The following is a 72,089-nucleotide window of genomic DNA, read 5'->3' as shown; positions in this document are numbered from 1 at the left end:
ATACTTGATTTAATGGATAAAAATGTATCTTTGTAAATCTTGGCTTTTTCTACTTAGAATGTCATTATTGGACATTACAATCCTAATTTTTGTTAAAGAATGAAAATAACCAGTTTGTTTTGTAAGATTAAGCTGTCAAGGTGTGTATCAGCTAGCTATTGTCACACTAATGCTGCATAACAAACCACCTCAAAACCCACTGTTGTACAATAACAAATATTTATTTCTTACTCATGCGTCCTGGGGTCAGCTACAGTTTGGTTGATCTTGGATGGGTATGGCTCCAGGCTATGGGTTCAGTTCATCTCTGCTTCACACATCTCCCATCCTCTTTAGCCCATGCCTCTTTACCCGAGGCATGCTCTTCTTATGGCTATGGCAAAAGTGCAAGAGCGTAGAACAGAAATATATGATATCTCTCAAAGCCTAGACTATGGCTGTCACTTCTGCCCATATCCCATTGGCCAAAGCAAGTAGCATGGCCAAGCGTAACACTAGCGGGGAAGGGAAATACACTCCTCCCATGAAGTTTTGTGGAAATGGGGTATAAAGAATGAATATATGTTAAACAGTAGTCTAATCTACAGGTTGTTTTTGGTTTCTTTTTGTCTGTTTCTATACATTTATCCTCCTTATACCAATGTAGACAAATACAAACTTATGTTTCACAATTTGCAGGCATGACTTATGCTTCATAATTTACAAAGTTGATTACATGTATTACAAGGCTTCACTTTCTATCACTTTGCTGACAAGTACAATATTTTTTCCCTTTGGTCCATCAGGCTATCATATTAAAACATTATTGGGGGTGGTGAGGCTTATCCCATGGAGGGGGTGTCACTTGGGATTGCATTCAACAGTAAACAACATGAAATTCAACTTACAGTTGCTGAAGCAAATAGGGGTTTATTTTTCTTATGACAAGCTGTTCAAAGGCAGATAACCTTGGCTGAATGATATCATCAAATACCCATTCTTCATCTCTTTCTGCTCCATGAACAAAATAAGTTACAATGGCCTTTGCCTTCATGGTTTTAGCTCTACATGTCAGATCTACATTCCAGGCAGAAAGAAAGGATAGAGGACCATGGAAGCTGACAGTCTTCTCTTGCATTCAGAAAGAAAAAAACTTTCCCAGAACCACCCTCAGTAGATGCCCACTTATATCTCATTAGAAAATAAGGTTTCAAGCTTTATAGTCTTTATAACAAGAGACGGCAAGGGTGAAAGCTGTTAGAAAGGGGTGTTGAGACAATCTATACCATCTATCACAAGAGGACACACATGATTCCCCATACCCAACCACTGCTACCTCTAAGCAATCCTTACCTTCACATATCCACGTGCAACAAGTACAAAATATACATCCCATGGGTACCCTCTGACCAAACAATAATCTTGCCTCTGGGGCCTCTGTTCCACTTAAGAACTTGCCCATGTGAGCCTTTCATCAGGTCACATAAACTGATCCTGAGTTTTCTGGATTGATTTAGAAGCTGTGATATTCTCAGGCAATGCTATAACTTTTACTGATTTGAAAAATTCTAGAAAAAGCTATTATTTTAAGATTGTGTCCTTAGGCAAGTTACTTAAGTACTCTGGGCTTATTTATTTATTTATTATTTGTTATTTTTTTATTAAGAATTTTTTAATGTTTATTTATTTTTGAGAGACAGAGAAAAAGAGACAGAGTATGAGCAGGGGGAGAGCACAGAGAGAAGGAGATACAGAATCCGAAGCAGGCTCTAGCCTCTGAGCTGTCAGCACAGAGCCCGACGCAGGGCTCAAACTCGTGAACCATGAGATCATAACCTGAGCTGAAGTTGGACACTTAACTGACTGAGCCACCCAAGCGCCCCTGGGCTCATTAAAATAATAATAATAATAATAATAATAATAATAATAATAACTATCTTGCAGTGTTGCTGTAAAGATAATAAATTCTTTATGTTTGAAAAGAACTTAATACACTGGCATTTAGAAGTTGAGTTTTGTTACTTACAGCCAAACACATTCCCAATTGGTATATTCAGTGCTTTCAGCATCATCATCTATCACAATGTTTTGATGTAATACTATGGTGAACCAAAGGGGTAGAATGTACTTGTCAAAAAAAAGAATACACCAGGAAGTCTTATAATTAGCAGTTGATTACCATTATTTGTTCTAGCCTACTTCAATTCATTCTGATTGGACAATTCATCCTCATGGAAATACTTGGTAGCTTTGCAAACAGTTTCAAATCATGAAAAGGCTACCAATCATATGTCTGGAAATGGTACCCAGTATTGCTTTCTTCCAGCTGCTAAATCTGTACCATCATTATGTACCAGGCTTCTAAAATGGCAAGATGGTGGGTGCCTGGGTGGCTCAGTCAGTTAAGCATCTGCCTTTGGCTCAGGTCATGATCTACGGTTCGTGGGTTTGAGCCCCACGTCGGGCTCTGTGCTGACAGCTCAGAGCCTGGAGCCTGCTTTGGATTCTGTGTGTGTGTCTCTCTCTGCCCCTATCCTGCTCACACTCTATCTCTCTCTCTCTCAAAAATAAATAAACAGTAAAAAAAAATTTTCTTAAGTAAAAAAATAAAATGGTCAGATGGTAAGAGGATGAGTGGGACTCTTCAAAGTATGAAGGGAAAACACAGAGTAATAAAAAATATCTTACCTGAGATATAGCTTCTAGGCCACATAGAAATTGTCTTCCTCCTTCCCTTCCTGTCCCCTCATCACTAAGGCTCATCTCCTCTCCTCCTTAGTATGGAGACAGGGCATAGGGAAAAAGCAAGACAGTTTCTGCCTGCACCACCTTTTTCCTTTTTATTCCTCAGATTTACTGGTTATAACACTTACACATATGTTCCTTTCTACTCACTGTTCTAATTGGGACTCAGGTCCAACCACTCAGCTAAAAAGTTAACTAGATCAATTATCAATTAGAGTATTCAGTCATTAATTGCACATGACATTAACCCAGATGAATAGACACATGACCTGTTACAAACTCATTGGTAGGTTGAGTGTTCATGCTGAATTTCCCTCAACTTCACACACTAGATGTAATCATACGTTCTCTCCCTTTATTCATCAAAGATTAACCCCAGTAATGTGGGGTGAAGAGAAAGCAACCACCAAAATTGTTAAAAGGATGTATTTTTTCCTATTGTTTAATACCTAGTGATTACTTTGAGTGTGAGAGGGTTTAACTTTAATAACAGCCCTCAAGTTAAAGGTGTAATTTCAAATTTTTCATTCTTCACATACTTCCATGTTTAGATTAATTTTCATAATCCCAGTAAGTAGGAGGGTGGCTACCTGTTTTGTTCTTTTGCCAACTGAGAAGAAAACGGTGGCAGTGGTGTCTTCTAAGTGTCATTAGTACCTAAACAAGAGAAAGGACAATTCTGACACTTCCACAAGGTTTACCTAGACCCTGGATTTGCTTAGATCATCATGAAAGATCGGGGTTTAAAGGTGCCTTAGTAATCATCCTTTCATTATATAGATGGTTGTTTGTTCGTTTGATGTTTGTGTATATGTACACTGTATGGCAGAGACAATATGTGTGCAACACCTACACCAATAGGTCTGGTACAGTAAGAATGTCTATACAGAGGAGACTTGCCTAAATCAGTCCTAAAAGTTGACATAGACATTGTGTCACATTCCACAAACAGGGATATGTCCAAATGCCAATTACCCTGGAAAATGTAAGACATCACTTTAATGCCATGCTGATGTTTGATATCAAATTCTTCCTTAAGACCAATGTCTGATAAAGGAGGGTCAAGGGAGCATAAGGATGTTGAGTATGTGAAATGAAAAGGGGAATGAGAAGAGGAAGAAAAAGGGTAAAGACAGGGGCAACTGGAGGAAGAAGAAGTCAAAGAAGCCATGTTACCACTGTGGCTGAATGGTCCTAAAACCTAATGCATAAATATCCATCAGATAAAACCGATGGTTCTCAAAGTGTTGTTTCAGAACCAGCAGTATCAGCATCACTGAAGAACTTGTCTGGGCCCTACTCCAGACCTACCGAATCAGAAACAACCCCTGTAGGCGATGCTGGTGTATGCTCAAGTCTGAGAACCACTGTGCACTAAATGTTATCAGTGATGTCCACTTGGGTGTGAATGAGTTCCCATCAGACCATGGGCATCTCAAGGGCAGAGACCAGGGATCACCAATGCATCTCCAGCACTGGAGCAGGTAGGTAGGCATGGAGCCACTTAGTATGTATCACTTGAATCAATAAATTATTCTTATTTGGGAACAGGTAAGTCTTTTTAATGCCAGCAAAATTTAATATAGTAATGCTAAGTTGGAAAGAATAAAGAAGTGTTAAAAGTGGGGTGTGTGAGAAGAATACCAATTTCACAGTTTGGGACAGCATTGTCTCTTCCTGTTTTGTTTTTTTAGACCATACTCAGAAATATCACTTAATTTATTTTTAAAATTTTTTTTTTAATTTTTTTTTTCAACGTTTATTTATTTTTGGGACAGAGAGAGACAGAGCATGAACGGGCAAGGGGCAGAGAGAGAGGGAGACACAGAATCGGAAGCAGGCTCCAGGCTCTGAGCCATCAGCCCAGAGCCCGACGCGGGGCTCGAACTCACGGACGGCAAGATCGTGACCTGGCTGAAGTCGGACGCTTAACCGACTGCGCCACCCAGGCGCCCCTTAAAATGTTTTTAATGTCTATTTATTTTTGAGAGAGAGAGACAGAGTGCGAGCAGGGGAGGGGCAAAGAGAGAGGAAGATACAGAATCCGAAGCAGGTTCTAGGCTCTGAGCTGTCAGCACAGAGCCCAACGTGGGGCTGGAATTCACAAACTGTGAGATCATGACCTGAGCAGAAGTTGGAAGTCAGATGCTTAACCAACTGAGCCACCCAGGTGCCCCAGAAATAATCACTTTAAAATCAGGTTCCAAAGTTTATCAGAGGGGAGGTGAGTAGGGGAATGTATGAAGTAGGTGATGGGGATTAAGGAGTGCACTTGTGATGAGCACTGGGTGATGTATGGAAGTGTTGAATCACTATATTGTACACCTGAAACTAATATTACACTGTATGGTAACTAACTGGAATTTAAATACAGACTTAAAAAAAATAAAAGTGGGTTCCAAGTATTACAGAAATAATTTAATATCCTCTCTCCTTTTTGTTTTCCACTTGGGCAACAGGTTAAAATAGCAATCCATACAATTTGTAACCTGTCATAAAGTTGTGAACCAACATTTCAGATTTTTTTTTTATTTTTTTTTTTTTAGAGTTCATAAGAGGAATTTTTTTTGTTTTTTTTATATGAAATTTATTGACAAATTGGTTTCCATACAACACCCAGTGCTCATCCCAAAAGGTGCCCTCCTCAATACCCATCACCCATCCTCTCCTCCCTCCCACCCCCCATCAACCCTCAGTTTGTTCTCAGTTTTTAACAGTCTCTTATGCTTTGGCTCTCTCGCACTCTAACCTCTTTTTTTTTTTTTCCTTCCCGTCCCCCATGGGTTCCTGTGAAGTTTCTCAGGATCCACATAAGAGTGAAACCATATGGTATCTGTCTTTCTCTGTATGGCTTATTTCACTTAGCATCACACTCTCCAGTTCCATCCACGTTGCTACAAAAGGCCATATTTCATTTTTTCTCATTGCCACGTAGAATTCCATTGTGTATATAAACCACAATTTCTTTATCCATTCATCAGTTGATGGACATTTAGGCTCTTTCCATCATTTGGCTATTGTTGAGAGTGCTGCTATGAACATTGGGGTACAAGTGGCCCTATGCATCAGTACTCCTGTATCCCTTGGATAAATTCCTAGCAGTGCTATTCCTGGGTCATAGGGTAGGTCTATTTTTAATTTTCTGAGGAACCTCCACACTGCTTTCCAGAGCGGCTGCACCAATTTGCATTCCCACCAACAGTGCAAGAGGGTTCCCGTTTCTCCACATCCTCGCCAGCATCTATAGTCTCCTGATTTGTTCATTTTGGCCACTCTGACTGGCGTGAGGTGATACCTGAGTGTGGTTTTGATTTGTATTTCCCTGATAAGGAGCGACGCTGAACATCTTTTCATGTGCCTGTTGGCCATCCGGATGTCTTCTTTAGAGAAGTGTCTATTCATGTTTTCTGCCCATTTCTTCACTGGGTTATTTGTTTTTCGGGTGTGGAGTTTGGTGAGCTCTTCATAGATTTTGGATACTAGCCCTTTGTCCGATATGTCATTTGCGAATATCTTTTCCCATTCCGTTGGTTGCCTTTTAGTTTTGTTGGTTGTTTCCTTTGCTGTGCAGAAGCTTTTTATCTTCATAAGGTCCCAGTAATTCACTTTTGCTTTTAATTCCCTTGCCTTTGGGGATGTGTCGAGTAAGAGATTGCTACGGCTGAGGTCAGAGAGGTCTTTTCCTGCTTTCTCCTCTAAGGTTTTGATGGTTTCCTGTCTCACATTTAGGTCCTTTATCCATTTTGAGTTTATTTTTGTGAATGGTGTGAGAAAGTGGTCTAGTTTCAACCTTCTGCATGTTGCTGTCCAGTTCTCCCAGCACCATTTGTTAAAGAGGCTGTCTTTTTTCCATTGGATGTTCTTTCCTGCTTTGTCAAAGATGAGTTGGCCATACGTTTGTGGGTCTAGTTCTGGAGTTTCTATTCTATTCCATTGGTCTATGTGTCTGTTTTTGTGCCACAACATTTCAGATTTAATACCCTTTCTGTGGGGGGTATTTTGTTCACAGAAAATGTTGTTAATTTACATGGAAAACAACAATCTTGCCTGACAGCCTTTTGAAATAAATATTTTCCCATTGAAGTATTTGCCCTAAATAGTCTTCTTGAGATTGTCATATTAAGAGTTCAAAAAAGATAAAAAGGAAGCAAATAAAAGTATTCTTGGTTAGTTATATTTTGGAGTTATGTGGCGGCCTGGCAAAGTCTGGCCGGCCATTGTCAAGGTCACTGTCTAGCGCAGAGGTTCTCAACCAGGGTGATTATGCCTCTCAAGGGACATTTTGCAATGTCTAGAGACAGTCTGGCTGTCACAACTGGGAGCGGGGCTGCTTCTTGCCTCTAGTGGGATGGTGCTAAACATCCTTCAAGGCATAGGACTCAGCTCCTTCCCCACGCAATGAAGAGCTACCCAGCACCAGATGTCAGGAGTGCTGCAGTAGAGAAATATTGGTCTGAGTTGGGAGGCCCTGCTCCCTATAGTAGGGGAACTTGAGATCAAGAGGGTATGCTATTAGTCATGCCGGGAAAACACACATCAACAGGGACAGTCCCAGGGAAAGTCCCTAGTCTCAGCACCTAAAGGTTATGTGAACCTGGGCAAAGAACATCCTCATCTATAAAATGAGGTGATAAAATTATCCCCAGGTCCCTCCATGCTCTGGCATTTTAGTTTCAAAGACGTGAGCCTTTAGTCTCAAGCATATGTTATTTTTTATGGGCCACCCTGTCAGGTCATAAACTTTTCCAGAGGAGTCCTCTGTCCTATTCATATATCTGTCTCTTTTATTCTCTTAACACAAGCCCTGCAGAAACAATGTTTGTTGAACTGTATTCTTTCCAGCAGATTTACAACTTCCCACACCAGCAAAATGTTAACATGTAAGATTTTAATAACAATCATATTTTGGTCATACTTTTCCATGGGGAATGCAGATAGGGCTTGACTTTCTCTCCTTGAGTTACTACCATGGCCATATAATTTATCTTCTAACCTAGGACACTTTTGAGAGCAGAAGGGAATGCTGTTAATAACTATACCAGGACAATAGGCATGAACTGGGAAGTATAATTGCCCTACCCAGTTTGAATGTCATTAGAATTCAAATCGTTCACTAAACAGATGTGAGTGGCTGGCAGACATATTATGCCCACCCCTTATGATTGCTGACCCCAACATTATATGGCCTCTTTGAAGACAAAACACAGCTAGTTTCTTTCACTCACCTTGGACAGTATCTGAATCTTTCCTTCACTCTTGCCAGGACCAAAGCTCACCTTTCCCCACATATATTCCACATTAGTGTAGCTGACCTTTGAAAACAAATGGAAAAAGTCCAGACATGCAGCTCACATTCATCCACTGAGTTTTGCTTCATTCCTTAGCCTATATGTCCGGACAGTATATCCTGTAGAGACTGCTGGGGCCCTTCATGACTCATTTGCACAGGTGAGGAAAGGGAAGGCTGTGACCCTGTATTCTCCCTCCTTCTCATGAAAATGGCAGAGCATTTATCTCAGGGCTGGGAGACTGTAAGGTTAAAAAAAAGTTCCTCCCACTTATGTGCATTTATTTTTTGACCCATTCCCCTCTTTCAGAGTGTCCTAGTAAGTATTATTTACTGCTCTGTCCCAAGATCTTGCACAAAATAGATGATTACTACATATTTATTGAGGGAATGGATGGATGGATGGATGGATGAACCACAGAAAAATTCCATGTGTCCCTAGTGTGGACAGAAATTGATGACCCCATGCTGTACCCCATAACAGTCTTGGTACTAAAGAATACTTGAGCTAGAAAGTCTCTTTCTCCCTTTTGCTCCCCTATCATTACTTCCCTCACCAAACTGTCAGTTATACACAAGGCACTGTAGCATTCCAGCACTACACTGCTTATTTGAGGCAGAGATATCAACTTGATGAAAGTCTACACCCAATAGGAACCAAAAGAAAGGAAATGTAAATAGAACTACTATATGATCCAGCAACTCTACTTCCAGATATTTATCTGGAGAAAAAAAAAAAAACACGAACTCAAAAAGATATCTGCACTTCCAAGTTAATTGCAGCATTATTTACAATAGGTAAAACATAGAAGCAACCTAAGTGTGGTTAAAAAACAAATTCAATAGGGGCGCCTGGGTGGCTCAGTCGGTTAAGCATTCAACTCGGGCTCAGGTCATGATCTCGCAGTTTATGAGTTGTCCCCGTGTCGGGCTCTGTGCTGACAGCTCAGAGCCTGGAGCCTGCTTCGGATTCTGTGTCTCCCTCCCTCTGCCCCTCCACGCTTGCACTCTGTCTCTCTCTCTCAAAAATACACATTAAATTTTTTTTTAGAAAAAAAAAAAACAAATTCAATGGAGTAAACTTGAAGATCTCAGTGGCTTTATTAAGTGATTCATAAATAGACAGCATCCAATCTAGCAAAGCAGAGGGAAGCTCTGGTCAGTTGTACAAAAGTAAAGTGTTTTTGTTTTTGTTTTTTTAATTAAAAAGAGGGTGGGCACACTAATAAGAAAGTTATTAGTAAAAGAAAAGGATTGTTCCAGGCAAGGTTGCTTTCCCTTAGGGGCAATAAAAGGGGGTCTTATCATACAGATTACCTTATTTTCTTTTGGCGGATAGAGAGGGCCCATGTGGAAAAGTCATTGGCTCTCATCAGAAAATTCCTAACTGACCAGTTATGACTACATGCTGGGGGGAGGTTGAAACTATAATTAGATTAGGTATTAAACCCTGGTTTGGGAACTCAGCCTAAGTGATACCATTTTGGGCCTGTGGTTTTCTTTTTAACAGTGTCCATTGGCGGATAAATGGATAAAGAAGATGTGATATAATGCAATATTATGTAGCCATTAAAAAGAATGAAATCTTGCCATTTACAACAACATGGATGGCCCTTAAGGGCATTATACTAAGTGAAATAAGTCAGAGAAAGACAAATACCATATGATCTCATTTACATGTGGAATTAAAAAAAAAAAACAAACCAAGTTCATAGACACAGAGAATGGTTGCTATAGTTAGGGGATACGGAGTGGGCAAAATGGGCAAAGGGAGTCAAAAAGGTACAAACTTGCAATTATAATATAAATCTGTCCATGATGTAATGTACAACATGATTGACTATAGTTAACAATACTGTATTGCATATTTGAAAGTTGCTAAAAGAATACATCTTAAAAATACTCATCACAAGAAAAAAATTATAACTGTGTAGTGATGGATATTAACTAAACTTATTACGGTGATCATTTTATAATATGTACAAATATCAAATAATTATGTTATACACCTGAAACTAACATAATGTTATATGGCAATTATATCTCAATTTTAAAAAGAAAAGAAAATTAAGGAAATGCCACACTTCCCATCCAGGATTATAATGAACTGATGTCTACAGAGGGGTTTCTCGGCTGTAAAATACCACGATCATAACATTATTGTCATTAAAATTATTTCAGTTTGTCAGCATCAGGTAACCCTTTTAGAATGCTATTTCCTTTTTTTAAGTTTATTAATTTATTTTGAGAAAGAAGGACAGAGACAGAGAGAGGGACAGAGAGAGAAACGAGAGAGAGAATCCCAAGGAGGACACGGGGCTTGAACTCACAAACCTTGAGATCATGACCTGAGCCAAAATCAAGAGTTAGATGCTTAACCCACTGAACCACCCAGGTGCCCCTAGAATACTATTTTCTGAGAGTAGAGGCTGGAAGGCTGGAAGGTGAGAAAGTTCTGTGTATGGTACCAACGATATGTGGCATCTTTTTTGCACCCCCAAGCCTCTCCCAAGGCATTGTTTTCCTTGAATCTTCATTCCCCAAACACAGATTGAGGACTTGGACTTCATATATTATGGGCACTGTGAAAAGTGCAAGGATTAAAAAGTGACTAAGTAGTCAGGATGCCCTTCTCTTCACAAGTCATAGTATTCAAAATTTAACTGCCATGTCACTTAAAAGAAGTTTAAAAACCCAACTAACCTCCTGACTCGTTTTTAAGTTGACATCTCAAATTTTTCATCATAAATTTAAGTATTTATGAAGGTTAGAATTACCAATGCATTATAAATAAGAACATTTAAAAGTATCCAACAGAATCTAAATACCATTAGACACCTATCATCATTCATGTTAATATAGAAAGTTTACAGTATTTCTTTCCCTCCTCAATCTCATATTTCCATTCCACTTCTCCCACAGAATTTTATCCTAATGAAATTTATTTTTTTAATGTTTATTTATTTTTGAGAGTGAGAGACAGAGTGTGAGAGAGGGAGGGACAGAGAGAGGTAGATACAGAATCTGAAGCAGGCTCCAGGCTCTGAGCTGTCAGCACAGAGCCTGACACGGGGCTTGAACTCACAAACCGTGAGATCATGACCTGAGCTGAAGACGTACAACCAACCGACTGAGCCACCCAGGCGCCCCTGAAATTTATTTTTATGTTTGGAAGACCCTGTCATCCTATAACACACACACACACACACACACACACACACACACACATTTTTTTCATGTGACCATCCAGTTCAACTTTCTTACCAAAGTATACCTGAGGCATGGCACCATTGGGTTCAAATTCTAGCACTATCGAAAAATAGTTCTGTCTTTGGGTAAGTTATTTAATGTCTATGAACTTCACTTTCTTCTTCCATAATATTGGGAAATTAATGTTGCCTATTTTGTGTAAGCTTGTTGCAAGGATTAAATGAATCAGTATGTTAAAATACTTAGTTCAGTGCTTGGTGTATACTAAGCATTTAATAAATGACAGCAAATTATTAATGGCTTATATGCATAATGCCTCTCCACTCAGAATATAAGAGAGCCACCCTATGCAACATTTTCCAAACATACTAAACCCATGATATTTTGTCCAACCCTTCTTTTTTACTGAAGAATAATTGACATACAATATTGTATTTGTTTTGAGTGTACAACATAGTGGTTAGACATTCATATACATTATGAAATAAGTGGTCACCACAATAAATCTGTTGTCACAATCTGTTGCTTTACAAAATTGTTACAGTAGTATTCATTATATTCTCTATGATATACATTAAATCCCTGTGTCTTCTTTGTTTTATAACTGGAAGGTTGTACCTCTTAATCCCCTTCACTTCTTTTGTCCATCTAACCCTGCTTTTTTTATTCTTAGAGCCCCAAACACAAACTGCCAGTTTTCCAGGGATTCTCTTTCCAAAAGTACTTCAACGTTTGATGGATGAGCGAATTACTACTTTCCTCCTGACTGTCTACCCATTGCCAGGATAAACTGCTGAACTTTTTAATGTAAAAACACCAGGACCTAGAGCTTTCTGGCCATTCTAAGGATCTATGAGGAAATGATAAACTACCATGTGCAGTTTCCCCTACATAGTTATTTGTAAATCACACTATAGTTTTAAGTTACTTTAAGATGATTTATGACTAATCCTTAATCAAAAGTCACCTCTAATGTGATCAATGCATTCTGTTTTCTGGTAATCCTATTAGCTTAGGGTAGCTTTTCAAGGCAACCTTTGCTAATAACAGTGATCATCTCTTTGGCTTGCTTAGGAACACACTCAAGGAAAACGAATGCATATGATGAAAAGGAAAACAGAGTGGCCAGGATGTGGAGCACATAGAACTCTCGTGTATGACTGGTGGGAGTGTAAAATGGTACAGTTACTTTGGAAAACTTTTGGCAGCTTCTTATGAAGTCAAAATCCACCTACCCTATGACCAAGCAATTCCACTCCTAGGTATTTACTCAAGAGGAACAAAACCATATGTTCGCTGAACATTTGTACAAGGATATTTATTCTGCTGTATTCATAATAGCCCAAACTCAAACATCCAACAATAAGACAATGAATGAGCAATTTGTGTCAGCAACAAAGTGGGATGAACCACTGATACAGATGACAACAACATGGATGAAACCTCAAAAACATTATGTTAAGTGAAAGAAGCCATATATAAGTAAGTATATATTACAGGGGTCCATTTATATGAAGATCTAGGATCTGTGTTAATAGAAATTGAAACAGTGACTACCTATGCAGAGGGGACATTGATTGTAAAGGATTACAACGAACTTTATGGGGTGATGGAAATGTTCCATATCTTGAATGGGAAAGAAGGTACATGGGATATATCTTTGTCAAAACTCATCAAACACTACACTTAATATATGTACGTTTCATTAGAGGTAAATTATACATTAAAAAAAAAAAAGAATATTGAGAAAAAGAAGAAAACATAGCGGCATCCAAACTTAATCATTGTAAGGGATCTTAAAGATCATTTCACCTTAATTTCCTATACTTTGATGCCAGGAAATTCTATACAACAGCCCAAGTAGATTACCACTAAGTTTCAACTAGAGAAAACATAAAACCTTAGCCCAGCCTTTTCCATCTTCAGGCATCCCCAGCTGAATCACACTGTGGTTCATATTGGGCTTGTAGTTAATGAACCTTTTTGCTCCCACCGGGTAGGACTTCTCATGTGAACTTTTGTCAACCTTGGATGCTCTCAACCAGTTGTTCATCTTAGCATAATTAGTATTTACACTAAGCAACAACATTTCTCCAGGGCCTTTAGAATCCCTTCTCTATATGCCACCCATGGCCCCTAGAGTTGTCATTATAAGTAGATTATCTTAGATAATTCTAGGAAATTGGAGGTGAAATCACCCCAAGACCCTTGAAAGATTAGTCTTATATAAACACATTCTGTGAATTCACCAGGAAAGAACTGTATTACAGGACAAAAACAGGAAATCAGGTGGAGGATCTTGGTTGCCAACGTACCTTGTGTAGGAAGCCTTATAATTAGGCTGTCATACTTGAAACCAGGGGTGGGAACACAGCACAAATCGTGACTTTCCTCTTTCATGCAACCTTCCAGCACTAAGTTGCACCCAGACTGCTGCTACAGGAATGAAGGCAGAGCAGTGGCCCCCCCATGACTGGACTTGAAGGTCCAGGCAACATCAAACAATCCCATGAAGGGAGGTGGGGGAGCACTGCTGTCCACGAGGGAAAAAATACAAACGTACTCCCAGAAAATAATGTAATTTAACCAACTCTCTCCTTCAGAAATAGGAAATGTCTCACTTTTCTAATTTTCCTTGTTTTGTTTTGTTTTCAAATAAAATGGGAAAAACTTCATTGGATACACACAAATAAATATTAAAATCCTAAGGTCTCACTATGGCTCTACTGGGGAAGGGGAAGAAAAGAGGGAAACTGGGACACCTGGGTGGCTCAGTCGGTTAGGCATCTTACTCTTGATTTTGGCTCAGGTCATGATCTCTCGGTTTGTGAGTCTGAGCCCCGCATCGGGCTCTGCACTGATCACACAGAGCCTGCTTGGGATTCTCACTCTCTCCCTCTCTCTCTGCCCTTCCTCTGCTTGTGCTCTCTCTCTCAATAAATAAATAAACTTAAAAAAATAAAGTAACTGCAAGTAAAAATAAGTATTTCCTTTAAAAAAAGAAAAGAAGGAAATGGCTGAAGAGATACCCAAAAGGTGAGCCATATATGAATGGGAAAGACTTGCACATTTACATGTCCCCACCCACAAAATAATAATAGCAGCCACTTACTGAATGCTTCCTATTTGCCAACTGCTGTGTCAAGTGCCTCACAGGACTCTGTTTGATAAGCCCTCTTATTATCCCCATTTTATAGGTGAGGAACCTGCAACTTAGAGAGGTTATATCATCGGAATTGGCAATAGTAGGGCTGAACTTGAAAGTGAGCTTGAACTTTCCATCACCACATTATACTGTCCCCAGACCCCAAGCCCCAACACATATCCCTTATGGGGAACACCAGTGTCTCTTCCAAAGGTTTGTATGGAAAATAAAACCCACAACTGTCAAATCTTTCAGAGTCAAAGTACTATCTCAAGTTTTCGACCTTTACACATGCCCATGGCTACACAGCCAACAATAAAAGGAATCAAGAAGATTGTTAAAAATTACAAGTTCCACTGAAAATAGAACAAAAGAGCTATAACATTTTCATTTTAATCCATTTTTCTGGGTTTCTGTTAGGTTAGAAGAATTGTCAAGTAACGGTTTATTTTAAATTCAAAACTGACACAGACTTTAAAGTTAAATGAACCCAAACTAAGGAGAAAAAAAATAGCTGGCAGGTGAATTACTAAGTTGAGATCTTTGTTATGCATTAGTTTATTCCTAGTACATCTTTCTGATTACCACATTCACATCATTCTGAAATGCACTGTGTGGACTCACTGTCTGTCATTAGCAGCTAAATGTTCCAGCTACTTACCTCTGATTCTTCCAAATTTGCTGGAAGAAGAAAGACTTTCACACTGAGTTTTATTTTTAAAATTCTTTCTCAAAGGCCCTTAACATTTCTCCATAAAGATTCTGACTTCCATATCAGGGTTTATCAAAGCATAATATTTTAAACGTTGAAAACACAACCCTCATGCAAATAGAAAGTGAGCATGAATCCCAGACTTATTTATCTCATGATTTAGAGGACAGCAAGGTAGTAAAGCTGGTTCAAAGGAGAATCTTGGATTAAGATTACTAAATTAGATATAAAAGTAATGTCCTACAGACCAACAAAAATGTAATCTTTGGGATTATCTATTTCACTGGACAGAAATTATTTACATCTCAACCAAATTAAAAAAAGATTCAACTGATCACACAACCTCTCAGAGGCTGGGCCCTAATCAAGAACAAATAGTAAATCAAATAATCCTGAGCCACCCAGAATTAAGTAATCCTGGGATGAGCCTCTTAGAAAAAGCTCCCCTGTGTCACTTGAAGGACATGCAGTCTTCCTTTTACCTTATGTTCAAGTTTTAGATAATTTTTCCAAACAAATTTTATATCTAAAAAAGTACTTCATTAGCAGTAGGCATGGAATTTCAGTTCCGGTCTTCAAAATTCTCATGAGCAAGAGTAGTCTCTGGAGAATCTACTTTGATTTATGACTCTGGACTTCCAATCTGAGTCTTGGCAATCAACTTATTCTAGATGGTGTCAGGTAAATTCACTCCCATCCTGTGACTCTGTCATCAAATTTTGTATTAACTGAATCCCAGGCTAATTCCAAGCTCATTCCCCTCTCTTTTCTGGCACTAAATCCAAAGCCTGAAGGACACTGTGAAAAACTACAGCTAAGTGTCTTCAGAGGGAGGCTACAATCTACCTTCCAGCAACCCTGCCTTAAGTTCCTCTGTGTTCACTGTTGATGTCTTGTCATCTGTTCTTCCTGAAAGGACAACTGACCCTGCGGGCTCTGGAAGGTTATACATTCAGTTTCTGCTCACATAGTACCTTCTCTCAATTCACCTTCACCCCCTAAGCAAGTTTGTGTGGCTCAGAAATGCTTCATGGAGGAGGCCATACTTGACCTGGCCCTTGGAGAATGTGTAGGACTTGGAAGCATGGAAAGGAGTTGAGGGCCTCCCATACAGGAATAATAAGGCGAGCAAAGGCAGAGGGTGAGAACAAGAATGCCATGACTGTGGCTGGACTAGAACCAAGGTTTGGGGATCTGCAAAATAAAAGTGACAAGCAGGGGGTTTGGGTTTTATCACATAAGTAGAAGGTAACATTTGTTAAGTACCTACTGTGTGCCAGGCACTTGTGAGACTCATTTTCCAATGCCAATTTCAAATATTCCCTATGTCAACATGTTAGAGAGAGACTTTTCAAAATTCAAATATAGAGGCAGTGTATTCTTTCTCCTAAGATTATATGCCTTCCATTTTCCTTATCAGTAAGCCACCAGGGGATCATGGGTGGCTCAGTCAGTTGAGTGTCTGACTCCTGATTTCAGTTCAGGTCATGATCCCAGGTCATGATTGAGCCCCATGCCAGACTCCATGCTGATCTCTCTCCTTCTGCCCCCCACCCTTGCTGCTTGCACGTTCTCTGTCTCTTTCTCTCTCAACAGAAAATGAAAAGAAAAAAGAAAGAAAAGAAAAAAATCCACCACCAGATACCAAATTTTTCTAGAAAATTTGGCCCGAGAGTGGTATCAGCTGAAAATGAAAAACTAAACACACCTATTCTCTGATGTTTGGGTCTTACATGACAGAGCATGCCTAGAATTGATATAGCCATCACAATAATCACAATCCTAGCTAATGTTTACTGAGCAATTATTATGTACCAGGTGTATTCTAAGTAGTTTATGTGTATTGCCCACTTCAATCCCGAAGACAACCCTGTGACGTAAGCACTACAATTAATTTCCATTTTGCAGAAAAGGAGTCTGTGAAATAAAGAGATAAGCAACAAAGGCAAGGTCACAGAGTTGGTAAGTGGTGGCACAAGGATTTGGATCCGGGTGTCTGACTTCACATGAAGAGAAATCTGGGAAGGAAAGCCTGCTGCAATGACCACATGATGACTGTGGCTCTTCTAGAACTTCACGTTTAATGTGCGTTTTTTCCACCACAATCTCACCATCTTACCTCCACCCTCCAGTCCAACCAGAAGCCAAGAGCCAACATGCCGATGAAGCTGTTCTGACTAAAACAGTAAACTAACGACAGCATTACAAAAGGCAGACTGGCTCAGTCAAGTGTGGTATTGAAAAAGAGAGTAAAGGAATGAAGAGACGAGAAAGGGGGAATGGACACAGAGTTTAGGCTTGGATTCTAGAACTAGACTTCCTCAGTTCAAATCCTGCCTTTATGACTTACTAGTGGTGTGATCTTGAGCAAGTTCCTTAACCTCTCTGTGCTTTAGTTTCCCCATTTGTAAAATGGAAATAAAGAGACACCCCACCTGAATGTCCTTATAAGGATTAAATGAGCTAATATTTGTAAAGCGTGCAGAACAGTGCCTAGCATATATTAGGTGTATAATAAATAAATAAACTGAATCAGGGAAATTGTGGGTGGGCCAATCATAGTCCTCGTTCATGACTAGACCCACACTGAAATGTTTAAAAACAGGATATAAGGGGCACCTGGGTGGCTCAGTTGGTTAAGCGTCCAACTTCGGGTCAGGCCATGATCTCACGGTCTGTGGGTTGGAGCCCTGCATCAGGCTCTGTGCTGACAGCTCAGAGCCAGGAGCCTGCTTCAGATTCTGTGTCTCCCTCTCTCTCTGCCCCTCTCTGGCTCACGCTCTCTCTCTCTCTCAAAAATAAATAGAAACATGAAAAAATAATTTAAAAAATAAAAATAGGATATAAAATAGAGAAACAAACTCGAGGCTAGATTAGTAGCTCATCTTTGGGCAAACAGACTGGGTATCAAAATGCAGTCAGTCAAAAACTTTGTTTGCAAAGCTACACCAAAGGTAGCAACTGGCATGTGTTGGGGGTAGGCATAATTAGCTTGCTTTGGTTCTAGCACAGCTACACTGACATGTATCATAGTGTGTGTCTTTAAAGTTCAGAAACAGAAAAGCTTCTGAGTACAAGTGTTCAATAAAGAGTGCTGAGTATCTTCTGAAAGTAATTCAGTTTTCCTAGTGGGTGATCTATTCTTTGTGCTAACTACAAATGGCCAGTCAGGCACATAATATAATATTTCCCAGGAATAGGAATTATCCTTATTTGGATAACATCCCACCAAAAGTATGTAGTGGAAGTCATAAAATTGCCGGTTGTATATATCTCATTAACTGGACAGAGACAAGATTGGTGGGCTGAGTCTTGCCACCTAAGCCACATCCTCCTATTCTTTTTCTCCTGAAGATTTCTGCTTCTACACGAGCTAGATCCTGCCCTTTCCCTTTTAGGGACTTTTTTTTTTCCCCATAAGCCTTACTGTGGCATCATTTTATCAAGGAACAGACTTAATGACACATAATGACTTGCATACCTGGATGCTCACGTGAGTCCCTTCACTGCATATTATAAAAGCATGTGTCCTCAGACACCCTGCATAGTTGCTCTGCTACCACTGTTTATCTTTTATTTCCTTTTCAATGGTTGCTCTGACTGCTTTCTTCATTAATTCCTTTCTTCTCAGATCATTGATAAAAGCCAATGTTCCCACTTCATGCAATGAAAGAGGTTCCAACAGGTGTAGCTGTTGGAGAGTATTGGAGAAGGTAGGTTGACAGAAACCAAATTATTTTTAGTTCCATAAGTTTGTCTAAATTCCATTTAACATTTCTTTTTTTAAAAAAAATTTAAGTTTATTCATTTGGGGAGAGAGAGAGAGAGAGAGAGAGAGAGCAAGCAGGGGAAGGGCAGAGAGAGAGGGAGAGAGAGAGAATCCCAAGCAGGCTCTGCACTGTCAGCACAGAGCCTGATACAGGGCTCAAACCCATGAAATGCAAGACCATGACCTGAGCTGAAACCAAGTGTCAGATGCTCAACCGACTGAGCCACCCAGGTGCCCCCATTTAACATTTCATTGTACTAAAAAGGTAATATATTCTAGCAAAATCTGAAGTTTATAGAACTATTAGCAATAGTTTATTGGAGCGTCTGGGTGGCTCAGTCAGTTGAGCATCCAACTCTTGATTTCAGCTCAGGTCATGATCCCAGGGTCATGGGATCAAGCCCTGTGGAGCCTCCTTGGGATTCTCTTTCTCTCTCTTTCTCTCTCTCTTCCTCTACCCCTCTCCCCTACCTGAACTCTCCCTCTCTCTTTCTATAAAATAAAAAAAATAGTTTACAAACTCATTCTTTTCTTCCTAAAACACAAATTTTGCTGTTAAAAATTCTTCTACATCTTTCAGTGTGATATTCTTATATCTTAGAGCCAAAATCTTTTTCAGATGCTTTAATTTTAAAATGTATCAACTGACAAATTAAGGCAGATTCATTTTTCAGACTGGTTACCTATTAGAAAAGCACCAACTTCTTCCTCAGATTTCTTTAGATTTTCCCCTAGATTTCTTTTCTCTTTCCCTTTATGGATGGGATACTTCCTTCTTGCTAAGGACCCTAACTTCTCCTCAACACACATAAACACGAAGGTTCTAAAACAAAGCATTTAGTTTGGGCCGCCTGGGTGGCTCAGTTGGTTAGGTGTCCAACTTCGGCTCAGGTCATGATCTTGTGGTCCATGGGTTCAAGCCCATGCATTGGGCTCTGTGCTGACACCTCAGAGCCTGGAGCCTGCTTTGGATTCTGTGTCTCTCTCTGTCCCTCCCACGTTGTGCTCTATCTCTTGAGAATAAATAAACATTAAAAAAATTTTTTAAAGAAGAAAGCATTTAGTTTGATTATAAGGAAAGAATCCCAACAGGAAATTATGTATAATTTCATGCTACTACTGATAATCACCAGGTGTTGCTTGTCTTTTGTTAAGGGATTATTTGTATCTTCTGTTTTGCCAAAATGACCCACGTGAGGCTGTTTGGTTGCCAAGTCCCTTCTTAGTGTTATGCCAGAAATCTCCAAGACTGCTAACTAGAGCCCCTACAAAAGATGCAATTGTTTTTGAATATCATGCTGCTGATTCACCATCAATACCTATATTGGTATCATCCTGCCAAAACAGTCCCTTGGTCCTATGTGTGCTAAAGAAATACAGATGTGCCTGTTAGCTGGCTGACATCAAAGGAGCAAGTTGTCTCCATGTGCTGTCTTCAACAGAAGCCAAGTGACTTTCTAACATAGAAACTTATCTAATAAGTAGACTTAACTAAATGATTCTTGGATTTTTGAATCTTCCCATTTTTCTCCAACTGCTTCAAGGTGTGTCATGAAAGCTTTTAAGAAATTAGCAAATGAAATTAACTTTGGTTCAACCTACACTTGGTTGGATGTGTTCATTATGAAGGTAGTACATCGATTAAATTAATAAAAATACGGTAGAAAATTAAAAGGAAAAAAAAATCCTACCTTTTCCTGTGTAGTAGAAATAGATACTGATTGTATATCTCTTCACATACACAAATGACCTCAGTTTTGGAGTATTTGTACCATTTCTTTACACTGTTATCAATTTTTACCAATATTTTGTGGCATAAAGGAGCACTCTTTTGTTTGGGGAAATAGACTCTCATCCCCTAGTAGAAAGGCTGCATTCTGTAAATGGGTGGGCATGAGCAGTGAAAATTTGGATTTGACTAAAAACACAACACACACACACACACACACACACACACACACACACACACAAAGACAGATTCTATTTAAGGCAGAGTAGAGGTAAAGAGCCATACACAGCCAGGTAACCACAGGTAAAGCACAGTCTTGAGGAAATTGAGGGACGTTGGTGTAACAGCAGAACAAAGTTGGGAGTCACATTCCCAGAAAAAGCAGCAAAATCACATGGTCTCAATGAATGCATAAATAGTGTGAAGACATGCTTTGCAAACTAGACATCCTTCAACCAATTGAATTTTCCATGAGTAAGAGCTCCAACAAATATACTTAGTGGAGAAACTTTTTAAAAAAATAATAAAAAGTAAAATAAAGTAAAACACTATTTACTGGGAAAAAAAGATCTCATAGACCAAAAATACGCAAAACAAAAGCAAATACCAAAAAACAAACTTGATATATATGTAATTGGGTGTTGAAAGTTCTCACACTATTCTCCCCTCTGTGGACTATAATCCCTAAAACTGAAGCATGCTATTATAATCACACTGACTAACTGAAGGAAATGAGCCTACAATGAGATTGCAACTGTCAAAAAATAATTAGGAATAGAAAAAGGGTTTTAAGATTAAATAATATTCCAAATGTTAAATATCAGAACAACAGGCAGGCACGGTAGGTCTTCTTCGGTCTCCCAGGTTCTAATGGAAACGGGGACTTGCCTTAGCTCCAGGTGAGCTTGGCTTTTACCGAGAGATGTAAACATGCCAAAATTAAATAGTCACTTTTATCTTGATTGTACATGATATCAAACACTCCTAAGGCTTACCTTAACCACAGACCTAAGGTACATATTGAGATAACTCACAGATGAAACAGACTTACTATAGCATCCCAAGGTACCCCTGGGTTAAAAGAGAAAAATATGTACATGTATATATGATATATACAACATATAGATATCTATATCTATATATCTCAAGGAGAACCTGGTTTCTGCTAAATTTTGCTTTTTGTACAATTTATCACATTAATTCTTAAATCAACACTTCTACTTAGTTATTTTCTAGCTTTCTTGCAGTGAATATTTTGCTGTACTAAGAGAGGAAAAATAGTTTTTATACAATAAGAAATGGGCTTTTTCAACCAAATAAAAGGTGATGTAATTTTCATTAGTTATTATTTTTGAAATGCTCAATATTCATGTGAACTCAGCAAGGATCTTAAGTCAAAATAAGATAATTACACAGCCAACAAACATAAGCTCAGCAGGGTCTCATCAGGGATTCATAATGGTTCTAGAGATGTGATTCAGGTCTCATACGCCCAAACAATAACTGACAGATAATGTGTCAAATTTACAATGGACATGCATTCTTTCCACCATTGTCATCTAGAAACAGAGTTTATTTTGCCACCCCCTGGATCTGCAATGGGCTGGAACTGTTTTACTAACAAAATAACACGATATAGCAGAAATGATGCTGTATCCATTCCAGACTGAAGCCTCTAGACACTAGGCAGCTTCGCAATCTCTCTTGAAAGCTAGCTGCCATGTAAGAAATATGACCACCCAGAGCCCATGATGCTCTGATAATCCTGAGCCACACAGAGAAACCCCAAAGGATGAGACACTATATAAAAAAGGGGCCCAATGAGCCCCAAGGTACCAGATATGTAAATGAGGAAGCCTCTTGGAAGTGGACTCTACTCTCCATACCCTTGTCCCATCCCCATTCCTTCCTGCCTCACAGGCTGGACACAAAAAGCACCCAAGGAGTTGTCCAGCTAAGCCGTTTCTGAATTCCTGACCCACAGAATCATCATCAAAATAAAATGGTTGTTTTAAACCTCAAAGTTTTAGAGTGGTTTGCTAAAACAAATGGATAAACTAAGAGACGATTCCTTTTGCATTATTGAAAGCTCAGCTCTAAATTAACTTTTAAAGTGAGGGGAAATTAAGTATGAATTGGATTTTTTTTCCCCCCTGTAGACTAGTAAATTAATATAGAAGAATTATTGCCTTTTTAGCTAAATCTGACTTCACTTTTCTTTATCTCCTCTAATCTGGTAAACTAAGACACTAGATTCTAGCCCCTAGTGGGGAACATATTATCAGAGCTCTGCTGCAGGCCTGGTTGACAGCAGCACTGGAGAGAAAAGCAGCATCCCTAAGAGGTCATGTTGTTGTCACAATTATGTAACTTCAGAGATGGCCTAAGGGAAAAAAACACCTGTGGAAGATTGGGGTAGACAGCGCCATCGGTTTGGTTAACGGTATTTATTGAGTAATGACCTTGTGCCAGAAATCTGGAGACACACACACACAAAAAGCCCCCACCCCTGCCTTCAAGGAGTTTACCTGCTAGGTGAAGAGACAGGCAGGTAAACAATTATATTACTATGTGATAAGTCCAAAAACCAAAGTATGGGCCCAGTGGAGTAGGCTCAAAAGAAGAAAGAGCCTGGTGTCCATTATATTAGGTTGAATTATATGAAGTTGCCAACATTCAACTGGTTTTGATATACAAATATGGTCATTTCCTACAGTTTCACCTAATAGTTTGGTGTATCTGGGACACAGTATGAACAGGGAGAATATTGGACAATAAGGGTGGAAAGATAAACAGGGCCATTTCAGATTCAAAAACAAAAGCCAAGTCTCCTTGAATGTCAAACTAATGAGACTGCTTTTTATACCGGAGGAGACATTAAATCTTTTAAGAAGAGTAATAGTAGGAAACTTTTATTTTGGAAAGACAACTCTTTATTGTGATTCACTTAAAATAAAAAATTATTTGCCCTGAAGACACGAACAGACACTTTTCCAAAGAAGACATCCAGATGGCCAACAGGCACATGAAAAGATGCTCAATGTCACTCCTCATCAGGGAAATACAAATCAAAACCACACTCAGATATCACTTCACGCCAGTCAGAGTGGCCAAAATGAACAAATCAGGAGACTATAGCTGTTGGCAAGTCTGTGGAGAAACGGGAACCCTCTTGCACTGTTGGTGGGAATGCAAACTGGTGCAGCCGCTCTGGAAAACAGTGTGGAGGTTCCTTCAAAAATTAAAAATAGACCTACCCTATGACCCGGCAATAGCACTGCTAGCAATTTACCCAAGGGATACAGGAGTGTTGATGCATAGGGGCACTTGTACCCCAATGTTTATAGCAGCACTTTCAACAGTAGCCAAATTATGGAAAGAGCCTAAATGTCCATCAACTGGAGAATGGATAAAGAACATGTGGTTTATATACACAATGGAATACTACTTGGCAATGAGAAAGAATGAAACAAGGCCATTTGCAGCAATGTGGATGGAACTGGAGAATATTATGCTAAGTGAAATAAGTCAGTCAAAGAAAGACACATATGTTTTCACTCATATGTGGATCTTGAGAAACTTAACAGAGGACTATGGGGGAGGGGAAGGGGGAAAAATTACAGAGAGGGAGGGAGGCAGGCAAACCATAAGAGACTCTTAAATACTGAGAACTGAGGGTTGATGGCAGGGTGGGGGAGAGGGGAAAGTGGGTGATGCACACTGAGAGGGCACTTGTTGGGAGGAGCACTGGGTGTTGTATGGAAACCAATTTGACAATAAATTATATTTTTAAAAAAGTCTTTGCCTTTTAGAGAGTTTCAAATACTTATGGATGAAATAATACAATGTCTGTACTCTTCAAAATAAGGCAGGAGATATGGAAAATTGATGGAAGTAGAGATGAAACAAGGTTGGCTATGAATTTGATCATTGTTGAAGCTGGGGTAATGGGTACATGGGGTTCGTTAGATACACTACCTTCTTTTGTATATGTTTTTAACTTGCCATAATAAATAATAAACAAATGCAGAAAAGAAAAATACAAAAGTAAGGAGGAAAATAAAGAAAAAAGAAAGAAAACACCTTTGCTGCAGCGTGGATCAATTTCATGTATGTTGGGGGTTGTATTAGTTTCCCAGGGCTGCCATAAAAAATAAGCACAAACTTCATGACTTAAAACAACACACATTTATTCTCTCACAGTTCTTGAGGCCACAAGTCTAAAACTAAGGTACCAGCAGGGCCACACTTACTCTAAAGGCTTCAGAAATCAATCCTTCCTTGCCTCTTCCACATCCCAGTGGCTCCAGATAGTCTTGGCTTATGGACACATCACTCTAATCTCAGCCTCTGTCTTATACCATCTTTCCCTCTGATATTGTGCCTTCTTGTCTTATAAGGACACCAGCCATTAGACTTAGGGCCCACTTCAAATCTAGTATGATGTTATGTCAAGATCCTCAACCCTATTTCCAAATAAGGCCTCATTCTGAGGTTCCAGATGGACATGTATTTGGGGGGGACACATTTCAACCCACTATAGGGGTATACACTGGAAGTAAAAACAGTAACTGGAAATAGTAGGGAAAATTAGAAAACCAAGGAGTAATAAAGTTCAGAAATAAGGGAAGCCAGAACTAAGGTATTGCCTGTGGGGATTCAGTTGGGTTTTACACGCAGATATATACACCATAGTTGCTAATACAGGCAGTAAGTTAATGATTGAGGTAAGTTCATGAAGCAGTAGGAGGCCAAAGGGAACCCTAGAGTCGGCTGAAGGAGAGGTTTGGTTAGAGAAGGCTTCTAAGGGATCATCAAGTGTTGATAGGCAAAGGAGAAGGAGGAAGCTTCATTCCAGAGAACAGCTGGAATAAAGACATAGAAGGGGAAATCAGTGCAATGACATGTGGAGAAAACTATAAACAATTTGGTCTTGTTCGACTGTAAAATGTAAGACAAGGAGAAGCAAAAGCAGAGGCTAGAGCAGTAGGTAGGGGCTAGATCAAGGACAGCTATGAAAGCCCTCTTAATGAATTGGGCCTTTTCTTGCTGGTTATGTGGAGCCATTTAAGGGTTTAAGCAAGGGAGTGGCATGTCCACGTTTTCCTCTTAGAATGACTCACCTGGCAAGCAGAGTTAAGGGTGGATTGGAGGCAGAGAACTTAATTAGGATGCATTTGTGGTCCAGGCAAAAAATGGTTGGAGCTTGAACTAGGGAAGCCATCATAGATTTAGAAAGGAGAGTGTGGAATCAAGAAATAAAGCAGTAGGATGTGGTAATTCATGGGATATTGGAGATGAGGGTAAGGGAAGAACCGAGGCTATCAACCAGAATGGGTGATGAGTGATGGTGATGTCACCCATTGAAACAGAATACAGGAGCAGGTTTGCAGTACAGAGTTATTTTATAATACTTTGAGTTTGTGATACCTGTGGTATATGCAGGGGTGATAGCCAGCAGGCAGGTATAAATACACAACTCTGAAACCTGAAGGAAGGATTAGAGATACAGGTATATAACACATCAGGATATTAAAGGGGGGTCAAAACTGTGGGAGGAGCTAAGATTTCCAAGGTACAAATTTCAGAATGAGAAGGAAAATGGGCTAAGGATGGAATTTAATATTCAATAGAGGCATATATAAAGACAATATTCAATAAAGATGGCACCACAAGTAAATGGGAAAAGGAAAGCTGTTTCATAGATGACTCACTAAGGAAGCAAAATAAAACTGTACTAATACACACAGAAAGATTGATAAACAAACATGAAATGTTAAACTATAAACTTAATAGATGAAAAAGTAAGGGGAAATCTTTGAATTAAGAGTAGGGAGCTTCTGGGGTGCCTGGGTGGCTTAGTTAAATGTCCGACTCTTTTGGCTCAGGTCATGATTTTAAGGTCATGAGATCGAGCCCCACATTGGGCTCCACACCCACAATGGAAAAAGAAAAGAAAAAGGGGGGGGGGGAAGAGTAGAGAGCTTCTTTAAAAAAAACCCTCAAAAGCATAAACCATAAGACAAAACAAGTTGATTGATTTCATTTAAGGGCACCTGTTCAATGAAGAACAGCATAAACAACATTGGTGAACAAATGACAAAATGGAAGATATGGGCAATGTCGAAAACTGACAAGGAAGGAATATCCAATATTTTCAAGAAACTCCCAAAATGAATTATAAAGAGGCATCAATTTATAGAAAGCAAAAGCCAAGGGCATCAATTTATAGAAAGCATACAACAATGCTCTATGGCTTGACAATCACTGGCAACAATAAAGAAGCTGGATAATGCCCAGAAAAGTAGGATACAGAGACATAGGGATCTTCATGAACTGCTGGTGGAACTTGTTCTCTATGGCCATCCAGAAGAATTTTGCCAAATTGTACAATTGAGTCAACTTGTGTAAGACTACTCAACTACTCAAGACCACTATAACGTGCATACTATTTGACCCATACATTAGTCTTCAGGAATAATTGTGTGGGGGAAGTAAGAACCTAACGAGTGCTAAAAGTTGCTATTTAAGAATAGTCACCGGGGCGCCTGGGTGGCTCAGTCGGTTGAGCGTCCGACTTCGGCTCAGGTCACGATCTCGCGGTCCGTGAGTTCGAGCCCCGCGTAGGGCTCTGGGCTGATGGCTCAGAGCCTGGAGCCTGCTTCCATTCTGTGTCTCCCCCTCTCTCTGCCCCTCCCCCGTTCATGCTCTGTCTCTCTCTGTCTCAAAAATAAATAAAAAACGTTAAAAAAAAAAAAAGAACAGTCACCATAGCATCATTTGTGATGAAATGTTGGTAAAACCTTAACTGTCCATCAGTAGGCACCTGTTAAATATAAAGTACTCATAAACAAAAAGTACATTCAACTTGAATGCAAAACCACAACTTAGGGGATAAAACTACCAGTCCAGATCCCCACATTTTAGCTATGATATAGTTCTCTATGGCAGCAGCCACCAAACTTTTTCTGTAAAGGAACAGAAAATACATATTTTAGGTTTTGCAGGCATATGGTCTCTATCACAAGTACTCAACTGTGCCATTGTAGTGTGGAAGCAGCCAAAAATAATACATAAATAAATGGGCATTTATTTTCAATAAAACTTTATTTACAAAACAGGTAGCAGGCTGGATCTGGCCCACAGCTATCATTTGTCTACCTTTGCTCTTATAGGAGAAGGAGAACTTGGTAACGTTTTAAGTTCTGGTTCTGAAATCAGTTGGTTAGTCTTGGTAACTTATTTCTTGCATCCTCTTTCATCTTACTGTTTTGTGAGAATTAAATAGCATATGTGAATACAAATTAACTACTAAATGATATAAAAATATAGCCTGCTTCTATCATTTCCAAGTATTTCTATTGTTACATTTATTTCACTCCAGTCTTGTGACCAGCTTCAGAACGTAAGTGTTTGATATGCTTTTGTCCGTCTGATAAGTGTGTTAAACATTCACAAATCATTCTATGACAATGCTGGTATTTGTTCACCAAGTAACTATGTAGTTTTATCAACCATGATAACCATGAGTTTTATCAAAGTCTTATTTGTAACCATGAGTTTTATTAAAGTGGTATTTAAAAGTCATCCTCTAGAGATCATTCCTGGATTATTCCCATTTTTATAATTTGCAGAGCTATGCAGTCACAGAGATCCCTATGCGTAGAAGGACTCCATGTTTGATGTGAGGGAGGAAAAATGATTTTCCCTCTACTCTCTAGGTTCTTTGCTGAGATCCCCTTGTAATAAAAGGCAGCCTAACAAGAGAAAAGCAAACATGTATACTTCCTGCATACAGGGGAGAGAACCGGAAAAACTGAGTAACTCCCCCAAATGGCTCAAGCCAACACCTTAAACATCATCTCCAGCTAAAGACAAAGGGAGGGGGAAGCTGGTTATGGGAGATTACCAGGTAAAGCACAGTAAACAAGGGTAAGGTTGTTATGCAGAGCTAAGTCCATGCCTTCTTCACTGATAAGAGTTTCTAGGGATTTGGTCATCTTCCTCTTCTGGTACAGGCAGAGAAACACCCTCACAAATGGAAATTTACCTTATAAATATAAATGTATCTTACAAAAGGGTAACTTCTACTTCGTTTCAGAGCTTCTCCCGTGTCTGTTGTTTATTGACAATAATCAGCTGAAGATAATCCTTATGCCAAAGAGGCATATGGGGTGTGTGTGTGTGTGTGCAAATTCTGCACTCACTGGTTTAATGTCCTATTGTTTCTGTCTTAGCATTCTTAATTTTTGAACAAAGGGCCTTGCATTTTCACAAATTATGTACCTCGTCCTGCTCTTACACACCAGGAAGAAAAATTAAGTTTCCATTTCACATTTATAACATCTTCAAGCCACAAAATGTTCAACAATAAGAAAACTTAAATGACCTTTATTCCTATGTATAGCACGACAGAAATGTTTCCTATATTCTTTTATCTCTTGAATCTAGTCTACCTGAAGAACATGAAAAGAAGGAAAGCTCTTTAAATTGTGTTCGGTTTATGGAATCCCCTAAATTGGCAGATATAAAATAACAGATTACAGATTCTTAACTATAAATATTAAAGGTTATTTTTGTCCTCTTACCAGAAATATAAAAATACTTGATCCATAAAGGTAAACTTAATAAGTATTTTTTACTGTTATGATAGTATTGAGAATTTAAAATCAAGTCATAATTATATACTATTTGCATAGTTATAAATAACTTAGTCATTTTGTGGTCAAAATGCAAATACATACTTTTTAAAGTGCTAAATTAAATTCTTCCTAGGAATTCACATTGCTATTCACATAGAAAACAAGAGGGTGCTGGTTTGACTGTGTGGGGCAGCAAAATATGTATAGGAGTTCAGGACAGAACCCCACCCCATCTCACCCCCACCCCATCTCACCCCCACCCCATCTCACTCCCACCCCCAGAATGTGCCACTTTGGCCTATGGGTCATTTTGAGCTGAAGTCACTTGAGACCCTGCAGGCTCGAGAGAAAACTTTTGCCCTGTCTTAACCACACAGAAGATTCTAAATTGGGGGGTCTTTCCCAGAATAAAGGTTATTAACATAAATTTTATCTGAGTGATCCATCTGTATGATAGAGCAAACATCTAATTATCAAACATCTGCTCTTTTTATCACCCTGTGAAGTGCATTCCTTTCCTCTGAAATCCCAGACCCCTACACCCTTCTCCTTAGTTCAGGATGACATATATACCTCATTTTGCATGACTGTCTTTGGAATTTCCATGTCTAGGTGGAGTCCCCCACGTACACCTATTAAACTTGATTTTTATCCTGTTAATCTGTCTCATGTCAATCTGTTTCTTAGTCCAGCTAGAAGGAGCTTTAAGGGGACAGGAGTTCTTGCTCCCCAACATATGTAACCCTAAAATTGGCCATTTGGGCATGTGGATTATATTGAGCTAAAGGCAATTAACACCCAGAAGACTCAAGAAACTTTTCCCTCTTCCTTAACTACTGAAAAGAATTTAGATAAGGGGCCTGCCCCAGAAAGAGAGCTATTACCAGAGACAACTTGTATCTGAAAGACCCATCTGCATGGCAAGGCAAACACTAATTACCAAACACCTGCTTTTCTTATCAGTCTGTGAATTATCCTGCTCCTCTTTGAAGCCCCAGACCCCTATGCCATTCTTTAGCCGGAATGACCAAGCCTCAATCTAAGCCTCAACTCACTGACCTGTCCTTGGGTCTCATATTCTAATGGGGCTCCCATATATGTGCAGTTAGTTTTTCTCCTGTTAATCTGTTTTATATCAGTTTACCAGACAAAAAACCTAGAAGGGTAAGGGAAAAGTTTGCTTCCCCAACAAAGGCTCCAGTATTTTACTGATACTGTCTGGCACACAGAGGAGCATCAGTTGATTGTGTTTGTCCAGAAATTGAATATGAACAATGATTGCTTCTATTTCAGAAGAAGAGAAGAAGCTGCTGGGACACAGGCATTGCCTAAGAGTAGCAGTAAGGGCTCAGTGGTCTGCCTTTGGTTTCCAAATCACACTGACCAGTTTCCAGCACTCTACAATTAGGTATTCAAAAGCAAACAGAGAATTGCATTGTTTACTTTAAAGGGAAGGCTATTCTTTGTTTTATTTATAATGGGGATACATGGCTCTTTCTTCAGAGAATGCATATTTAGATACAATGAACCAATCTACTTTTTGTAAGTTGCTTACAAGTCAAAGGAAGATAAAACAATATGACTTCAATAGTGTTTTATTCATTAACAAAAGTTGTTTACTTTTTTACTTTTTTTTCTTGAGAGAGAGAGAGAGAGAGCACAAGAGGGTAGGGGGAGAGAGAGAACGTCAAGCAGGCTGCACACCCAGTGTGGAGCCCAACATGGGGCTCGATCTCATGACTGTGAGATCATGACCTGAGCCAAAATCAAGAGTTGGATGCTTAACCGACTGAGCCACCAAGGCATCCCAACAAAAGTTGGTTAAAGTTAAGTTTCTACAGTCAAGTAAGCCAATATTTGCTGGTGAGGTAGCCCCAGAAATGTCACCCCAAGATTCACTCCTGGCTATCTATGAGAAGAATGATCTAACCCTAATTACAGCATTGTATACAAATATGTACATATATATAAATGCACATATATACACACACATTCATAAAATATACACACATATATGTACACACATAGTAGCTGTGAATATTTTAATTTTTTGTGACCATGTTATATTAAAAAAAGCATTTCTCAGCTATGGCTATTTTTTATAATTTACAATATTCCCACTGCTTCCCATATGCATATCTAAGTAGCATTTCTAAAATTTATATGGGTGTTTCCCTTCTTCTTATTGCAGAATTTTTACCATCTACCTTAAAATTTTTAATTCTTTGTGAAAGCACATATAATGTCCATTTAATTAATTAAAAGCCTTAGCTGACAAAAAGTAACTAGTCTAGAAATTCCTTTTGTACAGCTTTGGATATGGAGGCAAACTCTCAGCAAATGGATTCAAATCAGTCAGTTTTGAATATTTAAAACTTCAGAAAATACTGGAACACTTAGACCTTAAGATGGATTTATCCCATCATTTATTTTAGAAATCCAACTTTCTGTGTATCTCATGGTTGGCTATTCTAATGATAGAACTTTAATCTTTCAGGAAAGAAGCTAGGGAAAAAGAGTAGCTTTTATCCTGAATTTCTGACCAGAGCAGGGAGTCCCTGCTTTCTGAAAAGTCATTTTTATCTGGAATTTTCTTTTGTAAACTTTCCATTAACATCTACAGTGTATAATGCTCATTATAAAGACACAGGGCTTCTGAGTCTTCAAAACATTTTTTAAATTTTATTGTGTTAGGTGTTTAGTATTTTATTGGATTCTAGGTTTTGAAAATTACTGCTCCGTGTATGATATACTAAATTCTTCATAATGCAGCGCACATTTGCTAATCATACCAGATAATAAAGGAATGTTCTATACCCATAAGAAATTGTACCAGACAGCATTCATTACCATCATTTATGATCAAGGGTAAGTTATACAGGCTAAGTATTTTTTTGACTCTGGCTCAAAATTAATTTTAGTGGATAGGGAGCTGATCCATTTCTTTAAATATAGTTTTAACCTATACATAGTACAAAGTCTATATGAAGAAAACTTTAAAACTCCATTGCAGTGCACAAAAAAGGAGAATTGGAATAACTTAAAAATACGTGTTTTTTTTCAATGGAGTCAATATCTTTAAAATATCAATTCTCTGCTTCTATCAAAAATTAAAGCATGATAAAATGACTATAATGAAAACAATTTGATTCTGGCACTTAATAGAAAGATAGATCAATGTAACAAAATAGAATATGGAAATAGAGTAGAACAATTCAGGGATTTACTAAATCATAGAAGTAACATTTTACAACAGTGGAGAGAATATGGATTATTCGATAAATATTAGAACGACAAAATACCTGCCTGGGGAAAAAATAAAATGAATTAATTTCTCACTCCCTGCTACAAAAATAAATCCAAGATATATTAAAGATTTAAATTTAATAAAAATTAAAGAAAATTTACTGGAAAACTCAAAGCTGTCTTTTTAAAAAGTATAATCTTGAGTAGGAATTGATTTTCTAATTAAGATGCAAACCCCAGATGTCATAAAACAGTGGCTCTCAACCTTGGCTGCTCATGAGAAAGAGCTGAGGAACTTGTAAACAGTTTCAATCCTTAAACTCCACCCCAAACAAAATGATTCAGAACCTCTCAGAATGGGGTCCAAATCCCTGTTTTTGTTTTGTTTTTTTGTTTGGTTGATTGATTGATATATATTTTTTAATGCTCTATGGGTGATTCTGATACATGGTTAGACTTGAGAAAATTGCCATCAAATAAAACCTTCAGATTATCCCCATTATCACTCTGGAAACTTTCTCAGATATTCTTTGCCAAGAGTGGCCCAATTGCCATTTTTACTTTGCAGCTGCCACCCTCCTCTTTCAGAGGCTTGCTGCCTTCTTGGCCTTCACCCACAAGCAAAAGGACAGATCTTTCCCATTCCCAGAATGCTGAAATCTTTTAAGGGTCCATCAGTAGGGATGCTGGCAGAAAGCAGAAGGCATGCCCAAATTGGGTAATTTGAGAGAAGTTTAATAAAAAGGTTGCATACAGATGGAACCACTCATATCTTGGTTGTGGTGGTGATTACATGAGATTCTATATGTGTGATAAAATTTTATAGCACTATATAAAAAATCAGTGAACTTAAAAACTAATGTCATTCCAGTGAGGTCTATAGTCAATAGTACAATATCAATGCAAATTTCTGTATTTGGATACTCTTTCTTTTGTAAAATATTATCACTAGGGGAAGCTGGGGGAAGGTACACAGAATCTCTCTGTACTATTTTTGCAAGTTCTTGTGAATCTATAATTTTTCCAAATTAAAGACTTAAGAAGAGAGACTGTACATGAGGATGTGAGTGAGGGGCAGGGATTTCACACAAGGGATGTCGTAGCAACCGAGAACTCAACAACTAGGCCCAGTTCCCCACTCCCAGGCCTGAAATAACATGACGAACTGTTGGGGGTGGAGTGTAGGGAGGGAGAGAGAGAGGGAATATGAGCACAAGCTATATGACAGGTGCTGTGACCTTGAGACAAGGGATGCCAAGTTGGCTAAGACATGGAATTCACCAAAACTGGGCCCTGGCTCATTGTCTGAAATTGAGCAAAATTAGTCTGGGGGCATGAGAGGAATTATAAAGTTTGGAATAGCCACTGGAAGGGAATTTAGGAGGCAAGGTAAGATTTTGTAAGGAGTCAACCTGAGAAAAGTAAATTATTACCAAACATATTTGTTATCACCTTTTAAGCAGTAATAAATCTCACAAGCATTATATGACGGTATTAGTTGAGAATCTTCAGAGAAATAGATTCAATAGGATATATGCATACATAGAAAGATTTACTATAAGGAATTGGTTCATGCAATTATGGAGATTGAGAAGTCCCAAAATCTATAGTTGGCAAACTGGAGACCAATGTATAGTTCCGGTCTGAGTTTGAAGGCCTGGGAACTAGTAGAGCTGATGGTGTAAATTCCAGTCTTCAAGGAATAACTCATCAGAATAGATGGCTGAATGCCCCATTACTTTGTTCCACTTGCAGTGAGATACAATGAATAATAAAACTCTTGGATATTGTCCCTGAAAGAGTCCGATGATAAAATTTTTTTATCTTTCACTCATGCTGGCCATCCTTTCCACAAGAGCTGAAAATTAATTGAATTCAAATATATTTTGCCTTGAGAATAACTTGGAAATGTGTTCACTGGCCTAAGAAGTTCATCTATGTTTTCCGTTGCCCCAGTAGGAGTGTGCTCATACATGCATATTGCATTCCAACGGCAATCAACCTGATATAAACCACACAGAGCTCTTAATCTGAGACGTGGTAACTCAGAGAGGTAACACTCTGGGTACTTAAATTGCCTATGCTTTTGTAAACCAAATGTTAGGTTTTTTTTTAGAAGAGTGGGTAGCTGACCTTGAATCCCATTGTGCGTGCCACAAACTACAACTAAGATAGGACTCTTGATGCTACTGTCACTTTTACACTCAAGAGGCTATTGGTTTCTTCCTGGATCCTCCCTCACCAGGAAGGTAGGCTGAAACCACATACTTAAGATATCGCTCTTTGGTATACAAAAAAAAAAAAAGGCCAGGTATCTACTATACACATGGAAAATACCCCTTTTCATGTATTTGTTCACTTAGTCAACGCATATCTACTGAGCACCTAGTATGTGCCTGGAATCATGACATGCTGATATCTGATGTAAGAGTCCTTTCAGGTGGAGAGAGCAGAAAGTATCAGGAAGCCAGACCATGTAGGGCCTCCTTCTAGCCCATGAGTATTCAGAGTGAGATAAGTAGCCATATTCAATTATCTTTTAACCAAAAAAAAAAAAAAAAGTTTTTATTTTAAAGGTAAAATATAAAATGATTAAATTATTTTTAAGATAATAGACGTTTAGAGTACGTTTTAAATGATCTGAAGAAACTTAGACTGCTTTGCATCTGTGTCCACACATCCTAAGGTGACTCCCAATGAGTCACACCCTGGTATAAACTCTCTACCACCACCCGCCTGGGTATGAGTGGCAACTGTCACTTGTTTCTAATAAACTGAATATGACAGATGTGCTGGGATGTCACTCTCACAACTACTTTTTGTTACATAAGTTTCCACCTCAGCAGCCTGGAGACAGACTTTCCTGCCGGCCCGAAGAAGTAGTGGTCTTGTGAACTGCCCGTAGAGAGGGCCATGGGGCAGGGAATTGTAGGAGGCCTGTAGCAACTGAAGTCGGTCTCCAGTTGACAGTCAGTAAGAAGCTGAGGGTCTCAGTCTTACAGCCGCAAAGATCTGAATTCTGACAACAATACATGAGCCTGGAATAGGACCCCAAACTTCAGATGTTTTTCTTACCAAGGATTTCTGCACCAGCTGACACCTTGATTGCAGCCTAGCGAGACTCTGAGCAGAGGACCTAGGTAGGACCTGGGGGACTGACCCTCCGGGACCGAGATAAGAAATGTGGTTTAAGTCCCTATTTTGTGGTATTTTGTTATACAGCAAAAGAAAACTAATACCCACTCTTAACCTTGGTTTTCTTCTTAAGTTTAAATAAAATTGGTTCTCCAACCTTCCTGGAGACAGTTCTCTCTCAGGGCTTGTTCATGAGCTCAGGGACATTAACCAGTTCAGCATCAAAAACCCTCTTGGCTTCTCATAACCCCTGGTGAGTATTCCCACAGCCACAGAGATCTTGTCATCAGCAACACTGATGACAGAAGTGGGAGACTCAGCATCTAGGTGTCAGCGTTGTTCTATGGAAATGTTCTTTTTTTTCTTTCTTAGCTTCATGCTCCCTGCTTTTATGGCTCTCTTGGCTTTCTTAAAGGTAATAATGTCCAAAATCACCTATGTTGACGCTAAGTAAATAGGCTGGTGCTATTCATTTTCAATGAAGACTAGAGTTTATCTAAAACATTGTTTGACACACAACAGGCACACAATAGCCCCAGTATGAAGCACAGAGTTTTCTAGGAAGTAAAACATTGAGATAAATCAGACTGCCCATAAATCGTGTGCTGAAGTAACGATCCAGCCAAAGGCAGACATTTCAGAAGATCAAGATTGTAATAATGGAAGGGGGCATGTGAAGGGATAGAGTACACACTACTGGTGCTTGGCCCAGACCCTAGGTATACTGGCTAGAGCATCGGTCCTCCAGCAGTTATGATTGTCAGATGCTAATAGGTCACAGGTGTTCCCCCTTCTAGAATTGGTTTTGGTCAAAAGGAAGCTGACTTACCCAGGAGGTTTTACACATACACAGACACACAGGCAGGCAGACAGACAGACAGACAGACACACCCACCCTCCCCCCCCCCCCACACACACACACAAAGGAGAGGCAGCCCACAGCCAATGATTGTCATGGACACGGATCTATTTTTAAAAAGGCAAGTCCTTTGCTATCATATGGGCATATGAGACCACACTGTGGTGCTACTCATGTTCTAGAGGTCCCCGTTGCATCAGGCTAAGGCTGGTCCTCAGCTGAGACCACACTTAGTTTTTTCTGATTTCTCTACTCATCTACTCCTAAGAGCACTCCTTCGGGAAACTTCTTGTACAGGAATCTCCATCTCAGGTTCTGTTTCCAGGAAACCTCATTGAAGACAGAAGAGCTTCTTAGTGTTCCCTTCGACAACATGGATGCAAAGACCAAGGGTTTCTTGGATGTTGGCAATGTTCTATTTTTTTTCCCATTTAACAGCTTTGTTGAGATATAATTTACATACCATACAATTCATAAAGGTAAAGCATATAATTCAGTATTATCTAGCATTTTCATAGGGTTGTCCAGCCATCACCACCATTTCACTTTGAAACATATTCTTTCCCCCTAAAAGAAACCTGGTACCCATTAGCTGTCACTCCTCATTCTAGCCCTAAGCAACCACTAACCTACTTTGTATCTCTACTGATTTACCTATTCTGGGCATTTCATGTAAGTGTCATTATATAATGTTATCTTTTACAGCTGGCTTCTTCCACACAGCATAATGACTATCATAAAAAAAAATATGGACAACAACGTTGTTGTTGACCATAACAAATGTTATCGAGGTTCATCCATACTGTAGCATGTATCAGCACTTCATTTCTTTTTATTGCTGAATAAATCTATTCTGTATGCATCCATTCTATGCATATACCATATTTTATTTATCCATTCATCAGACAAGAGGCATTTGGGTTGTTTCTACTTTTTAGTTATTATGAATGATGCTGCTATGGACATGCATGTACAAGTCCCTTATGTGGACATATGTTTTCACTTCTGATGGATATATACCTAAGAGTAGAATTGCTGAGTCACATGGTAAATTACTTTAAATTTTTTGAGGAACTTTCTTTTCCCAAAGTGGAAATTTCCAAATTTCTAAAATTTCCAAAATTTTTCCAAAATTTCCAAAATTTTACATCCCCACCAGCAGCATATGGGGATTCCAATTTCTCCACATCCTCACTGACACTTGCTGTTGTCCACCTTTTTTCTTTTTGGGGGGCCATCCTGGTGGGAGTGAAGTAGTATCTCACTGTGGCTTGATTTGTACTTACCTAATGACTAATATGTTAAGCATCTTTTATGTGATTATGGCCACTTGTATATTTTCTTTGGAGAAATATTTATACAGATCCTTTACCCATATTTTAATTGTCCTTTTTAAAAATTATTTAGTTGTAGTGTTCTTTATACTTTCTTTATATATAGATATACATATGTATATTCTTTATACAGTCTACATACAAGTTCCTTATCAGATAAATGATTTATAAATGTTTTTCACCATTCTGTGGGTTGTTTTTTTCACTTTCCTGATGATATTGTTTAATGTTCTATTTCTTGACCTGGACATGGTTATATAAGTGTATTTACTTGGTGATAATTTATACAACTGTATACTTTTCTCCTAAATCTCTGCTCAGGTCCAGTCAAGTGAAGGCAGGAAGAACCTTTCCTTTTCTTTTCCAGAAGAGATTTTTCCAAAATTTAGATTTATAAGGGAAAATGTGAGGTTAGAACTAGTTCACTGGATATTGTGACTCTTGTTTATAGCTGGCTATTGTATTCTGTCTTCATTAAGATCTGTCTGGCTGCACTTTGGAGAATGGCCTGGAGGAAAGCAAACATGGGAGGTCAGTGAGCATGCTCTCTCTACAACTCAAGGCATGTACAGATGCTCCATATCTCTGAGACATAAAATCTGCTCAGGGCCTTGGGTCTTCAAGAAAGACCATGCCCGTCACAGATATCCAAGTTTGCCTTTGTGATGCACACCCTAATTTACCATCAAAGTCTTTGAATCCTCAAACACTTCAGTAATGCCCACTTTTATGCAAGGTCACCACCGTGCACTTCATTGATCTAGTCTACTCGTATCAAACTTTTGTTTAATACTGACTCCAATAAAACAGAACTGCTCTGGTTGGAGCTGGGGTAGGGATTTAGAGCTCAGCTTGAAAACCACTACAATAGAGTAAATATTGACAGTTACTATGGCCATGATCCATAGCAGTAGCCTATACAACATTACTGTGGATGATCACAAATAGATAAAAAGACATTGTCTAAAATATTTAGAGGAAAGATGAAGGTGAGACGTAGTATTAGTTCAGCAGAAATATCAAGGATGCTGGATCCTAGCCCTCCCTCCATCTGGGCTGGTTCCAGATCTTTAAGAGCTTCTCCTAAGCATATTGAGATCAGCAAAATTTACAAACATCCAAAATGTCTAACAACAGGGATTAAAAAATGTTCACTATAGATCTGCATATTAACTGTTATATTTAATATTTGCAATAGAAGGTTAAGTAAAAAGGGCAGACATGCAAATTTCAGGTACATTCTGAAGGATTGTATAAAATATGTGTGTACACATATGAACAAAGACAAAACCAAAATTCACAAAGGTGAATGAGATTTTTTTATAAGGAGTTTTAATAGCATTCCTCTTAATATTATATTATTTTTTAATTTAAAAAGGCTCAAGGGGCGCCTGGGTGGCTCAGTCGGTTAAGTGGTTGACTTCGGCTCGTCATGAACTCGCGGTTTGTGAGTTCGAGCCCCACGTCGGGCTCTGTGCTAACAGCTCAGAAACCTGGAGACTGCTTCAGATTCTGTGTCTCCCTCTCTCTCTGCCCCTCTGCCACTCACACTCTGTCTGTCTCTCTCAAAAATAAACATTAAAAAAAAATGCTTTAAAAAGGCTCAAAAAAGACTCTTCTGAAAGATAAATTATAAAAATATAAAAATAAGAAGATAAAATGTAAAGAAAAAAAAATGCTTTAAGAGCACAACTATTTTTTGAAGTGCCAAACAGAGGAAAAGGTCTTTTCCCTTATTGTGTTACAGAAACTGGTCTGGATCACCCGGCAGAAGAACCAAGTGGCACTCGGAGATCTTGGAAGGCAGGAGGTTTATTTTACATCAGTGGGTTCACAGGAGATCATTCTCCAAAGGTCTGAATCCCTTCTGGGTTCTTCTTCCCACCCTACTGTTACTTCCGCATTCCTCATTAGCAGTAATTAGGCACCAGCGTCAAGTAGGGTGGGAAGAAGAACCCAGAAGGGGAGTCTTCAGGCCAGGACTGGGATTCCTTTATCAGTCCTGTTCGCCATCTTATAACAGATTATTCCCTATCAATTGTACTGTAGGGGCCAAGGCCAGGGCACCCCAAGACAGGCCACTCTGGCATTGAAGATTATTTTGAGTTAAAAGGAAGCAAACCCCAGCAGGTTCAGGAAAAGCTCTTAACCTTTCTCAACTGCCGTTTGGTACCAAGGACACAGCTATTCACAGAGATTCCTCTTTACCCAGGGGGCTCAAGTCCTTAGCAGGGCAACTTTTGTTTTGCAAACATCTCCTCTCATCTTCCCGATAAAGGTCTTTCTCCCCTTTGTGTCCCGGACCGCACCCCTCTCTTTCTTTAGCCCAAATTAGCCTCGGGTTGCCTCAAAGTCTTCAGGTCATGTCTGTGTGGATTCTCCGTACTTACGGAACTAAATTTGATTTTCTCCTGTTAATGTGTCTCTCATATCAATTTGATTCTTAGTCCAGTTAGAAGGATCTTGAAAGGCAGAGGGAATTCTTCCTCCTTTAACAGTACCATCAGCATCGTTAAGATGGAAAATCAAAAGTTGTTCCGAGCAACAATGGCTGGAGCCATGGGGATCCCAGTTGCTAATTTCATAACTGCTTTCTCAAGACATTATACAGAGGAATTATGAGTATAAAACACAACTTTGTAAGTGATATGTTCTACATGTTTCAGAATACCCATAAAGTTAGTTCCTTAAATTACTACAGTTTATATGAAAATTCTCCATACTCAAATAATCATGTTATTTTCTAGCACAGAAAACTGTTTAAGCTTCATTTTGAAATATTCTTAATTGGCTTACTGAATCTCCTGAGTGTCTCTTATATATCACTATCTGGGAATCTAGCCAATGCTTAAGAAATTTTGTGGGGTGCGGCTGCTAATGTGGGGTAGGAAAAATAATTTTCCTCCTCTTCTAGGTTCTTGGCTGAGACACCTTTGAAATAAAAAGACAGATTAACAGGAGAAAAACAAAAGTTTAATAGCATATATACTTCCTGTATACATGGGAAACACTCAGGAAAACTAACTCCCCAAAGTGTCTCAAGCTGCCATCTTAAATATCATTTCCAGCTAAAAACAAAGATGTTGGGGGTGAGGCAACCAGTTAAGGGAGGTAATCAGGGAAAGCACAGTAAACAAGGGTATGGCTGTTATACAGATTTAAGTCATTGCCTTCTCCATTGATATGAGTTTCCAGAGATTTAAAGGCATCCTTCTCTTCCTGTACAGAGGGAGACACCCTTACAATTGAAGATTTGCCTTATAATGTCAAAGTCTTTTACAAAAGAGTAGTATCTACTGCTTTCAGAGTTTCTCCCATGTCAGCTGTGTCTTAAAAATAATCAGCCTAAAACGAATTAATCCTTATGCCAAAAGGTATATTTTGGGGCGGTATGTTTTGCTTCCCTTCACTAATAAGCAATATCCTTAAACTTGAGAGGAAGCTTTAGCAAGTGGGTAGCTGAGCAGGTTTCCAAAGACAGAATGCTCACAGCCACCAGATGGACCCTGTTCTGCTTCATTTAGGAAGCATTAGGAGACAGCCTTGGGGCGATTTTAAAGATCAAAAGAATATGACCACCTCAAATTATTAACACCTCCGGTTTTGAAAGTGAAAGGCTATTTGTTTTTAACCAATGGATCAATGGATTAACATCTGAATTAATTTGGGAGAAGAAAGGAACATTTGCAAACCACCCCCTTCCACACAGTTCTATAAGTTTTTTTTGTTTTGTTTGCTTTTTACCTCAGAAAGCTGAAAGACCAATTTAGGATCTTTCAACTGTGCTGAATGTGTTTGAGACTTTTTTTTTTTCTTAATTGAAGTATAGTTGACACACAGTGTTACATCAGTTTCAGGTGTTATGTTTGAGATCTTTTATTCAGGTTTTACAATTCTCTTAAAAAAGCTTCTACATTGGAAAAAACCCATAATTAAGAATCTCATAATCAAGAGCCTTCCATCCATCCTCAAGTAAAGGATGCCATGTTTTACATGTACACATTTTACAGACAGGCTCACTTTCTCTCTACTTTTTTCTTCATTGTTTATCTCCCCACCTATCTCTGTCCATTATTACTCTGGCCCTGAGTCAGGGCATTTATAGACCAGAGAAAAGGTCATCCTCAGTATGGGAACAGAGAAGTGGAGGACGTTTAAGGAACAGAAGCCAGGCTGAATTCTTGAGCAAGAAGACAGCAGAAAAGAGTAGATAAATACTCTCATGGTGTTGCAGGATTTTTTTCCTCAATACCTGGGGTTCGTTGTCTCACCTCTTCGAAGAATGAAGAGGTGGACACAAAATGAGCAGCAGGCAGAAGTTTTTTAGAGTATAAGGTTAGAAAGAACGAATAGTAGGAAAGCTCTCCTTACAGACAGGGGGCTTTTGAAAGAGAATGTCTGCTGATGATAGGCAAGGGTCTTTGTTTGATAAGGTTCTGGTTGCCTCCCCCCTCCCCCCTTCTCTTCCCCCTTCTTCCTTCTCAGGTTCTACCCATATTGGCTGGATAGCTCTAGGTGCTGGGTTGTCCATTCCTGATTGGCTCATTTTCATTGTAAGAGGGGTGGTCAATGGCCATGCTTAGGTCTTTTGTCAAATTCCTGAGGGAAACCTGAGGGGGAGTAGATGGGGTCTGTTACATTCTTAAGAGGAACCTTCTGCCTGAGGGGGTTTGCTGTGGTCAGACACTCACAGCATTGCTCCAAAATCTGTGTTTTTCCTGACCGAGGGACCTCAGATCCTAACCTTTCCCTCTCTGCCTGTTTTATCCTATCTTTCCCTATTACAATGGTGGGATATTAAGGGTTATGTAATATTTTCTGGAAGGCCAGAAAAATTTCCTGGGTCTGATAAGCTAATTTTTATTTAGGCCAGTAAAGCCCAGCCCAATAAGGTACCATCCCTTCTACTGTCAGATGTCCCTCCCCTGGTATGATGGCTAATAGAAAGGGGGGGTGTTTCTTATATATTATGAGACTAGTAGGTGAGGTAAGTGTCAGTGTCAGTGTCAGTGTAGAGAAACATGTCCAGAATAGTTTGTCAAAGCCAGGGTATCCAAAGCAAGAGCTCAGGAAGCAGGGATGATGAAAATATGAGGAAAATATCCCATCAGGCAAATGAGAAGAGTCTGGAAGTCCAAAAAAGGAGTAAAATGGCATAGTTAGGCCCTCCTGTTGAAAGGGTAGAATAGCTACATTTGATGGATAAATAGAAAACCTAAAGTGACTTTGAAAGTCTATGTGGCTAATTGCTCATTCTAGTTGGGTTCAAAAGATGACATAAAAAGACCACAGAATTGAAGGCACTGAGGATACCAACAACATCAACAGACTGTTACAAGACAAAACTCAAATGAATAAACTTTAAAGACCTAATTGGCTTTATTCAGGGATTCATGAATTAGGCAGCAACCCATCTAGCAGATAGAAAGGAACTCTGAAGAGCTAAACAAAATGGGAGACTTATAGGCAGAAGGAGGTACAGACAAGGAAAGAGTAATCTACTCTTTAGATTACCTCATCTTTCTTCTGGGAAAGAAGGGGTCTATCAGGTAGATTACCTCACCAGGAAATTCCATATTTATTGGTTAAAGATTACATTACTGGAAGAGGTTGAAACTATAATTAGATTAAGTATTAAGTCTTGGTTTGGTGACATGCGCTTAGCCCAAGTGTCTCCATTTTGGACCTGTTGACAATTTTCAACAACTCTTATTCATGAATCATTCTAGGAACCAGTTCCCCCCCCGCTCTTTATTTCCTAAACGTGATGATGAGGTAATTTCATGAATACATGAGTAGCCGTGTAGTGGTGGCTAAACAAACTAGGCTTCTAATCAGTGGTTCATAAAAATGTGTTTGCTTCAGTTTCTGTTGTCTCAAGACCATTTATGCATTCACGTTGGGTGTTAGTCAAAATGCCGTTTGTTGCAAAAAACTAAAATCCAAATCAAACTATCATAAACAAAGAAAGGGATTTATTAACTCATCTAGCTAAGAAAGTTCATAAGACAGCTCACAGAACTGATTGAGGAGATATAACACCGAGGTGGGTTGTCAGAGCCAGGGAATGTAAAGCAAGGGTTGAGAGTTACAAAGTCAAAGAACCAGGGATAGTGAAATAAGGAACGTGATCCAAGAGGAAAATGAGAAGAGTCTGGAAGAAGTCCAGAATCAGGGGTTAGAATGAGGAATTTGATGCTCTCTACTTTCCATCTACCCTTCATCTCTGCTGATCTCTGCTTCTACTTGTGTGTTGTTCTCATTCTCTATTAGAAACAATCTTGCTATATATGGTAAATTAAACACCTTTCAACAGTTCCTGGTATATATCCCAACACAAAATCCAAGAGGAGGAGTCAACCCCCATGCACAAACACTTTGAATCTAGAGAATTCTACAAAACAAAAACAAACACACACACACACACACACAAAACACTTCTAATTGGCCTAGCTTGGGTCACATAGCTATCTCCTGGACCCATCATTGTGGCCACTGTGTAAAATGCCCATTCCTGTGGCAAGGGAAAACAAAACACTGTAACTGAAAATCCTACCAGAATGCATGGAATGGGGAGAGTGGGGGAGAAATTCCCCAAAGGGAAGAGAATGCTAAACCAGAAGGGATATATGAAAGGGTCATGGGCAGATGAGAATAATAGCTACCTTAGTTCTTATACATCTTCCATCTGCCATATTATCAAAGAATGATTATGCCTGAGGACAAGCCACATTCAACCACTGACAACAATAGTATGAAACCATTTATCTAGTGATGTCCTCTATTTACAAATACAACCAAAAGTATAATTTTTTAAAGAGGAAAGTTGAGGGTACTAGTAAAAATGTAATAAAACGTAGTATTTTCCTGTAGTTGTCAGAGCTACAGTGGTGGTATGGAAGTATAGAATCACAAAGTTTCTAAGCTGATTGAGATCTCTCTTTCAACTCCTCATATTACAGGACAGGAAGCTTGGGCTCTAAGGAGTTGTGTGTCCAGGCAATTCCCAAGGATTGCAAGGAAAAAGGCTAGGATCAGAACACAGATCTGTCATCCAACCCAGCACTCTTTCCATTGGAAAGAGCAGTATCTAAATACAAATAACAGCTCATATTTCTACCTTTAAAATGGAAGCATATAGCATGTTATACTTTTTTCCATGAAGAATGTCTGCTTATACATGGAAAGTTTTATTTTCTACCCAACAGAACTCCTTTGGCTTGACACTGATTACATATTGCTTCAAAGTTAAGTACACTAATGGAGTTCCCTTCAATCATTAAAATGTACCTCATTAAAAATATTATTGTCAGAAGACCACACACACACACACACACACACACACACACACACACACAAATGTTTTGAAGGGAGAGGATGTAACATATGGAAGTTTAGGTAATTTTACATTAGATTGACTTATAAAATTTCCAAAAAACAATACTTTACTTATATTTAAACTTTCTCATGATTTTTTATAAGGCAAATACATAAATTAAAATCATACAGCCAAGTCTACCCATTGAAAAAGGAGAGTCTAAAAAAATATTGCTCTTCTGTGACAAGGAATAACAGAAATTGGAAGGCAAAATATTTGTTTTCCTGAAAACTTGAGTAAGAGTCACCTTAGGTTTATTCTTCTCCAATAATTTTTTAGATAAGGCTATTTTAAAAGAATTTTAAATACTTCAGGCATTATTAATGACATAATAGAATTAAAGTTAATAATGGTCCAATTTATACTCACATTGCTCACAAGGCCTCTTCAATTCAATACATATATTTTTTTTTCTTTACTTTCCTCTATGTGTGAGGTCTTCTAAGGGATAAAAAGATAAGGCACCCACTAATGCATCCAATCAACATACATTATCTCTGTGCCAGGCACTGAGATGGGAACAGAGGGTGAAAAAAATGAGAATGTGTAATCTGCTATAGAAAAGGAAAAATTCTTGGGGAGCCTGGGTGGCTCAGTCAGTTAAGCCTCTGACTCTGATTTCAGCTCAGGTCATGATCTCACAGTTTGTGGGAATGAGCGCAGTTTAGGGCTCTGCACTGACGGCACAAAGCCTCTTGGGATTCTCTCTCTCTCTCCCTCTCCCTTGCTCCTCTTCCCTACTTCATGCTTTCTCTTTCTCTCTCAAAATAAATAAATAAATTAAAAAAAAAAAAAGAAAAGGAAAAATTCTTGTTACTACTACTCTCCTCGGTTCTCTGGCTGGGGTCCTATAAATTGGACTGACAAAACACAGATTAACAAAAGAAAAGCATACAAATTTATATAATAAAGGTTTTATATGACATGAGAGCCTTCATAAGAAAATGAACACAGGAGGAAACAGTTAAAGTTGAGTGTTTTTGTTTCAGGTCTGATGAAGAGTGGAAAGATGTGAGAAAATGTGATAGGACACAAGGGCATGAGCTCAGGGTAGTAAACCGAGGGAAACTTAGCAAGGCCTTTTCATTCCATCTTTGAGATAAGGACTCTCCTTTCCTCCAGGTAGTGGGAGGGCTCCTTTCACTTGAGAGTCTTATTATCTGCCTCAGAGTAGAAGGGAGAGGTGAGAGAGTCCTTCTTGCACTTGCCATTTCTCAAATTCTTTCTTTTTTTAAAAAAAATTTGTTTTAATGTTTCTTCAGTTTTGAAGACAGAGTGGGGGAGGGGCAGAGAGAGAGGGAGGGACAGAATCCGAAGCAGACTCCAGGCTCTGAGCTGTCAACACAGAACTCACAGACAGCGAGATCATGACCTAAGCTGAACTCAGACGCTTAACCGACTGAGCCACCCAGGTGCCCCTCTCAAATTCTTTTAATTTAAAATATTCAATATGCCAAGGCACCATATTTTGTGGTAGTGTGTTCTGAATCCCCTCACTACTTTCAAGAAACTGAAAAATCAAGTCCAAGGGGGCAGACAAGGGAGCAGAAACTTGGCAAAATGCACTTAAGAGGACAGGGAGGCAGAGAAGAGAGAGTCTAACTCTGCCTTTGTGTCAGGGGAAGCTTCCCAAGGATTTGAGACCAGCTGGGTTCTAAACAGGGATTCCTGAAGTTGCTGTCACGGTACCCATCCCACATCCAATGGTCATCATCCTATGCAGCTGGCCTCTTTGTGCAAGTACCTGGACTTTCTGCTTCAGGGCCCTCTCTATCAACAACAGCAAGTTTGTCCCTCATACCAGATAGGTGGGGGAGAACAAGGGAGTTACAGCTGTGACAAGCAGCCTTCAACCAGTGGAGGATGGATAAATATCCCAAATTCTTCACCCTTGGATGGGGTAATAATGCCTTGGAAGCCCCCTGAGGGATAGAGCCCAGTAGTCCATGGAAATAACCTGCTCATTAATACATTTCCTATTCGCTCCTTTCTTTTCCTATCTTATTTTCCTATGCCCCTACCAGTGCTTCCTGGTATTCTCCCAAATAGATCACTTGTAGTGAAATCCTCGCCTCATAATCTACTTCTGAGGAGCCCAACCTAAGAAAATACACAAAGCAACTGGGAGATCTATTCATAAGGTAAGTAAATGGCAGTGGTTTTAAGCCACTAAATTTTAGAGTGCTATTGTTATGCACCAAAACCTAATTGATACAATCCAACATATAAAAAGTACCAAGAAGAAACTATATTGAGGTATGTAGAAAATCAATAGAGAAGTGCTTCTCAAACCTTACCTTGGATCAGAATCACCCAGAGGGCTTATTAAAACACAGATTGCTGGGCTTACCCCCAGAGCTTCTGATTCAGTCGATCTGGGTTAAGGTTTAAGAAGTTTCATTTCTAACATGTTCTCAAATAATGCTATTGCTGCCAATCCAGAGCCTATACTTTGAGAATTCACTGGGGTTCATAGAAGCCAAAAGACAAAGTATTTCTAGGATAGAGCAGTGTTCAATAATTTTAAATGCTACTGAGATATATGGCCAAATGATGACCAAACAATAATGACAGGATTTCATAAATCATGACCAAAGGCAACAGTGACAACAGCGATTTCGGTGGGGTGGTGCTTTTGGCAGTCAGTTTGGAGTAGGCTGGGAAGAGAACGGGAGGTGAGAAAGTGAGGACAGCACAGAGACAGCTCTTAGAACAAAAATGTTGGAGGGGTAAAGGGGGATATAGGGTCGAGATGGTTTTAATTTGGGGAAGTTGGGGATAGAGTGGGTTTGTATGTTTATGGTAGAAATCCAGCAGAGAAGAAAAAAGTGATGTACAAAAGAGAAAGGATAATGGAAGAAGCAGTCCTTGGGGATGGAGGCAGAGCACCTTTGATAGAAGAAGGCATGTAATTTCCATCATAGGAGGGTGGAAAATGGCAAATATGGAAAAGATGGCTTTCTGTCTAGTGACTTCAGTTTTCTCAATTAAGTATGAGATGTCATAAGCTGAGAGTGAGGGGAGGGAAAGGGAGATAGCAGCATTAGGGGAAGAGAGGAGATTCTAATCTCTGGAACTGAAAAAAATCTACTTGCTCCTTGAAATGAAAGTGTCCATCAACATGAATGTCACTTAGGGGTTGACATGGGACATCTATTTCATGCAGATAATTTGCACACCTCGTACCTAGATGAAAATGGAATTGAGTATGCATGTTAGTGGATCAGAACTCAGTGATTTTCCAGGTTTGCTTTGCCTTGAAAAGATTTTGGATATTTTCTAGGCATGCATGAGAATTATTACAAGCAAGGATGGCTGGGAATTATTTACACTAGTATGGGATGATTTCTGGAATATATGAAGGTGAAATTGCAGTCTGCTGTGTCCAGTGGACTGCACTGGCACTCTGATTGCAACTGCACTATGAATTCTCATTTCATTAAGAATAGACTTTCAGTTTGGGATTTAATACAATTTTAAGATCTAATTCTTAGTGATTCATGAAATATAATTATTAGGAAGATGGTCTTATAAAAACTGTCCATCCAAATCTGTGTGTGAGAGCTGCTTAAATGTAATGTCTGATATATTTTCACTGGTTGATTTTTTTAAATGTTTATTTGTTTTGAGAGATTGAGAGAGAGCACAAGCAGGGGAAGGACAGAGAGAGGGGGAGAGTCAGAATTTCAAGCTGATAGCTCAGATCCCGACACAGGACTCGATCTCATGAACCGTGAGATTACGAACTGAGCTGAAATCAAGAGCCAGATGCTCAGCCAACTGAACCACCCAGGAGCCCCTCACTGGTTGGTTTTTATATTTGCTTTAGTTTTTTTAATTATTTAAAAAATACTGTGTTTTCTGGTTGTCTCTGATTGACTTTTTGGTTTGCTAAAGATTTTGAGAATGCTAGGTGAGGTACTATATATATATATATATATATATATATATATAAACATATATATATATATATATATAAATTTTACTTAAATGAATATATATGTATGTATAGATGTATTTAAATATATATACATATATTTAAAGCTACTGATGAGATTAACATCAAGTTAGAAATTAATAAATGTATACTCAGACTCATGAAAAAGTTTCTCTTGTCAATAGTCTGACCTAAGTGGTTTGGCTATTTCTAAAGATGAGTAGGACAGAAGTCTGTCCTTTGGCATTGGAGACCTCCTATGAAGCCAATATTTATTGTGTGTGTGTGTGTGTGTGTGTGTCTGTGTGTCTGTGTGTGTCCCATTCCATGCACTAGGGCCTTTGCATCTTGCCTTCCAAAAGCAATCCATGGCTTCTGTGGAGTGAGGTGGTACCAAGTCCTATGTGGTGATGAGGTTTGTAGAAAGAGAGAAACCAAAGGAACCCCTCATTATAGCAACCAGTTTCCAAATAGGTTTTCTAAGAAGGTATAAGACAACACTATACAACAGGTCATTTGAGAATGAAAAAGTAAAAATGAGAGTTAGGCATGCTCTCACAACTTTGCCTTTGAAAGCACATATTCCAAATATAATCAAGTGATTACATAATTATTTATTTAATATTTCTCATGCCCCTCTGACTGAAAGTTCTATGATGGCAGGATGATGCTCGTTTAGCTCACCACAGTATTTCTAGGATCTAGGACAGTGCCCAGCATACAGCAGACATGCAATAAACTTGATGAAAGAGTCAGTGAAGAGCCTTTACATCCTGATATAAAGAAGGACAGAAAATGGCCAAGCAGACCATCAAGTGAAAAACAAACAGTACTGCTTAGAAGTCGAAGGTTGGAATGCACAAACTGTCTTGAGCTGCTCAAACTCAAATATCTAGAGCAGGAGTTTTACAATTCTCAAAACTAATATTTTCATCAACTATTAGAATTGTCATTCCTGTTGTCCAGGGTGATTTGGCCTTTGTGTACCTTAGTGCTCTTCTTTGGAAAAAAGCCCATTTCCCTCTTTTTCAGAATCCATGCTATGTAGTAAGAAGTCACTAAAAGGTTTTAAATGGGAGAATGGCCTGATCAGATTTTGATCTTTAAGAAATCATTGTGGGTAACACATGAAGTATCAAGGAAGAACTTAGAACCAGAATTCTCTTCTTTTCACCTGGTTTCTGTTTTCATAGTTCTGAGCTTTTATTCATATTATCCCCTATACCTAAAATGTTTGTATTATTTAGTAGATAGGTTGGGATGCATGTAGTGGCTTACACAGTAGGAGTTTTTTCCTTCCTCATGAAATAGCCCAGAGGTAAGTAGGAGATCCAAGGATAGTGTAGCAGATCTACTCCATGAGGGCACCCAACAACCAGGCCTCTTCTGGTTATCAGCTCTGACACTCTATGCTGCCCTTATCATCGTGGTCTAAGATGGTTTGATATCATAATCACATTCTAATCAATAAGATGAAGAAAGGTGGGTAGGGGAACAGATAAAGGCATGCCTCCTTCCTTTTCTGGATGAGTTGACTAAGTTTCTGTCTTCCTGGCCATCTCATTGGCCAGAACATAATCACATGACCATAACTAGCAATTAGGGAGGCTGGGACAAATGTAGTCTTCATTATGGGAGGCCATGTGATGGGCAAAATACAAGGGGAGGATTCTATTCATTTGAAAGGGAAGACCAGGGACGTCTGGGTGGCTCAGTCGGTTGAGTGTCCTACTTCAGCTCGGGTCATGATCTTGCTGTTGATGGGTTCGAGCCCCGCATCGGGTTCTGTGCTGACAGCTCAGAGCCTGGAGCCTACTTCGGATTCTGTGTCTCCCTCTCTCTCTGCCTCTCCCCCACTTATGCTCTGTCTTAAAAATAAAGATAAACATTAAAAAAATTTTTTTAAAAAAGAAAGGAAAGACTGAATACTGACTGACAAGTAGCCATCTCTGCTATACTACCTTCTTTTCCCTCCAAACTATCAAAATCTTTTCTATCCTTCAGAGTCTGCCCTACTTCAAATTTTATACTCTCCATGAAGCAACAGGTGTGTGTGTGTGTGTGTGTGTGTGTGTGTGTGTGTGTGTGTGTTCAAAAATCAGGGAGTAGAGAGCCAGGGAGTAATAAGCTTGTTTTCACTGAGTTTAAAGCATTGGAGGGCATGATTCAGAGATCTGAAATCAAGATTCTGAGGATAGTGAAGTAAAAATCAAATAACAAATTTTGAATTCCTTTAAACATAATGTGTAACCTTAAGTTTTTTGAGCTGTCTCTCCCTGCTTCTAGTGATGAATGACAGCACAAAGGTATGGCTTTCCCTAACACATGCTCTCAAAGTTCCCTCCAACTCCCAAATTCCATGAGCCTTAGTTTATGAAATAGGGAAACCTCGAAGAACTCTGACCTAAGACGGATCAAAATGTATTGGTCATGGCCAAAGACTCCACCAACCCTAGGTGTCACCTGTCCCATCTTCTTGCCCAGAGCTCAGAATGAGTCCTTTGACTTTCTTCTACTTGTGGTTTTCCTTTTGTCCCTAATATTGGAAATGAGCTGTCACCTCCCATTTGGCTGCTGGTTCCCATGTTCCATTTACCAGTCCTCCAGAAGTGCTTTGGGGAAGCCAAGCATTCTCCTGGATATTTCTAAATTCTAGGTGGACAGACCACATGGGGACCCTCAGATCACTTGCTTTAGGTATATTTATTTAGGGCTGATTTGTAATACCATTAAATAAACTTTTAGCTAATCAACACTATAAATAATCTTTACTAGTCATTAGAATCAAATAACCTGTAGTGAATTACTTAGAAAGGGTTTTTTTTTTTTTTTTTTTTTTTTAAACTAAAATGTGGGGCACCAGGTTGGCTCAGTTGGTTAAGTGTCTGACTCTTGATCTTGGCTCAGGTTATCACCTCAGGGTTCGTGGATTCAAGCCCTGCATCAGGCTCCATGCTGAGAGTGCAGAGCTTGTTTGAGATTCTGTCTGTCTTCCTCTCTCTCTGCCCCTCCCCTGCTTGTTCTTCATCTCTAAAAATAAATAAAAATAAACTTAAAAAAGAAACTAAAATGTTCCCCATGTTTCTTCCAAGTCAGATAGAAATTGATAATGCAATATTCTCACAAAACTTATTTTATTTTTTTATTTTAGAGACAGAGAGTGAAAGTGTGGTGGGAGAGAGGGGCAGAGAAAAGGAGAAAGAATCTTAAGCAGGCTGCACGCTCCACGCAGAGCGCAATACAGGGTCAATCCCATGACCCTGGGATCATGACCTGGGCCAAAACCAAGAGTGGGATGCTCAACTGACTGAGTCACCCAGGCATCCCAAAATTCATATTATTTTAAATAATCATTTTAAAAATAATGACTTGTTTGGTATATATAAAGAGTAGGGCCCAGGTAAAGAGAGACAGACCATGGAGTGAGCTGCAAAACACATTATTCAACTGAGTCTATGAGGGGAAAGGGCAGAGAGAAAAGGGTTGGGCATAAAAAATATCCCAGTTTGTTTACCAGCAATCAGAGACTATGATAGTAGATTTTAATGTAAAGATAGGATTGTGGTAAATTGCCTCCTCTGAGCCTATCCCCCAAACAGATGCAAATGCTTGTAGTCCTGTCGTTTACAGTCTAGACAGCAGCCTTGCCTATGTAAGGGGGAGAAGATGTCAACTAAAACTGTGCCTTAGGGTGTATGTATGTGGCAGGGGGAGTTTGATGGTGTTGCGGGCTAAGAATTCCAGAATTAAAACCAAATAAGAATGAGATGATTAAAGTAGAAACAAGTAAAATACAAGTAGGTATCAGGGCTCATGAAATAAGCAATCTGAAAAAATTCAAAATAACGAAACACAGAGACTTCCTATTGTTAAATAGCTTCATCTCAGAAATATACTTGTTGCTGACTTGGGCAACAAGAGTGATCATCCTTGATTAAGAACAATGGGAGCTGAGTTTTGGATAGTGACTAGAGGCTAATTTATAAGAGAAGACAACTCAGAAGAAAAGTTGGTACATGGTACATTTATCTCACTCTGTTAGAACTGACGAGAATTTACTTACACAAATGTTTATGTTATACCTTAATTTAGTGCAATATGAATTGTATTAATTTTGGAGGGGGACATCTTCCTAAAGGCCAGTATTAAAGATATAGGGCCGGGCACCTGAGTGGCTCAGTCGCTCAGGTCATGATCTTGCAGTCTGTGAGTTCATGCCGCACATTGTGCTTTGTGCTGACAGTTCAGAGCCTGCAGCCTGCTTTGGATTCTCTCTGCCCCTCCCCTGATTGTACTCTGTCTCTGTCTCTCTGCCCTCTCTCTCTGCCCCTCCCCTGATTGTACTCTGTCTCTGTCTCTCTCTCTTTCTCTCTCAAAAATAAATACACATTAAAAATTTTTTTAATAAAAAAATAAAGATATAGGGCCTTATGTAAGCACATAACATTTAAATTTTAGTGCCAAATAATATTCAGTCTAGCCTAGAAGAATAACTCAAATGTCATAGAAATGAGAATCATATTATTTTAATATGAATTTTAATTCAAGTGAAGAAGAACTTCGAAGATTTTTTAAATTAACTTAATCAACACCACTGCCATTTTACAATGTATTACTTACTTGGATCACTCAACCTTTATTCATGATAGGAAACATTACCAAAGAGTTAGACTTTTGTAAGTTGTTACACAATTAATAAACCTCACATTAAGGAATATGTATTGCCCGAAGTTCCGAAACCTCCCACAAAAGTCCACCAGAGTCGTAAGTCAAAGCCAAGCGGCAAGGGTCGTTTATTGCAGGTTCGAACCTGGTCCCCCGCGCACTCGTCGCCGGTGACGCAAGAGGCCACGAACAGGGTTGGTACAGCGCTTTTATAGACAGAGACAAGTAGCACAGGGGAGGTTTTAAATTATGAGGTGCCTGATTGGTTGATTTTAAAGTAAGGACATTTGTTGTTCTCTGATTGGGCGTCCTTTGTCTGTCCTTTGGCGGGAAGGCTTTGTCCGTTACTTGTGGCGGGAGAAAAAAAGGGGGAAGGGGGAAGGGGGTAGGCTAGGTGAGGAATGTGCTAAGCAAGCAGGTTTACAGAAGCGAGAAATGCCGGTTAGTTTATGTACAATCACTCATTCCATCACATATCGGACTACATTTAGGAAGGTTTACAACCCATTCTACTACACAGCGGGTTACATTCAGGAAAGGCCTCACAATGCTCGTAGCAAACAGCAAGCAAAACAGACTTCTCAGCAATTGTATTTCTTATCAAAGATCCATAATAAGCAGAAAAGAGAACTTTAGCTTTAAACTAAGGCAGGGCTGTCATTTGGATTTAAAGCTGTTCTTTTCAGAACACAGTAAAAAATATTAGAGACTCATGAAACAAAAAATACTATAAAAGACTGTTTAGTATCACAAGATGTGCTGAGTGACAAGGAAGAGAATTATTAAGACCACATTATGTTTACTTTAGCAGAAAAATCACCAAAACCCTCCTAGGTTAAACTTCTTCTTCCCTTCATCTTTGCAGAAAGAAAATTTAATATATTCAGGTACATTTTGTTCCATCTGTGTGCTGAGGATTATAAACTTAAGGCTAAATGTATTCTATAGAGGAAAAACTTTATACAGTTATATATAATTTAAAAGTAATTCACTTAGCGTAATACTCTCTAGCTCCATCCACATGGTTGCAAATGGTTACCAGAGGGGAGGTGGGGGTTGGGTGAAATAGGTGATGGGATTAAGGAGGACACTTGTGATGAGCACTGGGTGTGGTATGTAAGTGTTGAATCACTAGATTGTACATCTGAAACTAATAATACACTGCATGTTAACTGGAATTTAAATAAGAACTAAAAATAAATAAATATGTAAAAACTTCTTAAAAAACAAATAAAATAAACCAGTATTGTAAAGGAAATTTAAACAAAGTAGGACTGAACAGATTTTATCTTTTTTTTTTTTTTCTTTTTTGGAGGAGAAGTAAAATTGAATGTGTAACCTCAGCAGGCATGGAGCTATGGAAAGGCTTAAAAAGCATGTGTATATGGATTGAGAGAAATTTTAAACTATTAAGTCACTGGTTTAAAACAACCCCCAGGGGCGCTTGGGTGGCTCAGTGGGTTGAGCATCCAACTTCGGCTCAGGTCACGATCTCAAGGTTCATGGGTTGGAGCCCCGCATCGGGCTCTGTGCTGACAGCTCAGGGCCTGGAGCCTGCTTTAGATTCTGTGTCTCCCTCTCCCTCTGCCCCTCCCTGGCTCACACTCTGTCTCTCTCTCTCAAAAATAAACATTAAAATTTAAAAGATAAATAAAATAAATAAAACAAGCCCCCAAGTTGATTTCTCATCTCATGATGAGCTGCAAATATTATTCTAAATAGATACAAAAAAAATTGTGTTTTTATAAAAGGCAGGATAATTTATGCTCAAATTTATAAAGGAAATAACAAGCAGGGGGCTCTACTGCTTTTTCCCCGAAAACATTGACAGTGCAACCTAGGATGAACCTCTGAACCTCCCTCTGGATCTCTATGATCAGATGAAGTTCCTTCATCTATGATAGGAAGAGGTTAAATTAAATTAAAAGAAAGGTCTAAGGACCAACCTTTTCTTTGGATACTTTTAATTCATAAAATCAAAGCCAAGTAGTTGAGGAAATTTTTACCTTTATTGAAAAATTTGTGTATTAGATGATTTAAATTCTTTAATAGTTTTAATTTAAGTCAGTTAACTCAATGACATGTGCGGTGTGTGTGTGTATGTGTAAATAACTACTTTATACACCCAGTTGTTCAGACAAAACCCTTGGAGTAATCCATCATTGGCTCCTCCATTTCCCTCATCTCCAAAATCAATTCTTCACTGAATTATGGCAACTCTACCTTCACAGCAGATCCCATATTTGACCACTTCTCGCTGCGGCCACTGCCAACATCACTGTCCAGGTCCCCCAACTGCCAGAGCCTCCTACTGGTTTTTCTACTTTCTCTTCCTATAGCTCCCTGGTCTGTTCTCCACAGAGTAACCTTAAAGAACTTTGTAAAACCAAATCAAACCTTGTCAGTCTTCTGCTCCTAATCCTCCAATGGCTCTGCCTGTCATACACAGAAAAAATCCAAACTCCTTCCCAAGGCTGAACAATATTATATAATTTGGTCCATGCTTTTTTCTCTCTCTCTCATTGTGCTCTGGCAACCCCACACTCAACCCATCTTCATCCTGGTCTCTGTAAGTGCCAAATACTATGCTTTCAGAGATGCTATCCCTGACCACCTTACCAAAAACAACTACTGGCTGCTCACTCAGTGTTCATCTCCTCCTGCCTTTTTTCCCCATAACACTTATCATTCGCCTTATATATTTATGGTGAGTTTTCTTCTCATGAATCTGTAATAATATTTTATTCTTGATTGTAAAGTTTATTAATTGTGTGACAGCTTAGAAAGGTCTATCTATTTATAATGTTTTCTAAAACATAAACAAAACTTAATGGTTCCAATAAGAGCTTAAAGTAAGTAATAGAGGGGCACCTGGGTGGCTCAGTCGGTTAAGCGTCCGACTTCAGCTCAGGTCACGATCTCACGGTCCGGGAGTTCGAGCCCCGCGTCGGGCTCTGTGCTGACAGCTCAGAGCCTGGAGCCCGTTTCGGATTCTGTGTCTCCCTCTCTCTCTGACCCTCCCCTGTTCATGCTCTGTCTCTCTCTGTCTCAAAAATAAATAAATGTTAAAAAAAAATAAAAAAAAAAAAGTAAGTAATAGGTCTCAGTTTGGGGTACCTGACTGGCTCAGTCAGTAGAGCACAGAACTCTTGATCTTGGGGTTGTGAGTGTGAGCCCCACATTGGGTGTACAGACTACTTAAAATTTTTGAAAAAACAAAAAAGGAATTGTGGAGAAAAATAATTGGTCTCAGTTTTCTTTTATCTTCAAAATGGCAGTGCTGGTGATGAGGTTAGTTTGAAAATCTTCATTGTCTATCTGTCCTCACCAGAATGCAAGTTCTATGAGGACACAAACTTTGTCAGTCTTGTTCAGTTTATATCCCCAGTACATGTAACAGTGTTCAGCATTAAGATAATGCTTAATAAGCATTAACAAAATTAATTAATTAATTAATACGTGAACATGTACACACTTACATATGCACTGACCCTGGGGCAGCTAGAAAACCTGGGTTCACTACCTCTTGGCCACATCCATTTACCCACGTTGCACACAGATGTGATCATTTCCTAGTTTTACATGATGTGGGAAATGAACTCTTCCTAAGTAAAGAAACCATTAAAAGACAGTGGCATGAGAAGTACTGGAATCTGTGGGAATACACATCGCAGGTACAGAACCCAGACTGGCACTGCTGTGGAAAGAAGAAGTGGGGTCAGGGAATCTTTGCTGGGGTGGCACCTCAGCAAACCAGGTGAAGCAACGCGGGAAGCAAATTCTAGCACTGAATAGAGAAAGGAGACCATTTGACAAGCAAGTTGGTCTGCTGGGTGGTGATGTCTCTCTCTAAACTGAGAGTACATGAAGGGAAACAGGTTTGAAGGGAAAGACGGGGAGTCAAGTTTGATCATCTTTCCTGCCTATGCACAATATACCACTTCAGTGGTATAACTGATCAGTGCTCTAGCCAGCAACAGCTCTGGAAAACGAAAGCCAACAAAAGTAATTCTTAGTTCTTCATGTGATGGGCCCATTAGTTACCCATTTTGTAATCTCTGTAACTTGGTACAATGCCTGCCACACAACACCTGCTTAATTTCTTCAATTGAATTACACTGAATCTTCTGATGTATGCATTTTCATAGACATTTTGGTAAAGTTTTAATTAATTCCAGGTTGACAACTGAGTATTGTTTTTCTTTCCTTCTCCTTAGCGGTCTCTAATAACATTCTGAGATCTTCTTGAGTTTATATGCATTCTTCTATACAGTTTTACCTCCAGGTCAACAAGCATTGTCTTTGCATAGCATATCCTCCATAAATAGGTATTCTTAAAGGAATATTTATTCCCTTCTGATTCAAACGTGTGCCAAGTACAAAGATCCAGCTTCAGAACAGGACTCAGTAAACATTTTTCTATAAAGGGCCATACAATCTCTGTCAAAACTACTCAACTCTGTCATTGTAGCACAAAAACATACACAGACAACACATAAACACGTAAAAATACAGTCATGTTTCAATAAAACTTTATTACAAAAACAGGAAACAGGCTGTATTTGACCCTCAGGCTGTAGTTGGCCAACCTCTGCTATAAAGTCATATAAATACAAATAGATGTATACATATGAATATATACATGTAAATAATACATAGAATGTACAAATAATAAAATTCATTTTCAGCAATTTTGAGGAACAAAAAGATCAAAATCATACCCTTGCAAGATTGACTGAAATAAAACCTTTTTTCTAAACTATAATACATTCGTTTCTCTTTTATATTTAACAACATCAGATTCAAAGCACACCCCAAGAAAAGACCAGGGGATCATTTCTGACCTCCCTCACTGCCAGCATTCTCTGATGTTATTGACAAGTGTTCTCTTCTCAAAAGGCTGCAGCCCAAATAATTCCTTTCATCTTCATTTTCACAGAGAAAGTTAATACCTAATTAAAATGCCAACTCAATTAAAGATGAAAATCTCAAGTTAGTATCGACACCATTGAAAAAAAAGGCTAACCTCTCAGACTGGAATGATTTTTATAGTTTTTAAAGAAACCCAAATCTAATATTGTTTGTGATGTTTCCCACTAACCAGGGAGACAGGACTGAGTCACTTGGATCTGTCTCTGTCTGTGCTATAAAAGGAAACTTAATGTTCTGGTCAGGAACCACTAAAACTTAGTATTGATTTTCCGTGCTCAATTTCTCTTCTAAGCCTTGGTCTTTCACTTGAAGATAATCTCATTACTATGAGGAAGCTTGGGCAACATGGAATGAACAGCAGGAAACTAAGTTCTGTAAATGGATTTGGCTTCTTACTTCCATCTGCTAGCTTAGCCAGGCTGGTTTCCTCAGAACGTGGTGCTTCACCTCCTCTAGAGGAATATCCTTTTGAACACATCGAGTGCTTTGAAGAATTTAAAATTACCTCTCATAGCAAATAATTAACTGAACATTCATGGGCAAATTGATTAAATTTCAGATCTTGCTTTCCAGTCTTCTCTCTATGTATTTGATTTGTTGATATCTGAGGCTCTTGCCAATTATTGGCAGAAACTAATTGGTTCAATGACAATTCATCTCCTGGTTTTTTGTGCAGTAGTAACTCTTGAGCAACCATGCTCTTAATCACATTGTTCCTATAAGAAGGTTGAACAAAAAGATTTCTCTAAAAGTTTGGTCTTCAAAGGGAAGAACTGAAAACAATGAAAATGTCCAGCAATAGGAAAATTGTTACATAACTTATAGAAATTCATATGGAATATTCATTCATTATTCCTTCAGCAAATGTTTATTAGGTACCTGTTATGTGCCAAGCACTTTTCAGATACTGGGGAAAACAAAAGTGAACATGGGCAAAAGGGTCCCTGACCTCTGCCTTCTTGGAACTTACACTCCAAAGGAGAAAAATAGCAAAAGCCAAGTAAATAGGTAAGTGAATAAAGATAATTTCACAAAGTGCTAAGAAGGAAAAGAATGTGATGTGCTAGAGGCATTAGAAAACAAAAAAATGTCCTTTCATAATATGCTTACTGGTAAAACTTAGAATACAAAACATTAAGATGCCAACTATATAAAATCATACATTTAAAATATCCTTGAAGAAAATGTTTTGTTTTGTTTTGTTTTGTTTTGTTTAGAGAGGGAGAGTGTGTGAGTGGGGGAGAGGGGCAGAGGGAGGAGAGAGAGAATCTTAAGCAGGCTCCACATTCAGTGCAGAGTCTGACGTGGGGCTCGATCCCACAACCTTGGGATAATGACCTGAGCTGAAATCAAGAGTCAGATGCTCAACTGACTGAGCCACCCACGTGCCCCGAGAATTTTTTTTTCAATATATGAAGTTTATTGTCAAATTGGTTTCCATACAACACCCAGTGCTCATCCCAAAAGGTGCCCTCCTCAATACCCATCACCCACACTCCCCTCCCTCCCACCCCCCATCAACCCTCAGTTTGTTCTCAGTTTTTAAGAGTCTCTTATGGTTTGCCTCCCTCCCTCTCTTTTTTTTTCCTTCCCCTCCCCCATGGGTTTCTGTTAAGTTTCTCAGGATCCACATAAGAGTGAAAATATATGATATCTGTCTTTCTCTGTATGGCTTATTTCACTTAGCATAACACTCTCCAGTTCCATCCATGTTGCTACAAAGGGCCATATTTCATTCTTTCTCATTGCCACGTAGTACTCCATTGTGTATATAAACCACAATTTCTTTATCCATTCATCAGTTGATGGACATTGAGGCTCTTTCCATAATTTGGCTATTGTTGAGAGTGCTGCTATAAACATTGGGGTACAAGTGCCCCTATGCATCAGTACTCCTGTATCCTTTGGGTAAATTCCTAGCAGTGCTATTGCTGGGTCATAGGGTAGGTCTATTTTTAATTTTTTGAGGAACCTCCACACTGTTGAGAATTTTTTAATATTAATAAAAATTATCTCTGAGTTGTGGGATGACAGATATCATTTCAGATAGGATAGGCAAGGTCTTGCTGCTGCAATAAATAACTTTACTATTTCAGGGGCTTTCGCAAAGGCTTATTCTTCATCATTCAGGTTCTGCTGATGGTTCTAGTTGACTCTCTTAGACAGCTGTCCTCTATCTGAAGGCTCAGTGTTACATGGCCATATCAGCATGGGCTTCCACGTCACTGAGGCAGGGGTAGAGAGAGGCGCGGATTCAGACACTGGCAATTAAATGTTCTTACTCATCAGTGACACATGAACTTCCACTCACATTTCATTGGCCAATGAAAGTCACATAACTGTGCCTAACTTCAAGGGGGTGGGGAAATACTATCCATTCATGTATCTGGAAGGAAAGGAGAAGCAATGACTGGTACACAGGGTAACATGAGCCCAAAAGTATTTTTTAGTTTCTTTTTTATACTTTTCTATATCTTTCCTATCATCTTTAGTGAACATGTATTTGTTTATGACTGAGAAGGAAAGGGTTTTCTTTGAAAGGAAACTGACGCGGATTAAAAGCAAATTATTCTGTGATTAAGTAATTCCTTGTGGGATACTGTCATCAAACTTTGAAACACCACTCATACCCCTAAACAAGAGGTAGCCTGTGGCTTTCTGATTAATTCATCAACTTCTTCGAAGTGATAGGAATTAAGCACTTATTGGGTGCCCCTTTCTTTTAAAGGCTTAGACATGCATGGAGTTATTAAATATAATATGGCTTTAATAACAGGATTGGAAAAGGCCACAATGTGATAATTTCTAAATTTGGGGTCCTGTCCTCTGTAGGTGAGCATTTGTATGTTAGTCTTGACTATCTCATTAGACATTCTGGAAGAAGAGAAAAAAGAAACTAAAACAGGTCTGGATTGCAGTCAGCCAGTTCTAGATGACAAGGAAGTGAGGGCAGAACCTCTTGCAGCACATGCAGTGCACTTCTGTGCATTTGTTCGTGGCAAGTGCTTAATCTGTTTTGGTTAAATTGACTTTAGAAAATTAAAGCATCACAAAAAATAGACATTGAACAAAAAACTAAGTGGTTATTTTATACCAGTGATTCTCAACCGGAAGTGATTTTTCCCTCAAGGGACATTTGCTCAAGTCTGGAGACATGTTTGGTTGTCATAACTTTTAGAGGGTGGGGGGCAGGCAGGATGCTGCTAGCATCTAGTGAGTAGAGGCCAGTGATGCTGCTGAACATCTTGCAATGCACGGGACAGTGTTCCGTGCTACATACACACGTACGCAACAAAGAATTATTCTGTTCCAAATGTCAACAGTGTCAAGATTAAGAAAGCCTGCTTTAGGTCCGGTTCAGAGCCATTGCCTGAGAGCATCTCTGAGATCCAAATTCACCCCAGAAACTGAAGTTTTCTGCTCATTTGTCCATCAACCAATATAGAATCCTTTCAGCTTCCTAGATTCCCGCTACATTCTTACTAACTTTCTGGAATGGAGTGAGGTGGCTTTGTCTTCCCCTCTCTCTCTCAGCTTTCAGTCTATACACACTGACGTCATAATATCCTCTATATGGAAGCTTGGTGTTGATATACAGCTTTAGTCACTGAATCTCACAGAAGCTCATCAGTGTCTTCAGCCAAATCTTCTTCTTTGTTCTGATTTAAATAAAGCCCTTCTTTTTTTTTTAATTGTTTTTTTTTTAACATTTTTGTTTATTTTTGAGAGAGACAGTGACAGAGTGTGAGCGGGAGAGGGGCAGAGAGACAGGGAGACACAGAATCTGAAGTAGGCTCCAGGCTCTGAGCTGTCAGCACAGAGCCCGACGCGGGGCTCGAACTCACAGACCGCGAGATCATGACCTGAGCTGAAGTCGGATGCCCAACCGATGGAGCCACCCAGGCGCCCCAAAATAAGGGCCTTCTTCAAGAGCTCTTCTACAATAGATACAATAATATGCTACAAAGTATGCCAAATCCAATTTCTTTCCGCATTCTTTCCTACTGTTTGGAAAAACCAGTCCTCCCCTAAGCCACTAAGGTCATTCACAAACCATGCCAAGATGACCACATTAAAGGAAGTGCAATCTTAATGAGGGCCCTGACACCCACCAAGTACTAATGAGAGGGCAGGATTGGCCTCTTAATCAAGAGTTTCAAGCGTGCGCAGAATATTAACAGACGTTTTTTTATTCTGAGGCAAATGGCTCTCTCACAACAACAGAGGTGATCCACTAATGTCTGATTCAGATGCTCTGTCACAGAATGAATCAGCAGAGCTGTTAATAAGTACTGGAACAGTACAGCACACAGCATGAACAGTACTGGTTTTCAATGTGTTCCCTGTTTTCATGGAAGCAGTTTTCTTCTGGCTCAGAAGCTGATGTGTGGTCCACTGTGATGAGGTTTTCTACCTCTCACTGAGCAAAGTGCATTAAACTGGTGGACAAGGAGCCTTAAGGATGCTATGGAAGCCACAGGTGAGGAGTGGAGGAGAGAGTCCTCATAAATGGTGCTCTCTCCTTGTGGGGTCCAACTTTCTCACCCCAGACATTGAGGGTAAAATGCTAAAGATGAGTGCCTTTATTTTCTACGAGGCAGAACAAATTACTAAACTTAGCAGCTTAGAACAACATACATTTATTATCCCACACTTTTCATGGGTCCTTGGCTGGGTCCCCTGCAGTCAAAGTGTTGGTGGGAAGAGGGGTCTCACCTGAGACTCACGGACTTCTTCCAAGGTCATTCAGGTTGTTGGCAGAATTCAGGTTCTTACAGTTGAAGGACTGAGGCTCTCAACTCCTAGAAGGCATCCCTTTCCATAGATTGTTCACAATATGATCATTTGCTTCTTTTTTTAATGTTTATTTATTTATTTTCAGAGGGTGAGCGAATGAGAAACAGAGAGAGACAGAGAGGGCTGGGGAGGGGCATAGAGCGAGAGAGAAAATCCCATGCAGACTCTGCTCCATCGACGCAGAGCCCAGTGTGGGGCTCTCTCACAAACCATGAGATCGTGACCTGAGCTGAAACCAAGAGTCAAACGCTTAACCGACTAAACCACCCAGGCACCCCTATGGCTGTTTGCTTCTTCAAGGCTAGCAGGAGAGCATCTCTCCTGCTTCAAGTCTCGTCTCTCAGGAAAGGTCTGGACTCTCTTTTGTAGGGCTCCCCTGGTTAGATCAAGCCCATCCTGGATTTTCTCCCTTTTGATTAACTCAGAGACAACTGGTTAGGGACCTTCATCACATCTGCAAAATCCCTTCACCTTTGCCACATTATATTAGTTCAAAGCAACTCACAGGTTCTACCCATGCTCAAGAGAGAGGATTACACCAAGGTGAGGATTGCATGGAGTGGGAATCATGGGAATCTCCTTAGAACACTGTCTCCCAGTACAAACTTGTGAATGTTGAAGCTGACAGCACTGACTGAGAAAGAGTATATATGTTGGATGTCAGAGTTCATATCCTATACAATAGGATGACAGCTTGAAATAATAGGTCAAAAGTAGCAAAAAGAAACTTGAGACCCATACTTAGCTTTTAACACAGGAGAGTTGGCTTAAAAGCAGTTCCTGGAAAAAGACTTGGGTTTTAACTGTTTATAAGCACAATAAGTAATGTTTGTATAATGTGATTTTTTAAAAGCTCAAAATGTAATTTACAGAGCAATAATAAATGTATAGAGCCCAGATCAAGAAAGAAAACATAAACAGTGGGCTTGGTATCGCATGTGCCAAACTGCATCTGGAAAATTTTTTGGCAGTTCTGGGTTTGACATTTTAAGCTGAACATTACTCAAAGGAAACCTTGAAATCAAATCATATGAAAAATGCTTGAAGGAACCATGGATGTTTATAAAAGAAACTGAAAAGGAAACAGAATTGCAACTGTGTATGAGTTGAGGAAGCAGAAATAGGACTCATAGATGAGAGTTACAAGAAAACCTATTTCCCTTCAGTATAAGAAATATAGTTCTAATATTTAGAGTTGTACACAAAGGAAATAACTTGTGGGAAAGAGAACTCATACTTAAAGCTAATCCCATCCACAGATGCTCTTGATTCCTTTCCTACCCCCATTAATTATGTCCTCTCTCACTTTTACTTTTACCCAACCTGTCTTCTCATTGGTGATCATGCATAGGGTTTTCCTATCACAAACATAAAGCAAACTTCCTAGGCCTCACGTCCCACCAAACTACTGCCTCTTTCTCTCATCCTCTTTAAAGCCTGGCCTTCTGAGAGTGGTATGCACTTGTGATCTGCCCTGCATGGCCTTCACTCCTCTGTCAGTCCACCCAGTCTGGCTTTTGCCCCACCAAGCCACCCAAACTAATCTTTGTTTTGTCACTGTGGATAAATGCTCTTTGCAATTTCTCTTGCATGACACTATTGACTACATCCTCCTTTTTAAAATAATCTTTCCTTGGTTTCTCCAATATTATACTTTCTTGCCACTTCTCAGACTCCTCTGGCCACTCTTCTAAGCCTCCTTCGTGGTCTCCCTCACATCTAACACACACTGATGTTCACTGATGTTCCACCAGGCTCTGTCCTGGGTCTATTCTATTCTCTTTCTACATGGCATCATTTGCTGTTTCAGTGACTCCTATTGTTCTAATTGCCATTTATACATTATGAGACCTTACTTCCAGTGTAACTCTCTTTTCTGAAATCTATGTCTCTATCTCCAAAGACCAACTGGAGGGCTTCATTGGAAAACTCCGAAACTCAATGTGGCCAAATTTGAAATCCTAATTCTCCACCTTGCTGCCCCCCCACCCTGTCCCGACCCAAACCCTCCTCCTTCGGGTTCTCCATTTCAGAGAACGGTTGGCAAGATGTCATCCTGGTCCTCACTCTGATCCTTACCAGTTCTCCCTAGCCTGTCAGTCTGCAAGTCCTGAGGACACTCTCTAGATCCATCTAATTTTTTCCATTCCCACTAATACTACCTCAGTTTAAACTATCAACTTCTGCTTGGATTACATCATTAGCATCATTTAACTTCACTAACATTTATCGAATAACTGGTCTGTCTATCTATCTATCTATCTATCTATCTATCTATCTATCTATCTTCATTCATATATTCCTCAAAGCAACCCTATGACAATATACACTCTTATTTCTCCCATTTTTGGAAATTGGGAAACTAAGGCCCAGAGAAATTAAGAACCCTCCCCTTGTTCACACACCTAGCAAGTGAAAAACCAGGTTATGGACCTGCAAGCTCAAGCAGTTCACTGTGTGTTGTAAGGGCTAAATAAATATTTCTTGAATCAATAAACTAAATGGATTAAGTAAATTATAGCTGATTGAATGCAAAAGGGATTGTGTCTGTGGGTGGTAATTTGGACTACAGAAGTATTTCTCAGTTGTCTTTGCATAGAACTTTAAAAAAGTTCCTATCAATTGTGGTCTCATATTTTGGCCTAATACAATACCACATACTTGGTTTCCACAGCAATATCAAATACAATAAAAGTTTCTAAACACTTACTCTCCATTTTCCTTTACTCAATCGTTATGGGCCAGTAAGAGATGTGGACTGGCACCAGTCTGTGGATCACACTTTGAGTTCCATTGGATTAGAGGACCCATGGGGTCCTTTCCAATTCTAAGATTGTGTATTCTGTAGCACTGTAAGCAAGACCCAAAGGGGAAAAGACTTCTCTGTTGAGAGTTTATAATGAGCCAGTGGAAACCATCTACTCTAAATTCACCAACCAACAGAGTGGTATATGCTACGCACTGTGGTGAGGAACCACACACACATTTAAAAAGAAGCAGAATACACGTTCCTCAATCTTAACATAAACCTAGTAGGGTGGATTTGACCAATACCTCCAAAATGGGGAAGGGAGAAGAGTGTGGTTCAGGATATGTCCTATAAGAATATACAGACAGAAGACCTCATTCAGGTGGCAACTATTGGGGATATTTCAAATATGGAAGACTATTCAGCAGTTTCTTTAAAAATTGAGACTTGCTCATTAATACTGAAACTGAAATATATCCAAGAGACTTTAAGTGAAAAAAAAGCAGCCAAATATGGTCAACATGTGTAAATTGCTATTGTTGATTTTATATCCAACGAGTAACTTGTATTTGGAATATACAAAGAAGTCTTACAACTCATTTATAAAAAAGACAAATAACCCAATGAAAAATTGGCAAAGGATCTAAATAGACATTTCTCCCAAGAAGACATAAAAATGGCTGATAAGCACATGAAAATATGTTCAAAATCATTAGTCATTAGGGAAATGCAAATCCAAATTGCAATGAGATTTCGCTTCACACCCATTAGGATGATTATAATCAAAAAGACAGACAATAACAAATGGAGAAATTGGAATGTTCATATGTTGCTGGTGGGAATGTAAAATGTTGCAGCCACTTTAGAAAACAATTTGGTAGTTCCTCAAAATGTGAAATACAGAATTACTACATGACCCAGCAACTGCACTCCTAGATATAGACACAAGAGAAATTAAAACATACATTCACACAGATTTTCATAGCAGCATTGTTCTATGTTCCTAAAAATAGAAACAACCCTAATGTCCATGAAGAGACAAATGATGAATGATAAACAAAACGTGGTATATATCAAAATATAATGAAATATTATAAAGCAATAAAAAGAAATGAACTACTAATACATGCTACAACATGAATGAGCTTTTCAAATATATGCTAAGTGAAAGAAGTCAGTCACAAGGGATCATGTATTATATGATTCCATTTTTATGAAGTGTCCAGAATAGGCAAATCATAGACACAGAAAATAAATTAGTGGTTGTCAGGAGCTGAGGAGGAGGAGGGAATGGGCAGTGACAGCTAATCAGCATGGGGTTTCTTCATGGGATGATGAAGATGTTCTAAAAGTACATTGTGGTGGCAGTTGCACCTTTGTGAATATATAAAAAAAACATTGAACTGTCCATTTTAAATGGGTGAAATGTATGCATGTGAATTATATCCCAATAAAGCTGTTAAAATAATTGTTATTGCTAGTTCCTTGGAGCAATTCAGAGACAGATAAACAAGAAGGATTATTGATCTGCTAAAATAATTTCTATGTTTTTATGCATCTCTAAAGTGAAAGCTATGGCCCACTGTTCACTAACTCCACTAGCATTACAAAAAGTAAGGCATTAAAACTGACAGCGATTTTATCTGCATAGGCACAGCTTAGTGAAACATTCCAGATGAGGAATTAGTATAACAGGTTGGTGCAACACAATGTTTTACTAAAAATAACAACATACCCTTTAAAATACAAATTCCTCTAGGGGCACCTGTGTGGCTCAGTCATGATCTCACTGTTCATGAGTTCAAGCCCTGCGTGGGGCTCTGTGCTGACAGCTCGGAGCCTGGAGCCTGCTTCCGATTCTGTGTCTCCCTCTCTCTCTGCCCCTCCCCCACTCATGCTCTCTCTCTCTCAAGAATAAACATTAAAAAATTATAAAAAAATAATAAAATACAAGTTCCTCTCTTGCCTCTAAAATTAACAGCTGTTCATCTATTCATCTAAAACTAAAGTGTTTTGACAGTTCCTAGTTGTGAGATATATGAAATATCTTATGAAATTCTATTGAAAAGAACCATTCCTTAAAGTCTTATAACCAGAGCTCACTCCAAGCAGGCAAGATGTTGAACAGGGATCATGACCATCACTTAAACACATGACTTATCTACTTTGGGTCTCTGTACACTTTGGAAACTAGGACATATTCTTCAATTTTCAGTTTGAGATAATTTCAAATTTAGAGAAAAGTTGCAAAAAAATAGTAAACAGAACTTCCATGGACCCATTATTCATGTACATATTCACTAATTGTAAGTTTGTCACATTTGCTTTATCATAATCTCTCCCTCCCTCCCCCTTTTTTCCTGAACCTTCTGCAGACAGGATGCACATTTACACCTTAATCCCTCAGTGTGGATTTCCTATGTATCCTAACATATTCCTAACATATAATCTTATATACCCACACTAAAGTTGTGAAAATTGGAAAAAATTAGCATTGATGCATGCAGTATTTTATCTAATCTGTAGTCAGTGTTCCAATTTTACTGATTGTTCCAACAATATACTTTATAGCAATTATTTTCCTAGTACAGGATCCAGTCTAGTATCACACATCGCATTTAGTTGTCATGTATATTTAGTCTCCTCCAATCTGGAAAAATTTCTAAGCCTTTTATTTTTACTTTTGTCCTTCATCAATATTTTTTTAGTATTTTAATTTTTTATTAAAAGATAATTAACCTACAGTTTTATATTAGTTTAAGGTATACCATATGATGATTCAAAATTCTATCGGATAAAGGGCTAGTGTCCAAAATCTATAAAGAACTGACCAAACTCCACACCCAAAAAACAAATAATCCAGTGAAGAAATGGGCAGAAGACATGAATAGACACTTTTCCAAAGAAGACATCCAGATGGCCAACAGGCACATGAAAAGATGCTCAACGTCACTCCTCATCAGGGAAATACAAATCAAAACCACACTGAGATATCACTTTATGCCGGTCAGAGTGGCTAAAATGAACAAATCAGGAGACTATAGATGCTGGCGAGGATGTGGAGAAACAGGAACCCTCTTACACTGTTGGTAGGAATGCAAACTGGTGTACCCGCTCTGGAAAACAGTATGGAGGTTCCTCAAAAAATTAAAAATAGACCTACCCTATGACCCAGCAATAGCACTGCTAGCAATTTACCCAAGGGATACAGGAGTGCTGATGCATAGGGGCACTTGTACCCCAATGTTTATAGCAGCGCTTTCAACAATAGCCAAATTATGGAAAGAGCCTAAATGTCCATCCACCGATGAATGGATAAAGAAGACGTGGTTTATCTATACAATGGAATACTACTTGGCAATGAGAAAGAACGAAATCTGGCCATTTGTAGCAATGTGGATGGAACTGGAGAGTGTTATGCTAAGTGAAATAAGTCAGGCAGAGAAAGACAGATATCATATGTTTTCACTCATATGTAGATCCTGAGAAACTCAACAGAAGACCCCGGGGGAAGAGAAGGTGGAGGGGAAAATGTTACAGAGAAGGAAGGAGGAAAACCATGGGAGACTCTTAAATACTGAGAATAAACTGAGGGTTGATGGGAGGTGGGGAGGAGGGGAAAGTGGGTGATGGGCATTGAGGAGGGCACCTATTGGGATGAGCACTGGATGTTGTATGGAAACCAATTTGAAAATAAATTTCATTTAAAAAATTCTATATATTCTTAGTGTTCATCAAGATCATAAATATTTTTATTAATTCAGTATTTGTAAAGAGTATGGGCCAGTTATTTTACAGAATATCCCTTGATATGAGTTTGTCTAATTTCTTTTCTTTTATTAAAATTTTTTAATGTTTATTCATTTTTGAGAGACAGAGAGAGATAGAGTGTGAGCAGAGGAGAGGCAGAGAGAGAGGGAGACACAGAATCCTTGGCAGGCTCCAGGCTCTGAGCTGTCAGCACAGAGCCCGACACAGGGCTCGAACCCATGGACCACGAGATCACAACCTGAGCTCAAGTCAGACTCTCAACCGACTGAGCCACCCAGGTGCCCCTCTAATTTCTTTTTTTTATGTTTGTTTGTTTGTTTGTTTTGAGAGAGAGAGAGAGAGAGAGAGAGAGAGAGAGAGAGAGAGAGAATGCTTGCACGTGAGCTGGGAAGGGGCAGAGGGAGAGGGAGAGGCAGAGAGAGAATCTCAAGCAGACTCCATGCTGTCAGCATGGAGCCCAATGAGGGCTCAATCCCACAAACCCCCGAGATCATGATGTGAGCAGAAATCAAGAGTCAGGCACTTAACCAACTGAGTCACCCATGTGCCCCTAAATATATATTTCTTTCAATGTTTTGGTTTTTTTTTGAGAGAGAGAGAATGCTCATGTGTGAGGGGAGGAGGGGCTGAGAAAGAGGGAGAGAGAGAATCTCAAGCAGGCTCTGTGCTGTCAGTACAGCACCCAACACGGTCCTCGATCCCACCAACCATGAGATCATGACCTGAGCTGGAAATCAAGAGCCAGATGCTTAATTGACTGAGCCACTCAGGTGCCCCTGTCTAATTTCTCATGATCTGATTCAAGTAATGCATATCTGGTTGAAATACTACATAGGTGATGTTGTGTCTTTGTCAGAGTCTCATATCTGGATGCACATGATGCCTTATTGGTGATACTGACTTTGGTATTTTGTTTTGTTCATTTGGTCTGCTTCCTTCCTGTTTACAGGTTTTCCTTTTGTAACTTAAAGGAATTAATGAGGAGATACTTTGATACTATATAAACATCCTATTCCTCATTAAGCTTCCTTCCTCCTCAATTTAGCAAGAGAATTTAAAATAAGCCTCATGATTAAAAATAAAATAGTCTCAATGACACAAAGAAATGAAAAGATTTTCCATGCTCATGAATTCAAAGAAGAAAAATTGTTGAAATGTCTATACTACTTAAAGGAATCTACAAATTTAATGCAACCCATAATAAAATACCAATAGCATTTGGCACAGAACTAGAATAAAAAAAAAATCCTAAAATGTATATGGAACCACAAAAGACCCCAAATAGTTGAAGCAGTTTTGAAAAAGAAGAACAAAACTGGAGGTATCACAATTCCAGACTTCAAGTGATGTTACAAAGGTATAGTAATCAAAACAGTATGGTACTGGCTCAAAAACAGACACCTAGATCAATGAAACAGAATAGAAACCCCAGAAATAAACCCACAATTTTATGATCAATTAATCTTTGACAAAGCAGGAAAGAATATGCAATGGGAAAAAAGACAGTCTCTTCAACAAATGGTTCTGGGAAAACGGGACAGCTACATGCAAAAGACTAAAACTAGAGCACTTTCTCACACCATATACAAAAATAAACTCAAAATGGATTAAGGACCTAAATGTGAGACCTGAGACCATAAAAATCCTAGAAGAGAGCACAGACAATAATGTCTCTGACATCCTATAAGGGGTTAGTATGCAAAATATTTAAAGAACTTATACAACTCAACACCCATAAAACAAGTAATCAAATTAAAAATGGGCAGAAAACATGAACAGATGTTTCTCCAAAGAATACATCCAGATGGCCAACAGACAAATGAAAAGATGCTCAACATCACTCAACATCAGGGAAATACAAAACAAAACTATAATGAGATGTCACCTCACACCTGTCAGAATGGCTATAATCAAAAATGCAAGAAACAACGAGTGTTGGTGAGGATGTGCATTGTTGATGAGAATGCAAACTGGTGTACCACTGTGGAGAACAGTATGGAAGTTCCTCAAAAAGCTAAAAGAACTACCCTATGATCCAGTAATCACACTACTGGGTATATACTCAAAA

This window comes from Prionailurus viverrinus, chromosome X, assembly GCF_022837055.1.
Source record: "Prionailurus viverrinus isolate Anna chromosome X, UM_Priviv_1.0, whole genome shotgun sequence".
Classification (NCBI taxonomy): Eukaryota; Metazoa; Chordata; class Mammalia; order Carnivora; family Felidae; genus Prionailurus; species Prionailurus viverrinus.
The sequence above is the reverse complement of the archived record's forward strand: the minus strand, read 5'-3'. Positions refer to the sequence as shown.